Source organism: Phacochoerus africanus, chromosome 3 (assembly GCF_016906955.1).
Source record: "Phacochoerus africanus isolate WHEZ1 chromosome 3, ROS_Pafr_v1, whole genome shotgun sequence".
Taxonomy (NCBI): Eukaryota; Metazoa; Chordata; class Mammalia; order Artiodactyla; family Suidae; genus Phacochoerus; species Phacochoerus africanus.
The window spans coordinates 170,059,003-170,127,099 of NC_062546.1; the positions used below are offsets into that span (position 1 = coordinate 170,059,003).

The window sequence follows — 68,097 nt, forward strand, 5'->3', positions numbered from 1 at the left end:
ACAAGGTGTGGACACAATGACAACTCAAAGAAGGCCTCATTGCCCAGTAGACTGGAAGTCGTGTTTTGTATTTAAATGTCCTCTGGAAACTTTCATTTTAAAAACAATGTAGGGCCCCCCCACCCCGCCCCCCGCCCACGTTGTGGCTCCCTACTGTGTTCAGCCCTCCTGAGGCTGTGTGGTTGAGAGGCTGACATGGTATCCTTGGGAATGAAGGTTTGGTCCCTGACCTCTCTCAGTGGGTTAAGGATTCAGCATTACCACAAGCTGCAGCATAGGTCGCAGATGCAGCTCAAGTCCAGTGTTGCTGTGGATGCTGCATAGGCCTATAGCTGCAGCTCCAATTTAACCCTGGCCCAGGAACTTCCGTATGCCGCAGCTACAGCAGTAAAATGAAAAAAATGAAAACAATGTAGAGGGTAGAAGTTAAAAAGCCACATGAGGAGTTCCCATCATGGCTCAGTGGTTAATGAACCCAACTAGTATCCATGAGGACATGGGTTCGATCCCTGGCCTTGCTCAGTGGGTTAAGGATCCAGGGTTGCTGTGAGCCATGGTGTAGGTTGTAGCCCAACTTGCTGTGGCGCTGGCGTAGGCCAGCAGCTGTAGCTCCAATTTGACCTCTAGCCTAGGAACTTCCATTTGCCAAGGGTGTGGCCCTCAAAGGACAAAAGACAAAAAAAAAAAAGCCACAGTAGTTCCTGCTGTGGCTCAGCAGTAACAAATCCAACTAGTATCTGTGAAGACACTGTCCCTGGTCTCGCTCAGTGGGTTAAGGATCCAGAGTTGCCGTGAGCTGTGGTGTAGGTTGCAGACACAGCTGGGATCCTGTGTGGCTGTGGCTGTAGCGTAGGCCTGTGGCCCTAGCCTAGCCTGGGAACTGCCATGCGCTGCGGGTGCAGCCCTAAAAAGACAAAAAAAAAAAAAAAAAGTTAAAAAGCCACAGAAGCGAAGAACAAAAAGAGGTAATGTTAGATGAAAAATATTCAGCTGTTGGAAGGAGGGAAGCTGTTAGATGACCAATCTGTCTGGCTTGGTTTTAACTTTCTGTTTGAAGCCCCTGTGGCGCAGCAGAGAGCTAACAATGAGAAGCAGATTGATATTGTAGGGCCTAAAAAAGTCTCAGACGTTGGGACCACCAGGTTTTCTAAGGATGAGGGTAAGGAGCTGAGCTGAAAATAGATGAGTTTATTGGGCTCTGTAAAAGGAGTAGGCCCCTTCTCTATCCCTTCCTTTTATGCCACCAGGGGACTGCCTTTACAAAAATTCAGCAGAAAACAGGCTTACCATCTGGAGAAATTGGGGTGAAAAGGCAGGGGTGATGGACCCAGAAGAAAGTAAGAGCACCATATTAAAATTTAAGGAGTTCCTGTTGTGGCTCAGCATGTTAAGAACCACATGTAACGTCCTTGAGGATGTGGGTCTGATCCCTGGCCTCATTCAGTGGGTAAAAGATCCAGCATTGCCCTGAGCTGGGACATAGGTCACACGTGTAGCTCGGATCTCGTGTTGCTGTGGCTGCGACATAGGCTAGCTGCCGCATCTCCAGTTCTATCACTAGCCTAGGAACTTTCATATGCTGCAGGTGCAGCCTTAAAAAGAAAAAAAAGAAAATGGGCAGATTCCTAGCACTAAACCCTTGGGTGGCAGAGGCATATGGTGCTAAAGATCTGCCAATTTGCCCTCAAAGCTCTGCCCCTGGAGCTCTCAAGACTCTAGTACCAGCCAAGTAAGGGCCCCTCCCCAAGCTAAATTCTAGCTCCTTGGGCTCTCTTTCAAATCTTTAAATTTTAATAATCCTAACATCTTTCATTTTTACGTAACCCAGCCATAGAGATAATTGCTGCTTCTTGCAATTACTACCTCTGTGTGATACATCAATATCCTCTCTTTGCCATTGTGGCTCAGCAGGTTGAGAATCCAACTAATATCTATGTGGATGCAGATTTGATTCCCTGGCCTCCTCATTCAGTGGGTTAAAGAACCCAGAACTGGGAATTGCCATAAACTATGGTGTGGGTTGCAGATGTCTAGGCCTGCAGCTGCAGGTCTGATTTGGCTCCTAGCCCAGGAATGTCCATACGCCTCAAGTGCAGACCTAAAATAGACAAACTTTGTATTAAATTCCTCTGTTAGTTAGATTTTTCTCAAAGAAGGTATTTGGGATCTGGTTTGTACATGAATACCCTGCTGAGGTTTTTGCCAGTGGAAAGTAGAATTCTAGGAATCTATGGCATGGAATAGCACCACAGTTAATCGAATTATTGATGAAGCACTTAACAAGTGCTGCATTTGGCCATTATTGCAATAATGATTACTGCAGGGACTGTGGTTTAGAATGGTTGCATCTGAATACATGAAATACCAAAGAGGCCAGAAGGCAACAAGATGCCATTCAAGGTGCTAGAGAAACAGAAGGCCAACCAAAATTCTATATCCATCAAATCTATCCTTTCATTCCCAGAAGAAGAAGAAGAAAAAAAAAAAAAAACCCGTCACTAGCTGACCTGCCCTTCAAGAAACACTAAAGGGAGTCAGTCCTTCAGGCTGAAATGAAAGGACACTAGATAGTATCTCAAACCCACATAAATAGTGTTGGCAAATGTTACTACATAGGTAAGTATAAAAGGCAGTATAATTTTTTTTTTTTTGTCTTTTTGCTATTTCTTTGGGTTGCTCCTGCGGCATATGGAGGTTCCCAGGCTAGGGGTCGAATCGGAGCTGGAGCCGCTGGCCTACGCCAGAGCCACAGCAACGCAGGATCCGAGCCGCGTCTGCAACCTACACCACAGCTCACGGCAACGCCAGATCGTTAACCCACTGAGCAAGGGCAGGGACCGAACCTGCAACCTCATGGTTCCTAGTAGGATTCATTAACCACTGCGCCACGACGGGAACTCCTTTTTTTTTTTTTTTTTGCTACTCCCATCTGAAGTTCTCAGGGCCAGGGATTGAACCTGTGCCATAGCATCAGCCCAAGCCGCGGCAGTGACAATGCCAATGCCAGATCCTTATAGGAGTTCCACAAGAGAACTCCTATAAATGTATTTTTTTATTTGTAATCCTTTTTTCTCTCCTAGCTGATTTATAATACAAGTACATAAACCAATAATAATAAAACTATATTGATGAACTTGTGATGTATAATGGTATAATTCGTGTGACAATAATAGCACAAAGAAGAGAGGATAAACTTTTTACCTACTATTGAGACTAGGTTACTATTATTCCAAACTAGATTAGTATTATAAATTAATACAGGGCAACCACTAAGAAAATCTTTTTTGTCTTTTTAGAGCCACACCCCTGGCATAAGGAGGTTCCCAGCCTAAGGGTGGAATCAGAGCTGTAGCTGCTGGTCTACACCACAGCCACATGGGATCCGTGCTGCATCTTTGACCTACACAGCTCACGGCAACACCAAATCCTTAACCCACTCAGCAAGGCCAAGGATCAAAACTGCATCCTCATGAATCCTAGGCAGATTTGTTTCTGCTGAGCCACAACAGGAACTCGATAAAATAATTTTTTTTTTTTTGTCTTTTGTTGTTGTTGTTGTTGCTATTTCTTGGGCCGCTCCCTCGGCATATGGAGGTTCCCAGGCTAGGGGTCAAATCGGAGTTGTAGCCTCCGGCCTACGCCAGGGCCACAGCAACTTGGGATCCGAGCCGCGTCTGCGACCTACACCACAGCTCACGGCAATGCCGGATCGTTAACCCACTGAGCAAGGGCAGGGACCAAACCCGCAACCTCATGGTTCCTAGTCGGATTCGTTAACCACTGCGCCACAACGGGAACTCCGATAAAATAATTTTTTAATGAAAGAATTAAAATGATACGCTAGATAATATCTAACACAAAAGAACATAGTAGTGGAACAAAAAAAGTATATAGAAAACAAGTAGCAAAATGGCAGGCATAAATTCTACTCTGTCAGTCTCTGCCATTGCACAGTGGGTTAAGAATGTGACTGCAGGAGTTCCCAATGTAGTGCAACAGGATTAGTGGTATCTCTGGAGCGCTGGGACACAGGTTTGATCCCTTGCCAAGCACAGTGGGTTAAGGATCCTACATTGCTGCAACTGTGGCGTAGGCCACAACTGCAGCTCAGATCTGATCCCTAGCCCCCGGAACTCCATATGCCAAGGGGTGGCCAAAAAAAAAGAATTCCACTGCAGTGGCTTGGATGATCACTGCAGAGGTTCAGGTTCAATCCCCAGCCCAACACAGTGGGTTAAAAATCCAGTGTTGCCACAGTTGCAGAGTAGGTAGCAGCTGTGGCTGGGACTCAGTCCCTGGCCAGGGAACTTCCACAGATTCAAACAGACACATTGGCTGAAAATGGAAGTGTCGGGAGCCATAAGGCTGCTCCAGTAAAGAAAGCAAAGCCACAGTCGGCACCTGCATGAGGCTTGTCTGGTTAGCAGAGCTACAGCCAAGCTGAAGAAAGAAGAAGGATTGCGGATGCGTGAGGCTTGTCTGGTTAGCAGAGCTACAGACAAGCTGAAGAAAGAAGAAGGATTGCAGAGCAATCCCTTGAAAGACATCGGCTCCAGGAAAATAAAAATGATATCCCCTAAAAAATATGTTAATCTATTTTTCTGTGTTTATCCTTCTTTTTCTATCTCCTATTCACAGCTTTCTTACTGCTAAAGATTTGCCCTGGGTACGTAAAACACTTGAACCAAAACAGAGTGAAGTTATTTAAACAATGTAATGGAAAAAGCCTTTGTTTTGGAGTAACAATTTATGGCACCTATTTTGTAAGAGTATACAGGGGAAACTTGTGATTTCAGTCCCTTTACTTAAAAAGAAGTTTGGGGCTGGAAAAAAATGTTGTTTGGCCTATAAATTGCTATTTTCTATAATAGATATATTTTTTATCAAATAAGTGTCACCTGTAACTTTTATCCCTTATGGAGGCATTTGCTAATTTTTGGGTATAATACTCCTTTCTATTGAAATTGGTGGTTTGGAACTTACGTAAATCAGCACAATAGGTTAAATGCTTAGCTTGCTGGCGCCAAATAAATCGTAGTTTTAAGAATGTCTTGAGCCCAAGGCTTTCATGCGTTTTGTTAACTACATACACCTTTAGTTAAAGAATGTTAGGTATCATAGTTTATTACTTATTAAAGCTTTGTTCTTAATATAGAATAGAATAGCTACTGTTGTTGACCTTTTAAGAAAAATACGGTGTGAAACTTTAAGTTTGTAATCTTGAAGGAAAATCTAAAGTTGAAAGGAACATGTTTTAACCAACCTTTTTTTTTGTATCTCAGGTGGAGGGAACAAAAAGGGCTTTAAATCAAATGTTAATGTCAAATCTTACACGAAACCTGATTGTGATAGGGTATAAAAACTGATGCTTTTCATTTAATAAATTGGGTCATCTGCAGCATGCAGCTGAGGAGTTGGCTCCAATTCTTTCCGCGCCGTTTGTAGCCCATCCTCTCCTTTGGCACTCCCTGGCTGCTGGGGCTGGACCTCGGCATGGAAGGACTGAAAAGATATACCATGCATACACTATAACCAAAAGAGAGCAGAAGGGTCTATATTCAGAGCAGAAAAGCAGGCTTTAAGACCAAGCAGGCTACAAGACAAAGAGTAATAATTTCTAACCATGAGATTGGGAACAGGAAAGTTATGGAGAAGAGTGTTGCTGGAAGGAGGGACTGCATGTGCAAAAGTGTCATATAAAAGACAACTTGGTTTATTAAGACTTTCTGGACCTAGTGTATTTTCTTTTTTCTTTTTAGGGCTGCATCCCGTGAGGTTTTATTTTGGTTTTTCCTGCACCCTTGGCATATGGAAGTTCCCAGGCTAGGGATCAAGTTGGAGCTGGAACTGCCAGCCTATGCCACAGCCACAATAACACAGGATCCAAGCCATGTCTGTGAAGTACACCACAGCGCACGGCAACGCCAGATCCTTACCCCACTGAGGCCAGGGATTGAATCCACATCCTCATGGATACTAATCAGGTTCTTAACTGGCTGAGCAACAATGGGAATTCCAGGTCTGTATTTTTTATATGTACAGTTGATTGGTTTTTATTCAAAACTGTGCAATCACTACCACTACCAAATTACAGAACGTTTTCATCACCTCAAAAAGAAACCTAGAGGAGTTCCCGTCGTGGTGCAGTGGTTAACGAATCCGACTAGGAACCATGAGGTTGCGGGTTCGGTCCCTGCCCTTGCTCAGTGGGTTAACAATCCAGCGTTGCCGTGAGCTGTGGTGTAGGTCGCAGACGCGGCTCGGATCCCAAGTTGCTGTGGCTCTGGTGTAGGCCGGTGGCTACAGCTCCGATTCAACCCCTAGCCTGGGAACCTCCATATGCCGCGGGAGTGGCCCAAGAAATAGCAACAACAACAAAGACAAAAGAAAAAAAAAAAGAAAAAAAGAAACCTAGAGCCATTAGCAGTCACTCACCATTTCCTCTTCCCATCTGCCTGTAAAAACCATTAATCTTTCTCTATCTATGGATTTGCCTATTCTGGACATTCCATATAAATAAAATCATACAATACATGGTTCTTTGTGTCTGGTTTCTAAGGTTGTACCATGTGGTACCATGCAGTCATTCCTTTTTATAGAAGGCCAAACATTCCATTACATATCACATTTGTTTATCCATCTTTAAATTGATGGACATTGGGATGATTCCATTGTTGGGTACCATGAATAATGATGCTGTGAACATTTGTGTATAACATTTTGTGTGGACATGTGTTTTCATTTCTCTTGGGTTTACGAATCGGATAGAATTGCTGAGTCATGTGGTAACTGTGTTTTAACTTTTTGAGGAAGAACCCAACCCCTTTCCGGAGTGGTTGTCCCTCCCTTTTACATTCTCACTGGCAAACTTCTCCACGTCCTCATTTCTTATTGTCTGCCTATTTGATTATAGCTTACCTAGTGCATGTGAAGTATTTTTTACAGTGAAGAGTTACTACCAGCAATGACTTGAAAGGCCAGCATCCCTGCAAAAGAAAAAGACAGGTCGAAAGAAGCAACCCCTCAAAATACTAAGGCATTTGCCAGTGGTGGCTGAGAGACTGAGCAGAATTTTAAGTGGGTGCATGGGGCTGGGGGGATAAAGGATATTGAAGGCCTGCCCACACCTCACTGGGATCCTTACCAAACACCACTAGTGCTCTGCCCACCACCCTCAGACTTCTGCATTGGAGTGAGTGAAGGTTAACTTCCAGCTGTCAGCATCTCATTTGCATCTCTTGGTCTGAGGGCTTCTTTTGATTGTCATGGCCTGTTTGACAGGCCGACGTGCTCAGAACTTGATTCTCTCCACCCCCAGGAGTCCTCAACACTGTCCCTTGGATGGAATATTCTGAGGTTTATGTTCTACACTAGCTCCCAGAGGTTGGGGATGAATAAAAGATTTTTAAAGCATTAAAAACACTGCTATCCTATAATACTAGATTCATGAGGTATGTGGATATTAAGGGAGGCTATGTGCAGGGCAAGAGGTATGTATATTTGAAACCACTGTACCCTCAATTTTGTTGTGAACCTACTAGTCTTTTGAAAGCCATTGACAGAAACCTGATTTATTGTAGTCCTTTGGCAATTCACATTTGGCCATAAAGGATTTCTAGAAACTTTGTTATTCACTATCAGTCCTAAAGGTGCATAGCACCTTGAGCCATTTTCAGAATCCCACTGGGGGAGACAAAAAAAGCAGCAATATTAAATTTGGGAATAATGCAAAAACAAAGTTTTCTTGGCTAAGCTTCAGTTCTTTGCATTCTCTATCTTGGTTTCCTTACATTTGGTTTAGAGAAAGAAGGCCTAGGTCCCAAAGATGATAATCCCTAATATGGAAACAAAGCTAAAATAGTTTCAAAGACTTATTTAATAAGAGATATGTATCTATTCTTACAGTAACAGAGGTAGAACAAAAATGGTACAGATTCATATAAATTTCATAAACACAAAAAATTTATTCTGAATACTTTATACAGTAATCACTGATAAAATGTTCCTTACTTTACTACTTAAATTGAGTTATCCAAACAAAATAAACACAATACAAAAATGTAAGAAATTTACAAAAGCTGTACAAAATAACTTAACATTTAAAAATTAGACTGATGCAGTCCATATGATTTAAGAGAGCTGTACAATTACAGATTTATAGTTTTTTTCAAGGGGTAAAAGAAAGGATGCTTTAAGGCTTCTTTAAGAGTAATCCTTTTAGCTGGATCATACTCCAACATTTTCTGAATGAGGTCAAAGAGAAGCTCATGTTCAGCATCCTGAGAAAGCATAAATTCCTGAAAAGAAAAGAAACACAGTCAACAGCCTTTTCTACTACCATTTATTACAACTTTACTCTCCCCTACCACAAAAAGAGAGGAAACTCAAGGTTTCAATCATTTAAGCAATGACCCAGGCTTACCTTCAGAGGTTTACAGCGCCTTGAAACATATCTGCCAGCAGAGCTGTGTTCATCCCAGTCTAATCGATCATGATGGAAATATTTACGTTTCCTAAAAGTGATAGCCATTCACGTTTACAATGTTGACAATGAAAACTTAAAAACATCTAGCAAAGGTGAGTGGTTTTATCAATTAAATCAACACTTTCTAGAGATTTAAAAGGCAGCCTAAAATATAGTAATTGGCTTCACAGCAAAATAATTATCACTATAAAGTGATAAAGCATTGTTTTATATAGAACACATGATCAAGTATATTAATAACGGAACTCAATGCTTAAACAAAACATACCTTGTTTTCTGTACCATATGTTTTGGTAAAGGTCCAAGAATCCTTTCCATCATTGCCAAGTGTTCCTTACTATCATGTGTCTAAAAATAATAAATAAAAATTATTAAACAGCTCTACCTGCACATTGTGCTGTTCTTATACCACAGTTGCTAAATTTTCAGTCCATAGATCACAAAGGTGATCTAAAAAGGCATACTTTTAGCAAGACAGCACCTAAGAAAAAATATTAAGACCTACAGAACAAGCTCACCAGCAATCTCCCTAAAGATAATTACTTGTAATAAATATTCAGAAATGTTTATTTGTGGGCTATAAACAAAATGACTGCTTTATTTATTTTTGGCCATGCCTGCCAGAGATCAAACCCATGCACCACAGCAGTGAAAGTGCCAGATCTTGAACCCGCTAACCCTGCTAGGCTACCAGGGAACTCAGAAATGTTTTAGATAAAATTATAAAGGAAAGAGTTCCCATTGTGGCACAGCGGAAACGAATCCGACTAGGAACGAGGTTGTGGGTTCAATCCCTGGCCTCGCTCAGTGGGTTAAGGATCTGGCATTACCGTGAGCTGTGGTGTAGGTTGCAGATGCGGCTCGGATCTGGTGTTGTTGTGGCTCTGGCGTAGGCCAGCAGCTGTTGCTCTGATTAGACCCCTAGCCTGGGAACCTCCATATGCCAAAGGTGCGGCCTCAAAAGACCAAAATAAAATAAAATTAAGATAAAGGAAATACGTATGCCCAGCAGTGTCATAATTACGTCTTCTATATATTTATCTATAATTAATTGTCTATGAGAAAGAAAATGAGCTTCCTAAATGTGGGTATTCTATATTTAAAAGTGTTCATTCACATAAGCAGGCAATTTTTTTTTTGCAAAGCTACTGGAACAGATCATTGTCACTTACTGGAAATACAGTAAACCCAAGGTAATATTCAATAAGAATACATCCTATACTCCAGACATCACATGGCTGGGACCATCCGAGGGCTGCAAATTAAAGCAAATTATTAGTGGAAAAATATCAACATTTTCTTAAAAAGTATATAATCTGACATTTAACTGGAAAGATCCTAAAGGAATCACTTAATCTAAGCTCCAATATAATAGTATAGTATGTAAGAATTATGGCTCTGGAGCCATCTGGCTTACTTTTTCTTGGCCATGCCCCTGACATGCAGAAGCTCCTGAACCAGGGATCAAACCCAAGATGCTGAGCCACAAGGGAACTTCTGGAACTACTGATTTAGGAAAAAAATTTTTTTCCCTGAGCCTCAATTTCCTAACCCTAAAATGAGAACTAACTACACAAAATAAAGACTGACTAGACATGAAGAGTATGGACTATAACCAGCATTAAATGAGTATGTTTTAAACTCCCATCATGTATTATAGATGTGCAAACTGAATTCTAGAAAAATCAAGCCACTTACTTAAAGTCCCAGAGTTATTTGGAACAAATAAGAGCTTAAAATCCTTATTGTGTTTTACTATACTAATCCCTAAGAGAGAAAAAAACAGAGTTTCACAAAGACTTAGAACTATAAATAACTTCTCTAAGAAATACTTACCTAAAATAACTTCAGGTGCCCTGTAATGTCTTGTAGATACCAATGTACTATGATGTTCATCATCATACGTTGCACTTCCAAAGTCTACAACTTTAATATCTGGATTAATTAAGGTACGTTCATCACGTTTCTGAAAATCATAAATGACAATTAAGGACGCATAATATTAAGGAGGCATAAAATATTCATTTAAGACTATGAAGATAAAATATTGAAGACATACCATTTTGGGATTATAAACTTCTGTGTAGTCAGACTGTACAAATAAGATGTTTTCAGGCTTTAAGTCTGTGTGAGTCAACTTATTGCTGTGCAGAACTAAAAACAAAACAGAAAAACTTCCTGTATTCTAAAAATCAAAAACCAAACGAACTCCCAAAGCCCTACAACAAAAATCCTCTCTGGACATAGACAACATGCAATAGTAGCATGCTAAAAGAAAACCACACACACACAAACAAAAACTGCCCCCCAAAACCCACCAGGAACTAAAACCTATCACCCCTTTAAAAACAGTTAGTTCACTGACAGCAAACTGCTTAGAAAGTGAAGTATCTTTTTCTTATGAAGGTGATTTGCCATTCCTTAATTTTAACCCAGTGATTCTAGATCATCATTTTTTGAAATCAGACAGGCTAAATCAGTCTTATACATAACAATATATTATCATATGCTGGGCAATCACAGGTTATAATCAACTACATCTTTCTCCTACCTACTCTTAAGTCAGGCCTCCAAGTCCTATATGTTCAGTTTCATTTTTTTCTTAAAGATCCAAATTGGTCTGGCATTAAAATCAGTCTCCATAAACACAAGTTTCTGGAATATTTGCCAAGTACTTACAATTCACAGACTTGCATATCTGATATGCCATCTTCCTGATATGATCCAGTCGAAATGGCAGAAAACCATTTTCCTTAATAAAGTCATATGTACTAAGTCCTAGTAATTCAAACACAATGCAAATGTGACCATGATGCTCAAACCACTCCAACATCTGAACACAGCGGCTATAAACATGGGGGGAAAAAAAAAATGAGCACAGCCTCTCACAATTCAAATCTACCTGAGGCCACTAAGTTTTATTTTGATACTTACAATGTACTGCTAGGGTCTGTTGTATTTAAGTGTTCCAGAACTTGTATTTCTGATCGAGCAGCTTCACAATATCTATCCACATTTTTAACTATTTTTACTGCTACATGTCTACCTCCCCTGTTAAAAAGAGTAAGTCCACATTAAAAAAAAAAAGGTAAAAATGACATCCAATTCTATTTGTCTATCATTCTTCAAACTATACTACTTCCTCGACCTACTATACATACTTTTTTTTTTTTGAACTTATGGTTTAGCATTCAGTTTTGTCTGATTACATCCAAGAATGCTCTTCTAACTTCAAACTCAATGTAAGTAACAAGAATGACTTTTGGGCATATGGCAGGGTTGGTAATATGCTGAATGACACAAACTTTTTCCATGAGACTAATCACTCACATGAATTACCTTTTGGTCCTTTACATATTAACAACTCCAATTTAATACTGGGTTATTTACTACATCAATTTACATTTCAACTGACTTGAAACAAATGTATATAAAGCAGTTTCTTTCTATAACACCAGTCACTAGCTACTGTCTCCAACCTTCCTTTGGCCCAGATTACCAAAGTTGATGCACACTAAAGAGCTCTTGTTCTCAGACCCTACTAACCAATAATAGGAAGCCTCCTCTGATGATTCATTTAGAAAAACTCTGCCATCAAAGAGGAAAAAAATTCAAATAGGAAACAGAGAAAGACAAACATATTTAACTAGCTAAAGAAATTTCAACCTAGTTTGAAGCTTAGATAATTACACTTAATGAAACCAGACACCAATCAAGAGGAGACCTAGTTCTCAGCCCAGCCCTACTGTGTCATCACAATCAATTACGTCGCTTTCTAAAAATACAGATTCCTAGCTAAATATGCTGAAAATGTGGTTCAATGTCTACCGTAAAAGCTCCACAAACCCCTAATATAAAACCAAGACCGAGAGGAATTTCTGCTGTGGCAACAGTGACTTAAGAATCTGACTGCAGGTAGCTGGGGTCACTGCAGAGGTGCGGGTTAGATCTCTGGTCCAGTGCAGTGGGTTAAGGATCCAGCACTGCATGGTCTGGTAAACTCCAAATGACATGGGTGTGGCCATAAAACAACAACAAAACCAAGGCTAAAATCTACTGATCTAGAAAAAAAGAAAACAATGGCCTCCCAGTGTGACAACAAAAGAATACTTTGTGAAACAATGAGATCTGTTCTCCACTTGAAATTAGGGGCTTATTGATACTATTAATAGCTACTGTTTTAAAAAATACAAAGGACTAATAAGTTTTTTGGGAGTTTCCTTATCTAAGTAAAAAACCTAAGCTAAAAGGCTTTATTTCTTGGCCAGACTACAACCCAAAGCTAAATACATTTTCTACAATGGTTCACCTTCCCAAGCAAGTGCAATCCTAGGCCAGGAAACTTACGCTTTATGATCAATGCACTCCACGACTTTTCCAAAAGCTCCTTCACCTAAAGTATCAACAATTTCATCTAAAAGAGAGAAATAAAACTCAGTTATATCACGCAGTGGAAACAGCTTACTTATAATAAAGGCTATTAAATGCAGATTATTCTAGTTGATGCTACAAATTTCCTTATCTAGATACTTTTATTGGTCAACACTGCCAAAAAACATAACTACTTTTAGGTTTAATTTCATTCTTAAACTAATTTCATTAACTTGATTTACTATTTTGGAAGTTCTGCATAACATTAAATTTCTAAAGAAAGCAAAAACACAATCCCCCCCCACCAAAAGAAATGAAAACAAACAAACAAAAACAGAGAAAGAAAAAAAGATTTCCAAATCCCTGAAATCTTAATCTAAATTATAGATTATGTTATCTGAAAAGTTAATAAGTGTTGAAAAATATTCTATATACATCTTGCACTTAGTACGTCTCCACTCTGACAGATCAGGTGACCCTCCTCATCATCCTCTACACTCCTGGTTCTTTTCCTTCGGTGACTCTTCTGGAAACGTCAAGTGGGCGGCACCAAGATCATCCAGCCAATCAATATACCCGAGTGAATTCAGGGCAGAATACGAAATTCATTCAGCGGGGAGATATTCAGGCATTCAGATACACGCCAGGCCACAAACGGTTGGCAGGAGCAATTTCAAATTCAGTCCCCAGAAATTCACAGGGCACATAGTTTATGTTAACAGGAGAAAAACACGGCAAGGAACAGATTTTCAGATAAGATACTCAAAGTGGCAAGGCAACAAAACATAATACAATTGTTTCTTTTTTTTTTTTTAAAGAAAATGCTTAATTGTAGCATTCACTGAAACATAATTTAAAAGTTCCTAATGTCCTAATTTAATGTTGCAAAACTGTAGAATGTAATAGTTACTTGTCAAAAGTAGACTGTGGCCAAATTTCCTACCTAATCTAAGAAAAGCAACTATCAAGAAACAATAAATAAAATTAAAACCCTAATTTGGGGTGAAAACAAAATTTGGCACATAACAACACTATCTGAAATGTCATCTGAGCTTGATTTCCAAATTAACACATAACCCATAATGTTCAAATCTGTTAAGTGGTTTAGTGAAAAAAGGATTGGAGAACATGCTTTGCCAGAACAAGGGCACACATAATCCTCACTCAAATACAAAAATCCCATTTCTTCTTATAGTAAGACTATCAAAACAAAATCTGATTTCTTGTAGTATAATAAGAAAAACTTTCAGAATATCTTGTAATCCATTATAAACTAACCTAAATTAAATTACCCCCACTATTTCACTGGAATGACAATTAGTTGCCATCTTGTAATAAGATGTTACTATATAAATATGTACTGCACTTCAGGAATTTCCTATACAATGCACAAACACAAAGAATCCTGCAAGTTAAAATTGAGACGACTTCATCTTAAACAGAACTTTCTCAAATAATCAAACACAAATTCAAGTTTTCCTGTTCCACATGGGAAATAAAATTTCCAAAATATTTTAAAAGATTGCATACCCCATGTGAACGATGATGTGAAGTACTGTGGTGAATTCTGTATTTGCTTTTATAACTACTTCTTCCACTTCTACCAGAGGACTTGCTACTATGGTTCTGATATCTGCTTTCATAATCTCTATGGCGATGTCCAGGTTCACATCCTTGATTGTAGTCATTTCTGTATTCATCAATGTAGCGTCGACTATGGTAATCTTTCTCATTTATGGATCTGCTTTCCAAGTAATAGCTAGAAAAACATGTTTTTCCAATGCTTTATGTTATTACCAAATACCCTCAAGTGCTCTATAAATCTCTTAAAACAGTATTTTCCTACCAAAAAGCCAAACAAACCCCCCACACAATTTAACCACCACAAGCCATCAAGATACACAAAGGAATGGTAATCAGTTATTTTAAGTTGATACTAGTTTTCATGAAAATGTATCCCCCTCAGTTTACTGAGATAAAACTGACACATTGTAATGAAAATGTATTTTTAGATCGCTACTGAGACACTTTAAAAACCCTCCTTACCTTTCAGATGTTTTAGAGTGATTATATCTGCAGCGCTTGTTCTCCCAGGCACTGCTATGTGATCTCTTTCTTCTTTTATGACTACTGCTGCTGCTCTTCCATCTTTCATAATCCCAATCTTTTTCATCCCAATCAGGACAATAAGCTCTCTTTGCGTGTCTCATCTATATAAAAGATAAATCTTTCCCAGTTAAGCTGTATCCCACATATCATCACTGTTTGATAAACCGAAAAAAAAATTTTTATCTCTAAATCTGGAGTCTGAATTCTACTCATAGATTCCTGTATTATACATGCCAAGATCAGATTTACTGAAAGAGGGCTGAAAAAGAAAAAAGGGAATTCCAATTGATCAACTTTGGGAAAAATCCTTTCCTGCCAAAAGCACGCATTTATTTTATATATAACTCGCCCATTCAGATGTGCATCACTTTTTTTTATTATTTCCCCAATACAATTTTTTTTCTACTGTACAGCATGGTGACCCAGTTACACATACATGTATACATTCTTTTTCCTCACATTATCATGCTCCATCATAAGTGACTAGACATAGTCCCCAGTGCTACACAGCAGAATTTCGTTGCTAATCCCTTCCAAAAGCAGGAGAGAAACACCTAGCTTAGCCTACGAGCAACTTACACAACCATCGGTGTAAACCATTTTCCCTAAAGAAATGTCAGAACCAAAAACCCCTAACAACTTGAAAAAGACATTAGAGATAAACTTTTCATCAACTACCGTTCACAGCAGTACTAACCGCCCGGGCGCCACCTCGTCTCTAAACACAACTTAAGGGGATCCAATTGTTCCCAAGGGGGTGGGCTGGGGGAGAAACTCCCAAGCCTGTGCCCGACCACCTGGCTTCTCTCACAAGCTCCTCCAAATATGCCACATCACTTTTCTTCCGTCGAGTTCCTAAACCTGCTTTCTGTTTACGCCACTGACGGCAAAGACACTCGCCATTTCCCCTCGAATCCTTTAAGACTCGAGCGGACAGTGAGACCGCCTTACACCCGGTCCCTGTGTTCCTTCTTTCCCTCTGTTACGAACGAAGGTCCTCAGAGGAGCGCGTCTCACGCACATTCCAGAACGCCGTTCTGGCCGCCACCCTCCGCCCGCAGCTTCGCCGCCTCCGCCCCGCCGCCATCTTAGAGCTCGGCCGACGCCTGCGCCACCAACATGGCGCTCGGAGCGCCGGGGATCGGGATCCCTGCTCCCTCTAGGGAAGGCACACGTTCGAGCTCTCTCCGCCTAACAAACACTGTCATTACCCTCCGCCAGGGTCTGGAGCGTCACGGTTCAAATAGAAATCCGCAGCGGCGGACTCGGAAAAGCATAGAAGACGAGCTGTCCACCTTTGTGCAGCCGAAGCGCGGTGGGGGGCGGTGCGAGGGGAAAAGGGGTCACCCTGCAGAGGACTGCTGACGGCCAACAAGCTTGAAGGGGAACGTCACAGACGCTCTCGGGGAACAGAAAAGGGGCCCTGACACCCAGCCCGCTTCCTTCTGCATCTTACCGTCCAGGCCAAAAAGTCCAAGCCTCAGGAGACAACGCTTGCAACGCGACAACGGAAAACACCCAGCTGGCAGCGACAAGTTCCAACAACAAAATGGAGCCGATTGCCGAAGCGTCTGGGCTCTCCGGGAAAACAAGATGACGCTGCAAACGTCACTCCGCCTCCGGGTGGGGCGGGGCTTGCACAAAGGGTGGGGCTGAACTGGTGCCCAGGGAGGGGGGCGGGGGACGTGTGCGCAGGCGCCGGGTTCGAAGCTCCGCAAACAGGGTGCGCAGAGGGAGCTGTGACCGCTGCCATGTTGTCTCCGTTCTGTGTTTGGGCTGAGAGGCGTTTTAAGGGTTGGGGAGGAGCGCCTCGTCCATGCTCAACTAAAAATTGTATTTGTGAACGCTAGAAATGAGAAGCTGAAGGAAGCAGAGTGCGAAATAGCGTTACAACGTCTGAAATAATGCTTTAAAAAATTTACACCACTTTCATCAGATAGTTCCAAATTAGGACGTGCCTGGATTTGGACTTTTGCTAAGGTTCTGAAACCAATTTAAAATTTTAGTGGCTGGGACTCACACGCACGGAAATTGGATTGGAAGGATTTTCCCGAGATTTTCAAAGGCGAAGAAATGTGAGAGGGACTCCTCACAATATAGCAACACTTCCGCATGGAGCAAGGCCTCTGCGTGTAAAGGCCAAGTAAACTAAAGAGTTGGGGTGGGGGGACTGAAAGACATTAAGAGAAGACAAATTTGGACTTCTTTTGGAGTTCCCTGGTGGCTCAGCAGCTTAAGGATCTGATGTCACTGCTGTGACATACTCTTTTCTCGCCATTGAAAGACTTATACTCCTTCCATTTCCTTATCATATATACCTGAGGCACATCTTTCCTAGTGGGTTAAAAAAAAAAAATGGCCGGAAAATGGGAACTGAAATCAAATGAGGAGTTCCCTTGTGGTGTAGTGGGTTTAGGATCCAGGCTGACACTGCAGCAGCTTGGCCACGAAACTTCTACATGTCTTCCAAAAGAGGACAAAATTATCTGGAAACAACCTCTGAATAACAAAAATAAAGCTGCAACTTGATAGAACAAAGTAATTGCCGACCCTGGCCACAAACATTAAAAAAAAAAAAAAAAAAGCAAGCTCTGAGGAACTGCTCTGAAGAGGTAGGGAAGAGGTCAGTATTATTTTAAAGAAGGTGGGTACTTGGAATCGACCACACATCTTGGCAGAGGGTTGCTGCTAGTCACAAGGAGCAGGTATCTCTGTTACTGATTTTAGTGCTCTTTTAGATATGGGCCCATAAAATCTCCTGGAAATATCTATCTGAAGGCCTGTTCTACCATGTTTTCCTGGAGCACAGAGGCCTCATTCCTGAACTCCTTTCAGGGTGTGTTGAAGATCATCACTGCAGTTGGCTAGTCACTTCACTCTTAGAGAACTAGGTGGCAGGGACAATTTTTATTTGGCAGTAGATAGGGTCTTTACAGAGGTAATTATGATTAAATGAGGTCATTAGGGAGGGGTCTAATCTAATTTAGCTTTTTAAAAAAATAAAATAAAAAGAGATTAGGACACAAAGCTGAGGAAAGAGCTTTTGAAGATGGGAGATGGTCACCTACAAGCCAAGGAAAAAGGCCTCAAAATAAACAGTGCTACCCACACCTGGATTTCCCAACTTCCACTCTCTGGTAATTTGTTGTGGCTGCTCTAACTTAGTGCATAACATTAAAACATGTTAGTTTATTGGTACTGAACTTGTAACTTTATTGTTGAATTAGTGAAGTTGAAATTTTCTTTTCCCGGAGTTCTCGTCGTGGCGCAGCGGAAATGAATCCATCTAGGAACCATGAGTTTTCAGGTTCGATCCCTGGCCTTGCTCAGTGGGTTAAGGATCCGGCATTGCCATGAGCTGTGGTGTAGGTCGTAGATGAGGCTCGGATCTGGCCTTGATGTGGCTCTGGCATAGGCCAGCAGCTACAGCTCCGATTAGACCCCCTAGCCTGGGAACCTCCGTATTTCATAGGTGCCCCCCTAAAAAAAAAAAAAAGAAAGAAAGAAAGAAAAATTTTTTCTCTTGTTACTTACCCATTCATACCTTATTGCTTTTTTGAATGTGCAGTTCTTTTTTGTCCTTTAAATTTTTAAATTGCAGAAAAGTTTTTTTATTTTCATGCAGTTAAACCTATTCCATCTTTATATTGGTCAGGCTTGTAAACTGAGACATTACTTTCCTCTTCAGAGGAAGTCTCTGAGGTGTTTTAAGTTTTTCTTGTGTTTTCTATAAAAAGGCAACTCTACAGCATGAGTTTGATCATCCCCAGCTCAGCACAGTGGGTTAGGAATCTGGCATTGCTGCAGCTGTGGCACAGGTCACAGCTGTGGCTCAGATTTGATCCTTGGCCAGGTAGTGTCCATAAGAGTTGCAAAAAAGGCAACTCTTATCCATCTGGAATTTTGGTATATCATGTGAGGTGAAAGCCTTTTGCTTTTTTTTTTTCTCCATGTCAATTATGGATTATCCTAACACAATTTTTCTCTTTTAAAAATGATTTTGGATCTTTTTTAAATTTTATGGCTGCACCAGAGGCATATGGAAGTTTCCAGGCCAAGGAAACTCCAGCCAAGCTGCAGCAATGCCTGGATCCTTTAACCCATGGTGTGGGACTGGGAATCAAACCCAAGCCTCTGCAGTCAGATTCTTAACCCACTGTGCCACAGGAACTCCTTGGATACTGTTTTAATTAAACTCCTATCTATACAGTACTATTTACACTCTTGTTCTAGTCTTATCCCCTACCCATCACAGTTTTAATATTTGCAGCTTTATAAAGATAGGGATTAGGGGAGTTCCCCTTGTGGCTCAGTGGTTAATGAACCCAGCTAGTATCCATGAAGAGTCAGTTCGATCCCTGGCCTCGCTCAGTGGGTTGAGGATCCAGTGTTGCTGTGAGCTGTGGTGTAGGTTGCAGACGTGGCTTCTTACTCAACCCCTAGCCTGGGAACCTCCATATGCCGTGGCGTGGCTTTAAAAAGACCAAAAAAAAAAAAAGGATTAATTCCTTTTTCATTGTATTTCTTAAAATTTCCATTATCATGTATACTAGATTTGCTTTAGAACTATTGTATGGAGTTCTTATTACTACCTGAACCACAATTAATACAAACTGAATTGAAAAAAAACATCAGTTTTCTTTTTCAGTCCACTAGTGAAATAGTACATGATCTATCCACTTCACTAAACTGATTGAATTTGAGCCCAATGGGAGTTCCCTGGTGGCTCACTGGGCTAAGAGTCTAGCACTGTCACTGCCTTGGTGTGAATTTGATCCCTGGACCAGGAACTTCTATATACTTCAGGTGCAGAAAAAAAAAAAAGGTGATCCCTATGTATAAAAAGTTAAAAAGTTATCTTTTTATATGTCTGTTAGCTCCTTAGACTGCTCCCATGGCGTAGGCAGTGTTCCTATGCACTTTTGTATCCAATCCTGGAAGAAGCTCCATAAATTACTAGTTTTAGTTGTTCAAACAAAAGTACATGTCTTCAGAAATACCCAATATAGAGTATAAATGTGTTGCTAAATGGATTTGGAAATTTCCAAGTTCAACCAAGGAATAAATTATAACTATTCAATTTGCCATTAACAAAAGGTCAGAGAGCCTTCTACTCAAAAGAGAGTTCCAAACCAAGATTCTAATAGATTCAAGAACTCTATTATCTGGCAACTTCTGATAGTATGGATCAAGTGTTGGCAAACTACTTCTTAAAGGGACAGATTGTAAATATTCTAGGCTTGCAGGTCATTTGGTCTCTGCCACCGCCAACCAACACTGCTGTTGTAGCACAGGAAAGCCAAAGACAGATTATAAATATGACGATGGCAGAGTTCCAAGAAGCTGTTATTTGCAAAAGCAGGTGGCCAGCCTGAGGGCTGAAGTTTGCCAACTTCTGGTCTAGATAGGGAACCATATTACTCTAAAGAGAATTTGGGTTATTCAGCAATATTCCAAGTGTTTTTATTTTTACTTTTGGCCATGCCAGCAGCATGCAGGAGTTTCCAGACCAGAGATCAACCCATGCCACACAGCAGCAACCCAAACTGCTTGCAGTGACACCACCAGATCCTTAACTGCTGCACCACAGTAGAGCTCCTAGTCTTTTTAATTGTTTATACTTACTGCCAAGTAATGCATGGAATAGACCATCTGTCACCCAACTGCTAGTGTGATCAGTGGACTGGTCAATTCAAGGTGAGTGGACGGAAATCAATGTTTTGGAGTTTGATCCTCATGGTACTTATAAGCGGCTCCAGGAGGGCAGCCATTATACCTCCCTATCTATGAGATCCTTATGGCTACAACTGAGCAGACATAAGAATGGGCTCTAAGATCCAAAAGTCACCATATTGGAACCAATAAAAAAAAAGGCATAACTTGGAATAAAAACTGAGGGAATGTCAGTCAGTTCAAAAACATCCTGACAATCAATCAATAAAATCCTCTTAAGGGTGGTGACAACAATTCAATGACACATTTGAAGAAAAATATCAAGTGTAACATAGAAGCAGCAAACCAAATTCTAGCACCAAAGAGGTCTTAATACTAATTCTGTAATGATTAAATGGGTGAAACAAAAATGTGAGGGCATTAGTAGGGTTGGCCCCTCAGTTTAGTGGAAGGTACTGATAGTAAAAAGAGGATAACTGCGAACTAACTCCCAGAGGCAGAAAACATTAATTAGATCAGCCATTTGCAGAAATGATACATAGAAACCAATAAATATTATCAGTTTTAGGAATACCCAAATCTAATTTAGGTGATTTAGACAGAGTGGCTTATAGTTTTTGATCAAATCAAATCAATGACAATAAGCCTGATAAATGGCCTGATTATGTGAGAGCCCTGATGTGGTAAGAGCATAGCTTCCATCCATTTATTTGCTGCAGAACACTTAGTATATGCCAGAGGCCTTTTTTTTTTTTTTGTCTTTTCTAGGGCCGCACCCATGCATATGGAGGTTCCCAGGCTAGGGGTCTAATCGGAGCTGTAGCTGCCGGCCTTTGCCACAGCCACAGCAATGTGGGCTTCGAGCCGCATCTGCAGCTCACGGCAATGCTGGATCCTTAACCCATGAAGCAAAGCCAGGGATCAAATCCACAACCTCATGGTTCCTAGTTGGATTTGTTAACCACTGAGCCAAAACTCCTGCCAGAGGTTTTAAACATGCTATTTCAATCCTCGCAACAGTCGTATGAAGGAATATTATTTATAGATGAGAAAATTAAAACTTGGAGATGTTAACTTGCCTAAAGTTAATAGTAGGGGACAGAGCTGTGATTCAAACCCAGACCAGGACTCTACAACTAATTGTATTTTTCAAATGGATCATCTGTCCATTTTTTGTGGAACTCCATCCTGCAAAAAAAAAAAAAAATATATATATATATATATTAAGAATATAAATATAAATAAATATATACATAATTTTTTGCCACTGTACAGCATATGTAGTTCTTGGGCCAGGAATTAGATCTGAGCCACAGTTGTGACCTAGGCTATGCCAGATCCTTAACCCACTGTGCCAGAACAGGGATAGAACCTGACTCTCAGTGCTCCAGGGACACCGGCCAGTCCTGTCACACCACAGCAGGAACTCCTATCCTGCAGTATTTTAAAAAACATGCTTCAAAAAAAAAGTTCCATGAGCAAATCAGTTGGGAAATTCTGATTGTTTACTGTACTACAGGACTTCTTTGGGCTTTGACTATAAAATTAAAGACCATTAAAAAAAAAAAAACAGCAACTGATTGACTGGCTTTTCTAGACCATCTCTTTATCTAGCCGCCTTCTTTTTAGCTGTACAAAGTGAATAATTGGTGTTCCCGTCATGGCTCAGTGGTTAACGAATCCGACTAGGAACCATGAGGTTGCGGGATTCGATCCCTGGCCTTGCTCAGTGGGTTAGGGATCCGGCTTTGCAGTGAGCTGTGGTGTAGTACAGACTCGGCTCAGATCCCGACCTGCTGTGGCTGTGGTGTAGGCCGGTGGCTACAGCTCTGATTAGACCCCTAGCTTGGGAACCACCTTATGCCAAGGGAGCAGCCATAGGAAAGGCAAAAGGACAAAAAAACAAACAAAAAAAGTGAATAATAAATAGAAAATATTTCCAGGATGTGGACTAATATGGTAGGAGTATGTGATTAGGCTTTGAAACTCAGCATTTAAAAATGAATGTTTATATGTAAAAACAAAATTAAACATAGGTTTTTTTTAATTAAGCTTCAGGAAATACATTGGATAATTGGTATAGTAAAGAATATGTTGTGAGAATAGGAGTAAAAGCTGTTTGGCTCCCCTTGGTACCACCAGCTCACATAAGATCTTAGTTGTAAACAAGCAGAGGATGATGAAACCTCTGACATAATTAAAACTGGGCAAACCATAATAGGTCTGTTCCTTGCATAGTTTGCCAAGTATTTGTCCGGGTCTATTATAGCTACTGAGCAAATGGGTTGGCATGAATAGTTATGTCCTTAATGTGTACATCATTAAGAGGTCGATATGTCTTCTCATTTACTGGTAACTTCTCCAGTTCATCTAGAGTCTCCAGACCATCTATTACCCTGAAAGAAAAACAATATAATGTTTGAAAATTTCCTGAGACTGAAACAGAATATCCAAATACGTAGAGCAATTGTAGTCTCCTTAGGAGAAAATAACCAAATCTCACAGTTCTTTGAATTCCTAGTTGAGTGTACGATAAAATACTTTGATTTTCTGTCATAAGTATGGACCAAAATTCAGAAACAAAAAATTTATTTTTATGCCTTTAGACAGCAATAGCAAAGGGCAGGAATATTTCCACCAAAGTATCTATTTGTATTCTGAGTCACTCACACAGAATAGCTACAAATGGGGCCAATATAATCCGTCATAAGGGTTTCTCTGCTTTATCTCTGGATAAAGTACATAAGGGTGACACTATTATTATTATCAGTACTTCCCTACACTGAAGGTCCTAAAGTAAACTTTTTCATTTTTTGTCTTTTTAGGGCCCTACCCACGGCATATGGAGGTTCTTAGGCTAGGGGTCTAATTGGGGCTTACAGCTGCAGGCCTACACCACAGCCACAGCAATGCTGGATCCTTAACCCACTGAGCAAGGCCAAGGATCCTCATGGATGCTAGTCAGATTCCTTTCTGCTGAGCCATGATGGAACTCCCTGAACTTTCTTGTTTAAATATGGTGTTTTTATGTTTTGCTTCTGGACAACAAGAAAAGGCAATAATAGAACAGGAGAAGAGGGAACAGTTCTCTGAACCCTCAGATCTAGCTCGGATAAAATATTCCAATTCTTTCTTTAAAAAAACAAAAAAAAAAAGAGGAGTTCCTGTCATGGCACAGCAGAAACGAATCCGACCTAGGAACTGTGAGGTTGCGGGTTCAATCCCTGGCCTTGCTCAGTGGGTTAAGGGTCTGGCGTTGCCATGAGCTGTGGTATAGGTTGCAGACATGGCTCGGAACCAGCATTGCTGTGGCTGTGGTGTAGGCTGGCAGCTACAGCTCAGATTAGGCCCCTAGCCTGGGAACCCGCCATATGCCGTCGGTGTAGCCCTAAAATGATAAGACAGGAAAAAAAAAAAAAAAAAAGGAGAAGATAAGGCAGTTAGGCCCACTTCCAACAAGCCCACTTCATTTTTCCACCAAGAAAAAAAAATATTGAGAGCTATCCTTCAAATATGCTCTAGAAAGTTAGTCTAAAACATTTGCTAAGAAAAGGTGGCTTTTTTTTTTTTTTTGGTCTTTTGTCTTTTTCAGGGCTGCATCTGCGGCATACGGAGGTTCCCAGGCTAGGGGTCAAATCAGAGCTATAGCTGCCGGCCTACACCACAGCTCACAGCAATGCCAGACTCTTAACCCACTGAGCGAGGCCAGGGATTGAACCCGCAACCCCATGGTTCCTAGTCAGATTCATTTCCGCTGCGCCAGGACGGGAACTCTGGCTTTTCAGGTCATACTTCTTAGTGCAGCTCAAATCAATTCCCAAGACTTATAGTATGTATTTAAAAAAAGGTAACAGGGAGTTACTGCCATAGTGCCATAGTGAAGTGGGTTAAGAATTTGACTGCATGGCTTGGGTTGCTGCAGAGTTGTGGGTTTGATCCCTGGCATGGTGCAGTGAGTTGCCACAGCTGTAGCTCAGACTCAATCCTTGGTCCCAGGAACTTTCATATGCCTCAGATGTGGCCTTAAAAAAAAAAAAAAAGGAAAAAGGATAACAGATTTACATTTTATTTTACATTTCCATTAAAATGGTATTATAACCAAAACTTTTTGATTTTACTCTCAAATGTAGAACAATTAAGGTATTTAAATTATAAGGTTTTTTTTTTTTTGTCTTTTTTAGGGCCACACCTATGACAATATGGAGGTTCCCAGGCTAGGAGTCCAAGAGGAGATGTAGCTGCCGGCCTATGCCACAGCCACAGCAACATGGGATCCAAGATATGTCTGCAACCTACACCACAGCTCTTGGCAACGCTGGATCCTTAACCCACTGAGTAAGGCCAGGAATCGAACCTGTGTCCTCATGAATGCTAGTCAGATTCAGTTCCACTGAGCCATGACGGGAACTCCTTTAAATTTTATTTTATTTTATTTTATTTTTTTGTCTTTTTGCCATTTCTTGGGCTGCTCTCGAGGCATGTGGAGGTTCCCAGGCTAGGGGTCGAATCGAAGCTGTAGCCACCAGCCTACGCCACAGCCACAGCCGAGCCGAGTCTGCAACCTACACCACAGCTCAGGGCAACGCCGGATCGTTAACCTACTGAGCAAGGGCAGGGATCGAACACGCAACTTCATGGTTCCTAGTTGGATTCGTTAACCACTGTGCCACGATGGGAACTCCCCTAAATTTTAAGTTTTAAAGGCCTTCTCACTTTCTGGGTAAGAGAAATAGATAAAGGAAATAGATCTCAGGCAAAAAAGGGCATGTAGGATTGAGGTAAGTCTAACTAAATATCTGAGACATGGGTACCTTTGAGAACCAGTGGAACACTATGTACCATTTTCTCAGAAAAATGTGCATGTGTATACACAAAACACAATTTCAAGGAGTTACTAGGCTGAAGGTTAGGAACCCCTGTTTAAACTCTAGTTTTTGGTGTTTTTTTTTTTTTAACAAACTCATTAAGATAAGTCCTGGTAATTACCGATCAATAATTCTGAATGGTGAGTTAAGAGAGAAAAAAGGGAGTTCCCGTCGTGGCGCAGTGGTTAACGAATCCGACTAGGAACCATGAGGTTGCGGGTTCGATCCCTGCCCTTGCTCAGTGGGTTAACGATCCGGCGTTGCCGTGAGCTGTGGTGTAGGTTGCAGATGCGGCTCGGATCTCGAGTTGCTATGGCTCTGGCATAGGCCGATGGCTACAGCTCCGATTCAACCCCTAGCCTGGGAACCTCCATATGCCGCGGGAGCGGCCCAAGAAATAGCAACAACAACAACAACAACAAAAAAGACAAAAGACAAAAAAAAAAGAAAAAAGGAAGACAGTCTGGATTGTCCATATACACACAAAAACTACTATTCTTGTTCATTGATTATTATTAATCTATAAATTAGACATGTATATGGAATTAAAAAGAAAAGTTGTACCATTTAAAAAAATTTTTTAATTAACCTAGCTTGGCATCCTATCTGTTAAATAAAACAAACTTTAGAACTGTGCCTTGCTTTATTGGGCATAGTAAATATTTGGTGACAGATTGGCTCTCTGTTGATTTATAAAAGCATTTGCCCAGTATAGTGCATATAATGGATATTCCGGCAGAGACTGCTAAACACCTCCCAGGATTCAATCGCCCCTTAATCTCTTTTTTGGTTGCCCCTGTGGCATATGGAGTTCCCAGGTCACGGATAAGCTCCAAGCCGCTGTTGCGGCAATAATTCTGGATCCCTAACTCACTGTGCTATGTTGGGGACCGAACCTGCATCCCAGTGCTCCCAAGATGCTGCTGATCCCACTGCACCACAGCAGGAACTCCCAGAAAGCTATTCTTAATTAAAATAGACACATTACTGTTAACTTGCATAAGGATCCTGAAAATAAAAGTATTGGCCCTTCTTTTACAAAATAAGGAAACTGAGGCTCAGAGAGGTTGTAAGTTTCCCAAGGTCATAGGGCTGTTAGGTAGTGGACTTAAATTCCAGGTATGTTTAGCTCTCATACTCCTCTTTAAATACTAGTTATGCTTTTATCACAGCCACTCACATGCATCTCTGACGCTGAAATTCCAAAGAAAACCATAACCAGAATACTTACTTTCCAAATACCGTGTATTTCATGTCCAGATGTGGCTGCTTGCCGTAGGTGATGAAGAACTGAGATCCATTGGTGTTTGGACCATTATTGGCCATAGATACAACACCTCTAACATTGTGCTGAAAAAGACAGACCAAAGTATTTAGCTATTTTTACATGATTATTCCAAATAGAGGACTGAAACAAGGTGTGCACTCTTTAGGTTCCAAATATTTCGAGGAATCAAGAAAATACTTAACCAGCTTCTACTAGGGCTAATCCAAATGTTCAGTTTCTGTATTATCTTTATCTCTGAAAACTTGCATGTAAATTGTTTATACATCAAATCATATTCCCCAATCAATTTCACCTTCCCTTTGGAGAAGTGTGGCCACAAACACTTTTGGCAATACCAACGTATAACAGAAATAGTCCTTACATTTATATTAAGGAACAATATGCTGGCATGAAACGATCAGGCAGATAACAAAACCAAAATGCCCATAATCTCTTCACACATACACTGGAATCTGGCTAGTTTCTTTATCTGTAAAACAAGGGAGGTTGGACTAGTTCAGGGATTTATTCATAATTCAAATGCTCACAAAGGTCAGCAGGTAACAAACTGGTAACTGGGGAGAATGTAAACATTAGGAATGGCAGAGTCTAAAATGAACAGTGTATTTCTTGTTTCATGACATTTACCTTTTTAAACCAATGGCCATAAAGAATGCATCTGTGAGCCATCCATCCACGGACAATCAGTTTATAATCCAGGATTACCTACGGAAGGCCTCATCTAACTCTAATATTCATGACCCAATTTGTTATACAAGTTAATTTCTGTGTACTGGAATTAAAAGGACTTTACTGATAAGATTGAAGACAGACAATCATGTTACATGGAGATGCCCAAATATAAAACATAGAAGTAGCCCAAAAATTACTCTATCTTTAGCTATTCATTAGGTGACATTAACAAGCTATAGAGATGTAGCTACATAGATATTAATGCTTTATTGTCTCCCTAAAAGGTGACTATCAATCAAATGCAGTATTTGATACATACATAAGAATATATGTACTACTTATAACTTAATAAAATAAGCAGCCATTAATCTACTTCCAAGCTTTAAGAATTAAAATTTACCAAAGTGTTACACATACTTACGTGCTCCTCTCAGCTATTACCTCAGCCTCTCCAAGAGGTAACTATTATTCCAGTATCTTTACACATGCAACAATATATTGTTTCCTTTTGCTTCTTTCTGATCTTTATAAAGTAGTATCATACAATTTGTAGTCTTCTAGGAAATGCTTTCTACACTTAACATTATGTTTCTAAGATTTATACATGTATACAGAGCTGGAGTTCTGATTTCTTTCACTGTATAATATTTTACAGTGAAAATACTACAGATTGTCCAAAGATCAGTGGATATTTGGGTGTTTTTAGATTTATGCTATTACAAAGAGCACTCTAGGAACAGTCTTTTTTTTTTTTAAGGTTTACAGAACATGTTTCTTTCCATAGATGCTTTCTTTTTTATTTTTATTTATTTTTTTCCACTGTACAGCATGGGGACCAAGTTATGCATACATGTATACATAATTTTTCCTGCCATTGTTGTGTTGTGATGTAGGAACACTCTTGTACGCGTTTCCTGGTGCACATGTACAAGAGTTTCTCTAGGGTAAACATTTGGGAGTGGAATTTCTTGGTTAGAATATGTGAATTTTATTTTATTTTTTTAGGGCTGCACCCGAAGCACATGGAGGCTCCCAGGCTAGGTGTCAAATCAGAGCTGTAGCTGCCGGCCTATGCCACAGCCACAGCGACATGGGATCCAAGCTGCCTGTGTGAACTACACCATAGCTCATGGCAAGGATCTTTCACTGTATAATATCAGTGAAATATCACTGTATAATAACATCCTTGACCCACTGAGTTAGGCCAGGGATCGAACCTGCATCCTTATGGATGTTAGTCAGGTTTGTTTCTACTGAGCCACCACGGGAACTCCCGAGTATGTGAATTTCAACACACATCCTAACCTTGGCTGCATAGGAATCATCAGGGAAATTTAAAATATAATCAAGGTTCTGATCAGTTCTACTGACTCTTTTTCTCTAGATTTAGGGAGAAAGGCCCCAATCTTAAATATATATATTCTTTGTTGTTGCTGTTGTGGGCTGCCCCATGGCATATGGAGTTCCTGGGCCAGTGTCAGATCTAAGCTACAGTCTCAAGCCAAGCCACAGTTGTGGCAACCCCTGATCCTGAACCCACTGTGCCGGGCCAGGGATTGAACCCATGTCCTATCACTCCTAAGATGCTGCCCATCCTGTTGTGCCACAGTGGGAAACCCCATTTTTTTCTTTTTTTGCCCCTAATTTTTTACAGTTTTGAAACAACCACAGGTGAAATCTGTAACAGCAATGTTTGAAAATCACTGGTGTAGGATAGTAGATTAGTATCATGGAAGCAGTCATTAATTAATACCTAAAAAATTGTTTCCAATTCAGGAAAAAAGTGACTTTTTAAACATTGCAATAAATATTTTTCAGAAGTTTTGATGAATATATTTTACTATAATGAAATATATTCATCAAATATTTAATATTAATATTCTCTCTTTTTTCTTTTGGCCACACCTGCAGCATGTAGAAGTTTCTGGGCCAGGGATTGAACCCAAGCCATAGCAGTGACAACACTGTCCTTAATCACTAGGCCACCAGGGCATGCCTAAATTACATATTCTTTTTTTTTTTTGTCTTTTTGTCTTTTCTGGGGCCGCACCCGTGGCATATGGAGGTTCCCAGGCTAGGGGTCCAATCAGAGCTGTAGCCACTGGCCTACACCAGAGCCACAGCAATTTGGGGTCTAAGCCGTGTCTGCGACCTACACCACAGCTCACAGCAATACCAGATCCTTAACCCACTGAGGAAGGCCAGGGATCGAACCTGCAACCTCATGGTTCCTAGTCAGATTCATTAACCACTGAGCCTCGATGGGAAACCCCCCCCTTTTTTTTTTCAAGGCCATACCTTCAGCATATGGAAGTTACTGGGCTAGGGGTCAAATTGGAGCTGCAGGCCTATGCCACAGCCACAGCCACACCAGATCCAAGCCACGTCTGTGACCCATGCCACAGCTTGTGACAACACCAGATCCCTAACTCACTGAGCAAGGCTAGGTATCAACCTGTATCCTCACTGTGTTGGGTTCTTAACCAAAAGAAACTCTCTAAATTACATATTCTAATTGAGGAGAATTTATATCTTTTTTCTAAAGTTATCATTCTATGAAGATACAAGTTCGAAAGACCACATAATAATTGTTATCTTACGTCATCTCTGGGGAATGGAACTGACTTTTGTTGGTTTGTTTTAACCTTTCTTAGGGCCATACCTGAGGCATATGGAAGTTTCCAGGCTAGGGGTCAAATTGGAGCTGTAGCTGCTGGCCTACACCACAGCCACAGCAACACTGGATCCGAGCCACATTTTCAACCTACACCACAGCTCATGACAACACTGAATACTTAATCCAGTGAGCAAGGGCAGGGATCAAACCTGCATCCTCATGGATCCTAGTCGGATTCATCATCACCAAGCCATGACAGGAACTCCTGGAACTCATACATTTTTTTTTTTTTTAATTGGTATGGAATTACCCTTGTGGCTCGGTGGTAATGAACAAGACAAGTAATTCACATAAATTTTATAGCAAGACATTAAACCCCTTAGGTATATTACTGATTAAACATTTCAGATTGGAACCAAAGAAGAGCTCACTTAATGTCAAGATTCATGTGATGGCGAGATTCCAGTATATATTAGGCAAGAACTGCCATTTATTTTTCCTCCCTGACATTACTTCCCAAGGGTCCGAAACTACCAAAAAAAATATTTATTTACTAATGATCTCAATTTGTATTACTATAGCATATGTATCAAAGTTCCCAAATGTATACACAGCATGAAAAAATAGATTTTGAAGTATTCTGGACATACCTTAAGATATTCACTGTATTCATCCTCAAATTTCTTGCCCCAGATACTGTTACCTCCTCTTCCAGTACCTATTACAAGGCAAATAAATGAAGTATATAATTAATTTTCTAAATGTAAGGCCTAGTTTAATTATAGTATAACTTTTTTTTTTTTTGCTTTTTAGGGCCACACCCACGGCATATGGAGATTCCCAGGGTAGGGGTGGAATCGGAGCTACAGCTGCTGGCCTACATCACATCCACAGCAACACCAGATCCGAGGAGAGTCTGTGACCTACACCACAGCTCATGGCCACACCAGATCCTTAACTCACCGAGCAAGGCCAGGGATCGAACCCACAACCTCATGGTTCCAACCTCATGGTTCCTAGTCGGATTAGTTTCTGCTGCACCATGACGGGAAGGCCCTATATGGTATAACTCTTAAGTACAAATAAAATTTGATATATACTCTGTTACTTCCCAAATTTGAACTTCACACCAAGACCATAAAAATAAAATAGCTCTATAAAACCCCAAAACTCTCCTTACCAATATTGTTCATATTTTTAGGGCTAGGTGCTAGTAACTTTTATTTAAAAATTTTTTGCTAAGATAAGCTATGAAAATTCCACGCACTTTTATTTTTCTAGTCTTTGTCTAGTCTCTTCTTCATACGATATACTCAATTTCCTAAATATTATTGGAATAACTTACCTGTTGGATCTCCTGTTTGAACCATGAAGCCCTTGATATTTCTGTGAAATATACAGCCATTGTAGTAATTACTGGCACAAAGAGCCAAGAAATTCTGAAGAGAATAAAAATGATTGAGAAGTGATGTACCAGATACACATTTAATATAAAGAAACAACCGCATTTACTGAAAGTACTACAACATTTTAAAACTATATATATCTATGAGGTATTGCTTTGGATAATGTCACTTCCCTGCCTAGAAGTCTCTAATAGTTTTCTTCGATTCTTGGAATAAAATACAAAATCATCAGCAGAGCTTAACAAGCCCTACATAACCTAGCCTAGGTCTACATCTCACAATGACAGTAACCCCTTCCCTGCTGCTTCCTATGTTTACCCCATCAGCCTTCTGAGAATTCATCCATAAGAGGAGGCTTTCTCACCATGAGCCCTTTGATCTGCTATTGCTATACCTGGAATATGCTTTTTATAAGTCTTCTCATTACCTTTTTTTTTTTTTTGCATTTTTTAAAAAATGTAATTGTGGGGTTCCTGTCATGGCTCAGAGGTTAACAAACCCGACTAGTATCCATGAGGATGCAGGTTTGATCTCTGGCCTCATTCAGTGGGTTAAGGATCTGGCATTGCCATGAGCTGTGGTGTAGGTGGCAGATGTGGCTCAATCTGGTATGGCGTAGGCTGTGGCGTAGGCTAGCAGCTACAGCTCCAATTCGACCCCTAGCCTGGAACCTCCATATGCCATGGGTGCGGCCCCAAAAAGACAAAAATAAATAAATAATGCAATTGTAGTTGACTTACAATGTTGTATTAGCTTCTAGTGTACAGCAAACTGAAATCAGTCATACATAAAAATATATCCATTCTTGTTTCCCACATAGGTTATTACAAACTATGGAGTAGATTTTCCTGTGCTACACAGTAGGTTGTCATTAATGAGCTATTTTATAGAGTATTGTGCATATGTTATTCCCACCCTCCCAATTCTTCCCTTCTCCCACTTTCATTACCTTTTGCATAAGGTTTTTTTTTTTTTAGGGCTGCACCCGCCAGCATATGGAATTTCCCAGACTGGGGTTGAATCAGAACTGCAGCTGCCGACCTACGCCACAGCCAGAGCAAAGCAGGATCCAAGTTGTGTCTGTGACCTACACCATAGCTCACTGCAATGCCAGATCCTTAACCCACTAAGCATGGCCAGGGATGGAACCTGAATCCTCGTAGATCCTAGTCAGGATGGTTAACCACCGAGCCATGAAGGGAACTCTCTGCACTCAATTTTTAAAGTATCACTTTCTTGAGTAGGCTTGCCCTCACCTTCTTTTAAATACTTTCCTGGAGTTCCCACTGTGAATCAGTGGGTTAAGAACCTGACTAGTATCTGTGAGGATGTGGGTGTTGCTGTGGCTGTGGCGTAGGCTGGTGGGTACTGCCCCAATTCAACTTCCACGGTGCAGCCCTAAAAAGACAAAAAATGTATTTCCATTATTCTCTATCTCAGTACTTTATTACCTTCAAGGCACTATCACTCTCCAGAATTACTTTTTTTCTAGAATGAATTTTTACCCCTGCCTATCTTCCCAGGTAGAATATTGGCTCCACAAGAGCAAGGACTATCTCTTGTTCATTACTGTAGTTCCAGATGCTGGGAAGATAGCCTTTCACAAATAAATTGTTGAATGAAGATATATAGAGCTGACTCTTTTTCCTTCTATCCTTGTCACTTTAACAAATGAAGTAATGTATGGAACAATTCTCTTATCTAATATCTAATGATTATTTATACTTCCTGAGGAAAATAAGCCAAAAGAAAAAGATACCAACCACTCTATGGGTATAAAGTTATCCTTTTTGTTTGTTTGTTTGTTTGTTTTTTGCTTTTTAGGGTTTCACACATAGCATATGGAAGTTCCCAGGTTAGGGGTCAGATTGGAGCTGCAGCTGCCTACCCACACCACAGCCACAGCAATGCTGCATCTGAGCCACATCTGTGACCTACACTATAGCTCACGGCAATGCCCATCCTTAACCCACTGAGCAAGGCCAAGGATCAAACCCGGATCCTTATGGACAGCAGCAGGATTTGTTACCACTGAGCTACAACTATCCTATCTATCCTTTCTTTGATCTCCCTTTGACATCAGAAAAGGAAGTGGAAATTAACCCAGAAATTATGATTGCTGGTTCTTCTGGAGAATGGTTTTATAGAAAAGGTTTTTTTTTTGTCTTTTTGTAGTTGTTGCTGTTGCTATTTCTTGGGCCGCTCCTGCGGCATATGGAGGTTTCCAGGCTAGGGGTTGAATCGGAGCTGTAGCCGCTGGCCTACGCCAGAGCCACAGCAACACGGGATCCGAGCCGCGTCTGCAACCTACACCACAGCTCACAGCAACCACGGATCGTTAACCCACTGAGCAAGGGCAGGGACCGAACCCGCAACCTCATGGTTCCTAGTCGGATTTGTTAACCGCTGTGCCACGACGGGAACTCCAGAAAAGGTTTTTTGAATGTTGTTTAAGTTAGATGACTCAATTTCTTTTCTTCTTTTTCTTTTTTTTTTGTCTTTTTAGGGCCACACCCATGGCATATGGAGGTTCCCAGGCTAGGGGTCTAATCGGAACTGCAGTAGCCAGCCTACACCAGAGCCAGAGCCACATCAGATCTGAGCCTTGTCTGCGACCTACACCACAGTTCACGGCAACGCTGGATTCCTAACCCACTGAACAAGGCCAGGGATCAAACCCACGACCTCATGGTTCCTAGTCAGATTTATTTCTGCTGTGCCACGACGGGAACTCCCAGACGACTCAGTTTCAAAATGGTTATCCTTCCCGTTGTATAGCACAGGAAACTATATCCAAGCACTTGTGGTGAAACAGAATGGAAGATAATGTGACAGAAATAATGTATATATATGTATAACTGGGTCGCTTTGCTGTATGGCAGAAATTGACAAAACACTGTAAATCAACTATAATAAAAACAAATTAAGAGATTTCCCACTGTGGCTCAGTGGTAACGAACCTGAACAGTATCCATGAAGACTTGGGTTCAATCCCTAGCCTCACTCAGTGGGTTAAGGATCTGGTGTTGCTGTGGACTTTGGTGTAGGTCACAGACAAGGCTCAGATCCAGCATTGCTGTGGCTGTGGCACAGGCTGGCAGCTGCAGCTCCAATTCGACCCCTAGCCTGAGAACTTCCATATGCCACAGGTGTGGCCCTAAAAAAAAAAAAAACCTAATTAATTAATTAATTAATTAATTAAAAAATGGTTATCGTGTTGCATTATGTACATTATGGTACTCACTTCACAGGTTTTGGGTGTCCTCTCACAGAAGACTTCTATTTTAATATCACCGACATCAGTATGCAAAGTCACCGACTAAAAAGGAGAGAGAATGTGAGAACAAATGAGATTTCTTCAGGTGACCTTACCCACTATCATTTCCCAAACTAGATATTAAAATGACTATGTGAATAAAAACAGAAACACTATGTCAGAGATTATCCATCTACAAAATAGCTCTGAGAGACAAGTTGTATGTCTTCAAAATTTATTTCTGCAATAGGAAAAAAATTCCAGAAGATAAATATAAATGTTAAGGTAAAATAGCATCTATGCTAAGACTTTAGGAGAACATATTGTGAAGGAAATAATTATTTCAAGTTTTAATTTTTCACCACTAAAAATAAAAACAGTTTGGGGATTTCCCTGGTGGCTAGTGGTTAGGACTGGGTTCAATCCCTGGTCTAGGACCTGAAATCCCACATCAAGCCACTGCATGCCATGGTAAAAAATAAATTAATAAAATAAAATAAAAATTTAAAATTTTGGCCTTGCCTACGGCATGAGGAAGTTCCTGGAACAGGGATCAAAACATGCCACAGCAGCAACCCAAGCCACAGCAGTGACAATGCCAGGTCCTTAACCCACTGCACCACCAGGAAACTCCCAATAAAAACAATTTTTAGGTTAGTATTACTGATTTAAATGGCAATTCACTAAGTCATTAGTATTTATTGAGAAATAGTAAGAAAACAACTTTTACAACCAGAGTTTTCCCCATTTCTCTTATGTAATTTGTGAGGGAGTTAAAGAAAACTTCTTTCTCCACTAAAGACAACAGAAATAAAAAGCGTCAGTGTTTTCAGATCCTAAATGTGCAGAAGTAACCAGAGTACTCTGGCTTGCTTGCTTTTTGTTTGTTTAATCTGTTGTTTTGGTAGTTAGAATACTCCTTTTGTTACCCCATTCGAGAGGGTAGAAAAGTTCTGAGGCTTCCTTTTTAATTTCTCTTCTTATAGTAGTATCTAGTAGTCAGACTATGACCAGGTTGAAGACAGAGAGCAAGAGTGTGTGTGTGTGTGCATGTGTGTAGGGTGGGGGATGGTAGGGCAAATTGTTTTCCTTCTACCTCAAGCTCTAGTTGTCCACGTTGGATCAAGAGAAAAAGGATCCCAGGAGTTCCCATCGTGGCTCAGCAGAAATGAATCTGACTAGGATCCATGAGGACGAAGGTTTGATCCCTGGCCTTGCTCAGTGGATTAAGGATCTGCCAGCGTCGCCGTGAGTCGTGGTGTAGGTTGAAGACGTGGCTCAGATCTCACATTGCTGTGGCTGTGGCATTGGCCAGTGGCTACAGCTCTGATTTGACCACTAGCTCGGGAACCTCCATATGCTGTGGGTGCAGCCCTAAAAAGACAAAAAAAAAAAAGAGAGAGAGAGAGAGAAAAAGGATCCAATTAAAATGATCACAACTGGCTATGCTCTTCTGCTCCTGCAATACCTGCTTTCCATCTCAAATTCATTTTGTAATCAATCTTTCTCCATAAAAGGTAAATTCTGTGTGTTTTAAATGAAAAAGTAAGGATTTAAAATTTTTTTTAAAATTTTTTTTAGGGCTGTGCTGAAGGCATATGGAGGTTCCCAACTAGGGGTTGAATTGGAGCTACAGCTGCTGGCCTACACCAAAGCCATGGCAACCTGGGATCCAAGCCAAGTCTGCAACCTACACCACAGCTGACGGCAACACGGGATCCTTAACCCACTGAGCAAGGTCAGGGATCGAACCTGAATCCTCATGGAGGCTAGTCAGATTTGTTACCACTGAGCCAAAATGGGAACTCCGAAAAACATAAGAATTTTAAAGTGATTTTGTTTATTTCTGGTTTTGTTTAGAATCATTTTATACTCTACACTTCTACAGCTTATCATTTGTCTTGTCATTGAAATCTCCATGCAGTTTTATTTCCCTTGACTAGATTTCTAAAAATTATATATACAAAGACATTCATAAGAATTCTATAAAACTTACCATTTTTCTTCTTTATGGTTTCAGGATGTACTGTTACTTTCTTACAGTTTATTGACAGAAGTTCAAAAACGAGCCTCTACTTCCAAAAGAAAAAGAATTAATTCATTTCCCTCTTTTAACTCAAACATGCTCATGTTTCCTGCATATTTAAAAGAAAAATTCTCGAGGAGAACAGATCCTTCCCAAGTAATCCGGTTGTGGAAGCGATCAGACAATCCTACTCATCTCCAGCCCCTAAACTCCTACTTCCCCTGCTTACTCTTCAAGAAGAGTCTGATACATTCCTGCCTTGAGCCTAGCATTGGGTGTTCCCTTCGCCTGTAACACTTACACTCAATACGGCTATTTCCCTCACCTCCAAGTCGCTGCTCAAAAGTCAAGTCTCACTGACCTGATAAATCTATTTAATACTGTCTTAAAGATTTCCTTTCCCTAAAGCACTTAGCACTAATATATTATATGCTTTAATTGCTTAATTCAACAACACCCTCCCCTCCAGAATACTCACTCCAAACAGCTTAAAAACTAAAGCATAGAGCGCTCTTCCAGTGTTCAAGTGAATGAAAGAATAAGTGACGCTACCCCATACTTACTTAACCACTTCACTGAATACAGATTTTTTTTAGTCAAAAAATAGATTGATAGCAAGCTTGTGAGAAATGCAAGTGGGCAGGCAAGGAGGCTCTGCCCACAGCTGTTGTTAAAACAGCAAAGATACAATAACAGGTGCTCCGCAGAGTCTGTAAATTCCAAAAAAGTTTCTTCAGGCCGCCACCCGGAAGTTGAGCAGGAGACCCACTTAGGAGAACGCCCCTCCTCTGCTCACCTCCTTCCTCCTCCTCCCTATCCCAAACCCAACCAACCAGAACGAGGGAGAGGAGGTAATTTATCCCCATCAGGAACTCCTTTGACCTTGAAAGAGAACTTCTTAAATAATCACACTAGGACAAACGGCGTAATGTTGGGCAACCCCTACAGGTGCCCCTGAACTCAGATGCAAAATAGGAAAGACCTCTTCCGCCCAGCTCCCCCGCCCCGCCCACTTTTACGCCGCCAGGAAGTTCTGCGCAGGACCGGAAGTAGCGCTCTTGGCAACCTGGGACTGGTGATTCTCCGGTGAGTTAGATTCCTGCGTGCGTCAGTGAGACCCTGACGGCGCGCTGTGGCCCTTGCAGGCTGAGGTTTTGGGGGTGCTGCCGCGAAAGGAGGCGGGGGAGGAGATAGGCGCAGAAAACCGGTTTGCTGCACCAGAGCCTAGGGTTCTAGAGCGGCCAGGGTCCTGACTCGCGGCTTGCCCGCTGTGCCCCCCGCACTTTCAATTGTTCTGGAAAAGGCTTGAAGTGGGGCTGAAACAAGAGGGCGAGGTTCACAGGCTGTAAAGTGGGTCCTGCTAATAATACTTATTAACAAGCAGTGCTGACTTTAGGCCAAGCATTTTCTCCAACTTTACGGTGAAATCTTGCGACGATACCGTGAGCTGGGCGCTATTCTATTCTTCAGAGGTGGGAACCGCAGAGATAGAGTAATCTGTTGAGACAGCTGCGGCTCGGGGAGTCAGTCTGGTTTTAGGGTCAGGTGCCCTTCACACTGTGCCCTGCTGCCTCCTATTTTTGTTAATGAGCTACGCAGCTTGTAGATTCATAGGAAATGGTGGTTTTGTTATTTCCAAGGGCTGCTTCAGATCTAACAATAGATAACTCAAAACCAGTGTGGTGGCCCCCTAGAGCTTCACTTTTAGCGCTTGACAGATTTAGAAGTCTGGGGAGTTGGAGTAGTGTCAGGGAATCTGGAGAGTGGAAGTGGTATAAGGACCCTTAGAAGATCTTCAAAGACCCCAGGCTCCAGTGGTTTGTGGAGGCTCCACATGACTCCAAACCATATACTGAATATGGTTTGGGGCCCATTTGCTGCCCATTCATAGAGTGATCCACGTACGCATCCCATGATTCTGGCTGCTGACAAAACACTTCATTTTTAAAATATGTTGTTGTTACTTTTTTTCCATAAAGCACCTTTTAATGTTGGTCTCTACCACCATAGCTAAATTCTGCTGTGATAAGGGAATGGAGACTGTGCTGGTCTGTGCAGTAAGCATTTAGCACTGGCCTGTATTGGTGATACTGAGATACAGAAAAGATAGTTCCTGTTCTCTGGTAGCTTGCCAGTACTGCAGGAGACAGAAAACAGGAATGTAACATAAGAAAAACTAGGGCAGAAGCAGGTGGGATGGGGGAGGGGGACACAGAAAAGGAAGGTTTGTTAAGAAAAGCTTTATTTAGGAAGTCAAAGGGGACTTGGAAAGAAGGGTAATAGAGAAATGGAGAAGGCTGGTTCAAGCAAGGGTGGGGTGAACAAGAACAAGAATGTGGGGTGGGGGCAGGAAGGAGATGAACATAATTGTGTGTTATCTACCAGGCTTGTTCCTGGTGACTTAAACATAGTAATCCATTTGCTTCTCCAGATGGCCCGTGAGGTAAGTTATAGTCCCTCCATTTTGTAGATTCGAAGACAAGCTCAGAGGAGTTAAATGACTTAGCTATGATGCGACGTGCTGGTAAGTAGCAAAGCCGGTACTTGAACCTCGGTTGAAGGATGGCAGCTCTTCTGCTCATATGCTTTGCTGTCTCAAAGGTCTGAGTCTGAAGTGCACATGTATTTCACTTTCAGTGTTTTGACATCAGATACTCAGTTTCACCTGACTTCTCTATGTTGTCATCCCGTGTACGCCTGGCCTCCACGACAGTCCGATTTGTTCATTCCCTGATCTGCAGTTCTTCCCGTTCCTTCATGGATTTGAAGGCCCTCCTTTCTTCCTTGAATGACTTTGCATCCCTCTCATTTGCTGAAAGTTGGGACAATGTTGGATTACTGGTGGAACCAAGCCCACCACATACGGTGAGCACACTCTTCCTCACCAATGACTTGACAGAGGAAGTGATGGAGGAGGCACTGCAGAAGAAGGCCGATCTCATTCTCTCCTACCATCCGCCCATTTTCCGACCCATGAAGCGAATCACCTGGAAAAACTGGAAGGAACGCCTGGTGATCCGGGCACTCGAGAACCGAGTCGGGATCTACTCTCCTCACACAGCCTATGATGCTGCCCCCCAGGGAGTCAACTACTGGTTGGCTAAAGGGCTTGGTGAGAAGCCTATTGGTCTTTCATGCTTAATATTTTCCCTACCAATGATGTGAAATTTTAGAATGTCTTTCCTGTAGTGTGTTAACCACTATAAGGGGGAGGACCATTATTCTGTTTTTATGTATTTTAAAATAATCTTGCTGAAATTTGACAGTTAAATTGCATTGAAAAATGAAAATTTGGGGAGTTTTCCTGTGCTGCAATGGATTAAGGATCCCCGGCATTGTCACTGCAGCAGTCCAGGTTGCAGCTGTGGCTGGGAATTTCCAAGTGCTGTGGGTGCAGCCAAAAAAAAGTGTTTTGTTTTCTTTTCTTTTTCTCTTTTTACCCTTAATGAATAAGGAGTTCATCAGAAGTCTTTATTTTTGACTGAATTTTGTGATTCCTTACTCATGGAGCATAGTGCCTAGCATTTGGGCACTCCAGAAATGCTTGTTAACTGAAAGCTCAGGCCTCTCTAGAATCTACTTCATATGTCTAGTAAAATAGAGTTTTATTGAATTAGTCCCAATGTCTAGCATAATGAGGGAATTCAGTGTATGTGTTTTAGCTTTATTTTATTTTATTTATTTATTTTTGGGTTTTTTTAGGGCCACACCTGAGGCAAATGGAGATTCCCAGGATAGGGGTCCAATCGGAGCTACAGCTGCTGGCCTACGCCACAGCCACAGCCACACCCACACAAGATCTGGGACCTACACCACAGCTCACGGCAACACTGGATCCTTAACCCACAGAGCAAGGCCAGGGATCGAACCCGAAACCTCATGGTTCCTAGTTGGATTCATTTCTGCTGCGCCACGATGTGAATTCCTAGCTTTATTTTTAATAAGTCTCTTTAGTTTCCTCATTTTGGGCTGAAGCTTTTGTGATGACATAATCTAGATTAATGTGGTCAAATAGATTATGAGCATTTGCAACTTGAATCACCATTTACATGAGTATATTTAGTAAGCAGTCACAATTCTAAATGTCATCTAAAACTCATGAGTCAATTCTTTTTTTTTGGCCATGCCCGTAGTATGCAGATATTTGTGGGCCAGGGATCAAACCTGAGCCACAGCAGTGAGAACAGAGTCCTTAACCACTAGGCCACTAGGGACTCTCATGAGTCAGTCTTGTCCAAGATTTTGTGATATTTAAGAGTCTTCTAGGAGTTCCCATTGTGGCTCAGCAGGTTAAGAACCCAACATAGTCTCTGTGAGGATGTGGGTTCAACCTCTGGCCTCACTCTGTGTGTTAAGGATCTGGTTTGCCAGAAGCCACAGCCTAGGTTGAAGAATCAGCTCGGATCTGGGGTTGCTGTGGTGTAGGTTGGCAGCTGTATCTCCGATTTGACCCCTTATTCAGGAGCTTCCATATGTTGCAGGTGCAACCTTAAGAAGGAAAAAGAGAGTCTTCTGAAAATAGATCCAATTTTTATATCTGTACTGAATCCCTAGATTATGGGGAATATTGGATGTGTATGCAAGGGATATGTATATACGTTTATATTATGTAACCATGTGAGAGTGAATCTTTTAAAAAAATAATTTCTTAGAAGTTTTGCTCATAATAGTTTATCTTTTTAATTAAAAAACAAAACAGGAGTTCCTGTCGTGATGCAGTGGTTAATGAATCTGACTAGGAACCATGAGGTTGCGGGTTCGGTCCCTGGCCTTGCTCAGTGGGTTAAGGACCCGGTGTTGCCGTGAGCTGTGGTGTAGGTGGCAGATGTGGCTCGGATCCCGCGTTGCTGTGGCCCTGGCATAGGCTGGCAGCTACAGCTCCAATTAGACCCCTAGCCTAGGAACCTCCATATGCTGTGCAAGCGGCCCAAGAAATGGCAAAAAGACAAAAAAAGATAATAATTTAAAAAAATAATAATAATTAAAAAAAATAAGCAAAACAAAACAAAAACCCAGAGTTCCCTTTGTGACTCCAGCTAATATCCATGAAGATGTGGGTTCGATCCCTGGCCTCAATTAGTGGCGTTGCCATGAGCTCTGATGTAGGTTTCAGAGATGGCTCAGACCCTGCATTGCTGTGGCGCTGTGGCATAGGCCGGCAGCTGTAGCTCTGATTGGACCCTTAGACTGGGAACCTCCATATGCCGAGGGAGCAGCCCAAGAAGTGGCAAAAAGACAAAAACAAAAACAAAACTCCAATTCCTGACAATTTTTTTTTCTAGGAGTTTGCACCTCCAGACCCATCCATCCTTCCAAAGCTCCTGACTACCCTACGGAGGGAACACACAAAGTAGAATTCAGTGTTACGAACGACGAGGACCTGGACAAAGTCATTTCTGCAGTGAAAGGAATTCCAGGTGTTTCTGTCACTTCTTTTCCTGCTAGGTACAATATGCCTTCCTCTTTTTTGTGTGTATTAATTTGTAAGGATCTTCCTTACAAATTCTATAACTCAGGTATTTAAGTTTGCAACAAATAACTTTCCCAGGATGAGTTACAAAGCAGCATACTTCTCATTTGCATGTGGGTCCCTGAGGAGACGAGCTGTGGGATCTTTTCAAAACAGTAAAAATGATAAGTAACATTTATGGACTATTTTCTGTGTGGGAGGATCTATACCACACATCTTAAAGTATTTCTAATCCCCTTGGCTGTGTTGAAAGGTAGTTATTTTTGCTTTAGGGTGTGTTCATAAACGCTAGTGATATACTGATAGCATAGGTTTACTTTTATTAGTTCCCAGCAAATGATGGTTCCCAAACACTTGAAAGGAAAAAATACATCAAAGTGCCTCTTACAGAGTCAATTATTTATTGAATTAGGGTTGAGATACCAAAATGTTGCATCATAGGAAATTTTCTTTGGGGCTAATTTATCCTAATACCTACTGAAACATCATAAAAGACAAGTTATATAAAACTAGGACTTAATAATTGTTTAAAAAACAAAGATAAGTATATGACTTTTTTTTTTGTCTTTTTGCCATTTCTTGGGCCACTCCCTTGGCATATGGAGGTTCCCAGGCTAGGGGTCGAATCGGAGCTGCAGCTGCCAGCCTACACCAGAGCCACAGCAACTCGGGATCCGAGCCGCGTCTGCAACCTACACCACAGCTCACGGCAACGCCGGATCCTTAACCCACTGAGCAAGGGCAGGGACCGAACCCACAACCTCATGGTTCCTAGTCGGATTCGTTAACCACTGCGCCACGACGGGAACTTCAAGTATATGACTTTTTAATAAAATGGAAATCTATATCAGACTACACCAAAAAGTGACTCTGATGAGTGGTGTTTTTTTTGTTTGTTTGTTTGTTTTTGTCTTTTGTCTTTTTAGGGCCGAACCTGCGGCATATGGAGGTTCCCAGGCTAGGGGTCCAGTCGGAACTGTTGCTGCCAGCCTATGCCAAAGCCACAGCAGCACCAGATGCAAGCCATGGCTGTGACATATACCACAGCTCACAGCAACGCTGGATCCTTAACTCACTGAGTAAGGCCAGGGATTGAACCTGCAACCTCATGGTTCCTAGTCAGATTAGTTTCCGCTGCACCATGATGGGAACTCCTGATGAGTGTAGATACATTATAGTAAAAATGTAGATACATTACAGTAAAGTCATTGTAAATGTCCTCTAATTCATGCATCTTAAGAAAAATTATAAGATTTTCATAGATTCCACTTGCAGATGTCTTTTACCATACTGAAATACTATGTAAATATTGAAATTAAAAGAAAATTATACAAATAAACTATGAAATATTCAATCAATATAAAAGTCCTCCTTGTCCGCTCTACTCAAGCCCAGTATCTTCAACTCAAGTTATCTTTTCATTTGTTTTCAGGAAAGTGGGTATCAGAGTTCCTTCCCATCGTGGCTTAGCAGTAACAAACCCGACTAGTATCTGTGAGGATGTGGATTCAATCCCTGGCTTTGCTCAGTGGGTTAAGGATCTGGTGTTGCCCTGAGCAATGGTGTAGGCTGGCAGGTGCAGTTCCATTTTGATCCCTAGCCTGGGAACGTTTATATGCCGAGGGCATGGCTCTAAAAAAGAAAGAAAGAAAAGTGGGTATCTTTCCAAACACATATAGTGATGTGAAGAAGTGTATAATTTCATTTTATCAATTATTTTCTTAATTATGGTGTGTTGTATTTGCCCTTTTTTTTTTCTGTCTTTTTAGGGCCGCACCTGTGGCAGATGGAGGTTCCCAGGCTAGAGCTTAAATCAGAGCTGTAGCTGCTGGCCTATGCCACAGCGAAAGCACCGTGGGATCTGAGCCACATCTTCGATCTACACCACAGCTCATGGCAATGCCAGATCCTTTAACCCACTGAAGGAGGTCAGGGATCAAACCCATGTCCTCATGGATACTCGTTGGGTTTGTTACCACTGAGCCACAACAGGAAATCCTGTATTTGCTTTTGTAACTTAAGATGTCTTTAAAAAAAAAAAGAAAAAAAAGAGGAAAGGAAAAGAAAAATGGAGTTCCCGTCGTGGCTCAGTGGTTAGCGAATCTGACTAGGAACCATGAGGTCCAGGGTTCAATCCCTGGCCTTGATCAGTGGGTTGAGGATCCGGTGTTGTCGTGAGCTGTGGTGTAAATCGTGAGCTGTGGTGTAGGTCGCAGATGCGGTTCAGATCCCACATTGCTGTGGCTCTGGTGTAGGCCGGCGGCTACAACTCCGATTAGACCCCTAGCCTGGGAACCTCCATGTGCCATGGGTGCAGCCCTGGAAAAGACAAAGGAAGAAAAAAAAAGATGTCTTAAATAACTTTCCACATAGGTATCTCTTTTTAATTGCTATGTGGTGTTTTCTATTACGGATGTACTGTAATTTCTTAAAGCATTCCTCTTCCTAACTGATGGACTTTTAGTTTGGTTCCAGTTTCTCCATATTACAGATAATAGCTGGGTTATACCATTAGATTGGGATCCAAGTATTGTTTTGCTTTTTTCTTTTCAAGTCTCTGCAGGTGATTCCAATGTTGAAACTATACTTCCACATTATCTTAAAAGATGTCTTTTACTTCCAGAATTCTATGATTATATTTAGAGTTTATGATTAAATACAAAACTTTTTTTTTTTTTTTTTGGCTGTGTTATATAGTGGCTTGATGTAGTATCCCAGTTCCTAGATCAGGGATTGAATCCAGGCTGCAGCAGTGAAAGTTTCAAATCATAAGCACTAGATACCAGGAAACCCCCACAAAGATTTTTTTTTTGGTCGTTTTTGGGCCAAACCTGCAGCATGTGGAAGTTCCCAGGCTAGGGGTCAAATTGGAACTATAGCCAGGCCTAGCCCCAGCCACAGCAATGCTAGACCCAAGCTGCGTCTGTGACCTACACCACAGCTCACAGCAACGCCGGATCTTTCTTTAACCCCCTGAGCTAGGCCAGGGATTGAACCTGTGTCTTTATGGATGCTTGCAAGGTTTGTTACCACTGAACCATGACGGGAACACTACACAAAACTTTTTTTTTGTCTTTTTTTTGTTGTTGTTGTTGTTGCTATTTCTTGGGCCGCTCCCGCGGCATATGGAGGTTTCCAGGCTAGGGGTTGAATCGGAGCTGTAGCCACCGGCCTACGCCAGAGCCACAGCAACGCGGGATCCGAGCCGCGTCTGCAACCTACACCACAGCTCACGGCAGCGCCGGATCGTTAACCCACTGAGCAAGGGCAGGGACCGAATCTGCATCCTCATAGATCCTAGTCAGATTTGTTTCTGCTGAGCCATGACGGGAACTCCCAGAAAACTTTCTTGATGCTAAATTTTTTGGAAGAGCTCTAGGGTATTGCTTTTTAGAGGGCAATTCAGGGATGCCCTAAATCATTGCTAATGTAAGCTTATGAAAAATGCAGGTTTTTGGCTTATCCTAGACCTGTGTGATTAGGATGGAGTTTACCTGAGAATCTGTCTAGAAGATTCTTCTATTCACTGACGTTTGAAAATTAACTTCCCTAGGGCTTTAAACAATTCAGTTTGCCTTATCCCCATTCATAGATATTGTATTTCACTGGATCTATAGAAGGGTCCAGCGGCTGTTACTTTAAGAAACTAGTAGGAGATTCCTGATGCACAACCAGGACTAAAAGAACAGTTCTAGAACAGGGGTTTCAGAGAGAGATCCCTGGAGCAGCAACATCAGCATCACTTGGAACTCATTAGGTGAATTCTCAGCCCCTACCCAGATCTACTAAATTAGAAACTCTCTGGGGTAGGGCTTAGCAGTCTGTGTTTTAATAAGGCCACAAGATGCTTCTGTTGCGTGCTAGAGTCTGAGAAACATTCTAGAAGGTAGTTTGGTTTGGGGAGTTCTCGTCATGGCTCAGTGGTTAACAAACCTGATTGGATCCATGAGGACAAGGTTTGATCCCTGGCTTTGCTCAGTGGGTTAAGGATCCGGCGTTGCCATGAGCTTTGGTGTAGGTCGCAGATGTGGCTCGGCTCTTACGTTGCTGTGGCTGTGGTGTTGGACCCATAGCCTGGGAACCTCCATATGCCACAGTTGTGGCCCTAAAAAGACAAAAGAAGAAGAAGAAAAGAAAAAATTATCCCCCCAAAAAAGAAAAGAAAAAGGAAGAAGATAGTTTGGTTTGGAATTAAATCATGAATTCTATATAAATATAATCCTCTATTACAGGAGGTTGCGTATACTGTGGATTATTTTAAATGCAATGTTTATATTTATCTTAAGCTAGCAAGTGACTTTTTTTTCTAGGACCAATGATGAGGAACAAACACAGCTCAGTCTGAATTGTACTCAGCAGGCTTTGATGCAGGTGGTGGCTTTTCTTTCCCAGAACAGACAACTTTATCAGAAGACTGAAATTCTGTCACTGGAGAAGGTAATAAAAATATCTCATATTATTATGCATTTTTGTTTGGTAAACTCATGTAAATTGTTACCTCAATGGTGTGTTAACTATTACTTTAAGAACAAACTGGGATAAAAGCATAGTATGTCCTGGAAAGTATATTGAAAAAGGAAGACGTTTTAGTAATAGAAAAATGTTGGTGCTTGTCTTTGTCCATTTGGGCTGCTTTAACATGTTTGGGCTGCTTAACAAAATACCACAGACTGGAGGCTAGGAAGTCAAGATCATGGCCCTGGCAGATTTGGTGTGGTGGCTGATGGGAGCTCACCTCATGGTGCAAAGATGGTGCCTTCTCTCTCTGCCCTCACAAGGTGGGAGGGACTGGGGTCTCTCTGGAGCCTTTTTTCTGAAGCACTAATCCCATTCGCGTGGGTTCCAGCTCATGGCTTAAGTACCTTCCCAAAGCTACACCTCCTATTGCCATACTTTTAGGGGGTTAGGATTTTATTTTATTTCATTTCAGTTTTTTGTCTTTTTAGGGCCCCACCCCTGGCATCTGGAGGTTCCCAGGCTAGGGATCTAATCGGAGCTGTAGCTGCCAGCCTACGCCAGAGCCACAGCAGCGCGGGATCCGAGCCGCATCTGCAGCCTACACCACAGCTCATGGCAATGCTAACCCACTGAGCAAGGGCAGGGATCAAACCCACAACCTCATGGTTCCTAGTCGGATTCCTCATGGATAACTAGTCAGCTTTGTTTCCACTGAGCCATGACGGGAACTCCAGGGTTAGGATTAACCTATGAGTTTGAGGATAGAAACATTCAGACCATAGTGGTCCTTTTTTTGGATTTTAGACTCAGTTACAGGTGCAATCTCTTACACCCTCTGCCTGGACCATTTTATTGACTCTTTTAACTTGACAGTCATTTGTTCGTTGATTCCTATGCCTTTGCTTTTTGTCTCAGAATGCTTTCTAAAGGTCAAAAATGAAAAATTTAAAAAGAATGTATATTTCCACAAAAAACAAAAAAAAATAGCAACAACAGACAAAAGACAAAAAAAAATAAATAAAATAAAAAGAATGTATATTTCCAGCCACTTTCTGGACATTTTCCACTTAAGAATCCCACAGGTATTTAAAATGTAGTGTAGGAGTTCCCGTCGTGGCTCAGTGGTTAACGAATCTGACTAGGAATCATGAGGTGGAGGGTTTGATCCCTGGCCTCGCTCAGTGGGTTAAGGATCCGGCATTGCCATGAGCTGTGGTGTAGGTCACAGACATGGCTCGGATCTGGCGTTGCTGTGGCTCTGGTGTAGGCCGGCAGCTACAGCTCCAATTCAACCCCTAAGCTTTGGAACCTCCATATGCCATGGGAGCAGCCCTAGAAAAGGCAAAAAGACAAAAAATAAATAAAAATAAAAAAATAAAATGCAGTATATACAAATATTGACCTCTTCTTGTGCTACTCCTTTAAATACGACTTTTTTTCTTTTATTGATAGCATCATCATCTATCTGTTTTGCAATTGCACAACTCTCCCTTGTCCCTCTAAATCAAAGCCCTGCTAATTCAGTCCCTAAATCTAAAAAATATTTCTCCTCTCTATTCGCTTTGTCACCACAGTAGTTGAAACTCTCATCTTTCCCCACTTGGGATATGAGTAGTCTCCTAAGTGGGCATCTGCAGGAGATAATTCAGGCTTTTTAACCTAGAGAATGAAATTCTTTTTTTTTGTCTTTTTTTGTCATTTTAGGGCCACACCAATGGCATATGGAGGTTCCCAGGGTAGGGGTTGAATCGGAGCTATAGCTGCCAGCCTACACCACAGCCACAGCAACACAAGATCCGAGCTGCATCTTCGACCTACACCACAGCTCAGGGCAGCACCGGATCCTTAACCCACTGAGCAAGGTCAGGGATCGAACCTGCAACCTCAAGGTTCCTAGTCGGATTCGTTAACCACTGTGGCACGACGGGAACTCCAGGGAATGAAATTCTTCATGACTGGCCATGATCCTTATCTCCAGCCTCCTCTCCATCTCCCTCCCTGGGCCTGTCCACCAGCTGTGCTGTCTGCTGGTCACCTGCCTTCAGTGTGCCTCTCACTCCTTGGCGCCTTTGTACGTGTTCTCTCTGTTGAGAATGCCTCTCCACATCTCACCCTATCCCTGACCTGCTGCACTGCACTTGACAGCACTCCTTCTTTTTTTTTATTTATTTTTATTTTTTTCATGGTAGCTCTATATATGTAATAGTGAAGAGCTGGGAACAACTCAAAATGCCTTAACGAGGGCACTGATGAAATCCAGTACATCCATCCAGTGACCATGTAAAAAGAATGATAGCCTTATATAAACTGATAGGGCAAGGTAGGGCATTGTGAAAAGTGAGAAAATGGAATAGGCTTTGAAACAGTACATGTAGAGAAATAAGCATATAAGCATATAAAATAAGCATATAAAAATGATCTGGACGTCAGTGACCAGGCCTAACATCACTCCTTTTTAAACCACTTTCTGGCCTGTCTTTAAGATCCAAGTCCTTGTAAAACCTTATTGGGCTCCACTTGCTCCAAGCACCCACCTCTGTAAGTCCCAAATGATTTGTCATTCCTTTGTGCTCTCATAAGAACCATAACATGTTTTGTATTTAAACACACTTTTATTATGATTGTTTAATCAGCTGTCTTTCCAGGAGACTGTGTGCTCCTAGAATGTCTTTGTCAGGTTTGCATCCCACAATTTTAGCCTGGAGTTGGCTATAGTAAGCTCACAGTACGCTTGTTTTAGTGACCTCAGCATTTGCCATTGTCTGTAGATTTGTTGTCTAAGACTGATAATGGACAGTTGTTCTGACTTCTGTTTCTCATTAGCCTCTGCTTCTGCATACTGGAATGGGACGGTTATGCACACTGGATGAATCAGTCTCCTTGGAAACCATGATCGAGCGCATCAAAAAGCACCTAAAACTGTCTCATGTTCGCCTTGCTCTTGGAGTAGGGAAGACCCGAGGTACTTATGTCTCCACTATACCTACCGATAATGTGCAAAAATTGAAATTCCCAGCTCGGTCAGTGTAAATGATAGAAAACTGTGTTCGCAGTTCCCAGGAGATGGCTGGTTTACTCTATCAATCAGAGTGGGTGAGGTTATGCCGCCGTATACATCTCACTGGCCTAAACAAGATTCGTTTCTCAGTCACACTTCACATTCATTTCAGATCAGTAGGGGAAGTCTATTCATTGTAGACTGGTCAGTGTTGCAAAGGGAGGATTTTAAACCATCTCAGTTAAACATTCTAGCCTGGAAATGAGACATATTCTGTTCAGTTTACTATCCAGAGTTAGTCACATTGCCTGACCTAACCCAGGGAGAGCATGCCCTGGAAGAAAGCTGGAAATTGTGATTGCTCTAATTACAATGCAAATCTTAAATTTCACAGTACCAGTGTCATTTTGTAGTGAGGTGCTGCTAAGTCTCTTAGTCTCTGCTCTTTCTCTTGGCTTTTCCCAGTACTTTGGGGAACAAAAGGAACAGACAGAACAGATGTTGGACCCTTGAAGTGAGCCCAGCACTGCCCCAAGGGTTCCCACTTCGGTGGTGGTGAGCAGAGTGCTGTTGTTGTGACTGTGGAATCTGAAGGCCTTGGATTCACATTTGTTCTGTCTGCTGCATGACTTTGATAGGTTATTTAACCTCTTGGTGTCCTAGTAACCTCATCTCTAAAACTTCAGTAATCATAAAACATAGCTCATCGAAGTGGTGGCATCATCCATGTGACAGGGCACATGACTGGCACACAATTTTTTTTTTCTTTTTTTTTGTCTTTTTGCCATTTCTTGGGCCGCTCCCACGGCATATGGAGGTTCCCAGGCTAGGGGTCAAATCGGAGCTGTAGCTGCCGGCCTACACCACAGCCACAGCAACGTGGGATCCGAGCCACGTCTGCAACCTACACCACAGCTCACAGCACCACGGGATCGTTAACCCATTGAGCAAGGGCAGGGATCGAACCCACAAGCTCATGGTTCCTAGTCAGATTCGTTAACCACTGAACCATGATGGGAACTCCTGGCACACATTAAAGTCTAGCTGTTGTTAGCTATTGGGTAGGTATTATTATTCCCACTGCATAGGTGAGAAAATTGAGGTTCCTAGAGATAAGTACCTTATCCAAGATCCAAAGTTGGATCAAACAAGTCATGAGAGTTTGTTTCCAAAGATGGATGGCAGCAATGGGATTGGCCTTCTGACCAGCTCTAGTGCCCTTCTTGAAATACCACTAATGAAGCATCCATTCTATAAACTTAAGTTCTAAACACTTGCTGGATTTTGGCTTGAACATTTGTATTTTACTCCTCAGTGGATGCTTTTTAAAGACAAGTACAGGAGTTCCCGTTGTGGCACAGCAGAAATGAATCCCACTAGGAACCACAAAGTTGCGGATTCAGTCCCTGGCCTCGCTCAGTGGGTTAAGGATCCTGCATTGCCCTGAGCTGTGGTGTAGGTCACAGATGCGGCTCAGATCTGGCGTTGCTGTGGCTGTGGTATAGGCCGGCAGCTATAGCTCTGATTAGACCCCTAGCCTGGGAACCTCCATATGCCACAAGTGCGGTCCTAAAATGACAAAAGACAAAAAAAAAGGTAAGTGCAATATTAAAAAAAAAAAGTCTGTCAGACTCATTAGTAGCATTCTCTAACTAGCCCCTTTAGTTTATCAGCTTCTTCACCTGGGAACTGCCTCCCACTGTTACCTGGAGACCCAGGTGAGGTTGCTTTACTGAGCAGCATTGCGGTAAAGCCTGAAGCCTGGTGCAAATAGTGATCAATACTATTCAAAGCTGCTTTCTGTGGGCTTGTGCAGCACTGTGTGTCCGAAGGAATAAAAACCCTGCCTTGGGTTAGCTCTGCAATACCAATAGTCTGTTTGCCTATATGAAGACAAATGTATTATTGTTTAAAACTTAGTAAACAAAATTCATGTACTGGTGATGAGACTGGGAGTGAAATCTGCGTGACATTTAGGATTCTTATTACAAATTATGTTAAAATGAAGGGGACTTGTAAAGTATTGGCCTCTTTTTTCCTTTCTCTTGAAGAGTCTCCTGTCAAAGTCGTGGCCCTGTGTGCTGGCTCTGGGAGCAGCGTCCTGCAAGGCACAGAGGCTGACCTTTACCTCACAGGTAGGACGGCCTTGGATCTTTTTTCTATCCTTTTCTTCTGCATCCCTTTCCTACTTTATTTTTTATAAGTTAAAAAAAAATTAGGTCAGCACCTGACATAAAAATTGATCTAATAAATGTTTTTTGAACTTGAGCTAAATAAGAACTATACCAAAATTGGGGATATACCATATTCTTTGTGGAAGGGAAAAAAAATCATTTAACAGTTAGATTATCTAAAAAACTGATGTCCCACACTTATTTAACCTGTCTTATTCCTTGAACATGATTTCTCTCAGGTTTCTTTTTCTTTTTTTGTCTTTTTAAAAAAAGACACCCATGGCATATGGAGGTTCCTAGGCTAGGTGGTCTAATCAGAGCTGTGGCCGCCGGCCTCCGCCAGAGTCACAGCAACACCAGATCCGAGCCGCACCTGCGACCTACACCACAGCTCATGGCAATGCCGGATCCTTAACCCACTGAACAAAGCCAGGGATCGAACCCAAAACCTCATGGTTCCTAGTCGGATTCGTTTCTGCTGTGCCACGACAGGAAATCCTTTTTTTTTTTTTTTTATTTCTCTCAGATTTCATGTGTAAGTTAATGGGACACTTTTTACCTTGTTGCCTTCAGGGGAAAATGGTTCCATTTAGCCCTAAAGATAATCATCAGTTTCTATCAATTCTTGCAGAGGCAAACTAGTAGATATAGCATGGATAAACAACAAAGCCCTACTGTATAGCATAGAGAACTATATTCAACATCCTATGATAAATCATAGTGGAAAAGAATATGAAAAAATATATATACATGCATAATTGAGTCAATTTGCTGTACAGCAGAAATTAACAACATTGTAAATCAACTATACTTCAATAAAATTTAAACAAAAACCTATATATGAGAATGTCCTTTTTCTTAGGACATAATAGTGAACTATTTAGGGGTAAAAGGTCATCATGTCTGCAATTTATTACAAAATGGTTTGGGAGGAAACATGTAAATATATATTGGTGGATCATATGGTAACTCTATCCTTAGTTTTCTGAGGAATCTCCATACTGTTTTCTAGAGTGGGTATATCAGCTTACATTCCCATCAACACTTTAGGAGGGTTCCCCTTTCTTCACATTCTCTCCAATATTTAGTATTTGTAGACTTTTAAAAAAAATTTTTTTTTATTACTCAACAAATTTATTACATTTATAGTTGTACAATGATTATCACAAAGTACATATATATATATTTTTTGTCTTTTTGCCTTTTCTAGGGCCACACCCAAGGCATATGGAAGTTCCCAGGCTAGGGGTTGAATCAGAGCTGTAGCCACCGGCCTACGCCACAGCAATGAGGGATCCGAGCCGTGTCTGCAACCTACACCACAGCTCACGGCAACGCCAGATCCTTAACCCACTGAGCGAGGCCAGGGATCAAACCCTCAACCTCATGGTTCCTGGTGGGATTCGTTAACCACTGAGCCACAACAGAAACTCCAATCATCACAAAGTATTTGTAGACTTTTAATGACGGCCATTCTGACCCGTGAGGTGGTAGCTCAATGTGGTTTTTTTTTTTTTTTTTTTGCTTTCTAGGGCCACACCCGAGGTATATGGAGGTTCCCAGGCTAGGGGTCGAATGGGAGCTACAGCTACCGGCCTACACCACAGCCACAGCAACACAGGATCCAAGCATCGTCTGCAACCTATACCACAGCTCACGGCAATGCTAGATCCTTAACCCGCTGAGCAAGGCCAGGGATTGAACCCGCAACCTCATGGTTACTAGTCAGATTCCTTTCCTCTGTGCCACAATGTGAACACCTCATTGTAGTTTTGATTTGCATTTCTCTAATAATTAGCCATGATGAGCATCTTTTCATGTACGTGTTGGCCATGTGTGCAGGAGCCCCTGACTCAGTGGCTGGCGCATGGGAGCCTGCGTTGGTGACAGCTAGGGAGCGAGAGCCCACTGAGGCAAGAGCCCATAAGGTAGCAGCTGAGGCACACTCTCCTGGTGCCCATGGAGGTGGGGGCCAGCGCCTGGAGAAAGGCTGTAACAGCAGCCCCACCCCTGCCTTTGCAGCCACTTAACAATGGTGCTTCACTACTATGGCAGGCCCAGGTTTCTTCTGCGAACACCCCTGGTTGCATCTGTCTCCTTACAGCCAGCTCCCTCCCAAGGGCACGGATCCTCTCCTGCTTCCTTTTTTTCCCCCTTTCATCCTACCAGGTTATGTGGAGATCTTTTTTATCCTTTCAGGTATTTGAGGTCTTCTACTGGAGTTCAGTAGGTGTTCTGTGAGAATTGTTCGATTTGTAGATGTATTTTTGATGTGTTGGTGGGAGGAGGTGAGTTCCATGTCCTTCTATTTTATTACTGTTATTTTAATTTTCGGCCGTGCCTGTAGCATGTGAAAGTTCCTGGGTCAGGGATTGAACCTGAGCCACTGCAGTGACAATGCCAGATCTTTAATCCACTGTACCACAAGGGAACTCCAACTCCCCAATTCCCATTCTCTTTTATATGTTATAATGATCAAATTCAGAAAGTTAATATTGTTAAAACACTAATGTAATATATAGTCTATATTCAAATTTTGCCTATGGTCAAAATTTATAGCATTTTTTTTTCCAATTGATATCCAATCCATGATCAAACACTGCATCTGGTAGTTCTAAACCTTGTCTTCAGGGCATTGACATTTTTGAAGCATGTAGGCCATTTGTTTTGTTGTGTATTTCTCAGTTTGGAATGTCTGGTTGTTTATTGATGAATAATGACTTTTTAAAAATTAGTTTTTTTATTATAAAGCCATGTATATGTAAGATAAATTCACACAGTTCCAAAATGTTAAAAATGTTCTTCCTATCTGGTCACTTGAGGAGACAGAAAATGTTCTCTTATATGGCTAATTTTAGATGTCTTTGATCTATGAGGCATCGTTTTGAATATAACTTCAGGGATGGAACCACCTTCTCCAAAAGACCAAATATAGTCCTCTGCTGATTTCATCACCCTTCCCTTGAGCTTGATCTAGTGTTAGGTCATAAAGTGTAGTATCCCAAAAAGACCAGCAGATGGCGAAGTTATTCCTTGCAAACTCAATTGTCTCGTTTGCTTTATCTTTCTCATAGGTGCCATCCTGAGTCAGGCTTTTGTCTTCACTTGTTATTGGAGGGTCTTTATGGCTGTCCCCATTTTTATGTTTTCTCCAGCCAGTGCATTCATAATAGTCCAGGGAGCCAGATTGTCTTTTCTAAAGCATGGCTTCAGCTGGGCCACTTTAGTGTCTTTTTCTCCTTTTACTTTACCTCTACTTTTACTTAAATTAAGATGTTTTAGGAGTTCCTGTCGTGGTGCAGTGGAAACGAATCTGACTAGAAACCTCGAAGTTGTGGGTTCAATCCCTGACCTCGCTCAGTGGGTTAAGAATCAGGCGTTGTCATGAGCTGTGGTGTAGGTCACAGACGAGGCTCGGGTCTGATGTTGCTGTGGCTGTGGCGTAGGCCGGCAGCTGTAGCTCTGATTGGACCCCCTAGTCTGGGAGAGCCTCCATATGCCATGGGTGAGGCCCTAAAAAGCCAAAACAAAACCCAACCAAAAAAACATGTTTTCAAAGGTGCTTCGATAGAAACTATTCCTTGTAATGCAGTGATGCATATTTGGTTGGGGAGTGGGGGTGGGGAACTTGACTTGGAGGAAGGGGAGCTTTTTTTCTTAAGAACTTTTTCCCCATATTTTTATGCCTTTATGTTTCTAAGTATATTTTAATTTTTTTTTCTTTTTGTCTTTTTAGGGCCGCTCCTGCAGCATATGGAGGTTCCCAGGCTAGGGGTTGAATCGGAGCTGTAGCCACCAGCCTGCACCAGAGCCACAGCAATGGGGGATCCAAGCCACATCTGCGATCTACACCACAGCTCACTACACCACAGCTCACGGCAACGCTGGATCCTTAACCCACTGAGCAAGGCCAGGGATTGAACCTTTGTCCTCATGGATCCTAGTCAGATTTGTTTCTACTGAGACATGATGGGAACTCTCCTAAGTGTATCTTAAAACTACACTTTTTATGAACAAGCCAAATTGTGCACAGTGTTTTTTTTTTTCTTTTTTTGTCTTTTTGCCATTTCTTGGGCCGCTCCTGCGGCATATGGAGGTTCCCAGGCTAGGGGTCGAATTGGAGCTGTAGCCTCCGGCCTACACCAGAGCCACAGCAACGTGGGATCCGAGCCATGTCTGCGACCTACACCACAGCTCACAGCAACGCCGGATCATTAACCCACTGAGCAAGGGCAGGGATCGAACCCACAACCTCATGGTTCCTAGTCGGATTCGTTAACCACTGCACCACAACGGGAACTCCCACAGTGTATTTTTGCTTTTAAATTAGAAGTCATCAGATTCACAAATTTTTTTTTTTAATTCAAAACATTGGAATTTTCCCAAAATCTTTTCAGGAAAGATGAGATCCTCTTTCACCAGATGCTGCAGAAGTTCTAGGAATTTTGCCTAAGTCAGGAAAATGTTTTTAATCTAGAAATAACTATAAGCTCATTTTATTCTTATGAATTTAGACTAGGGTTGATGCTAAAAGTGTTGGCACTCACAAAGAGTAAAGGAGTCTCTGGGAAATAAGCCTAGGACTTTCTCAAGGTATTTGTTATTTAATATTTATATGAGAAAGAAACTTCCTAGAGTTCCCTTGTGGCTCAGTGGGTTAAGGATCTGGCATTGTCATTGCTGCAGCTTGGGTTTCTACCATGGTGCAAGTTCAGTCCCTGACCTGGGAACTTCAGCACATTATGGGTGTGGTGATACAAAAGAAAGAAACTTTCTGAAAGCCTCATTTTATTTAGTAGTGATCATTTATTGTGGAAACATTTCGAATGGATATTTTTACAGGTCTAGGTAGTTCTGGCAGTATTAGATACTATTGGAGGAGTTCTCTTATGGTGCAGCAGGTTAAAGATGCAGTGTTGTTGCTGCAGCAGCTCTGGTTGCTGCTGTGGCATGGGTTTGACCCCTGGCCCAAGAACTTCTACCTGCCATAGACATGACCAAAAAAAAAAAAAAAAGATAGTGTTGAATATGTGAGTTTGTATACTTGTGTTGGACCTGCCAAGGAGAAAAAATTTGGAATTCTCGGTGAAATGGTCTCTGTCTCTTTTTATTTATTTTAATTTATTTTTTTGGCCACACCTGTGGCATACAGAAATGCTGGGGTCAGGGATTGAACCTGTGCCACAGCAGTAACCAGAGCCACAGCAGTGACAACACTGGATCCTTAACCCACTGAGCCACCAGGGAACTCCCCTCTGTTTCTAAGTTGGACTGCATGTAAGAAACATGCATATAATCGTCTAGATTTTTATGAAAAGCTCTGCTGCATCACATTTGCTTCATACAGAATGCAAACTTGGTATTTCTGCTGTTATGGTTCAGCATTCTACAGATTCTGTGTCTGATGTTTTAAGTATTTGCTCTTTCCTTGTTGGCAGGTGAGATGTCCCATCACGATGTTTTGGATGCTGCTTCTCAAGGAATAAATGTCATCCTCTGTGAACATAGCAACACCGAACGAGGCTTTCTTTCTGATCTTCGAGATATGCTGGCTGCTCACCTGGAGAATAAGATTAATATTATCCTGTCAGAAACAGACAGGGACCCTCTTCATGTGGTGTAATGCATGTAGGAACAACAGGATGACACAGCCTACCAATCATTTGGCTCCCAACTTGAATGTATAACATGACTCAGTGGGGTTGGTATCCTTCTGGAAAAATGTCTTAGAAGGTGTATTACCATTTCTGGTTTCTTAATCTGCTTCACCAAATGTTCTACAGCTCGTAAGGTAAAAACTATAATGTAACTCCCATTAAAGAACAAGTACTCATTATAAAGAACAAATTAAAGAATTTTTTTTTTATGATTCAAGGATTTATTAAGTCATACTGAAATGGAGTTTTAACTAAAGAACAACCCCCCTTGACTAAGAAGGCCTTTCCAGCTGTGCTCATCACTATGCCACCCTTCTTGTAATAATGTAACAACTGTGTGCCCTATGTCCAAGCCAGCAGCCCTGCTAATCAGGTACCCAGCATTGCTTATCAGTTCTGCTTCTGTAACCGTGCTTGCTCAGTTTCTTAGGGAGGAACACTGTCTGCCTGGGGATGGGGGAAGTCCGGGATGCTTACATGGAAAAATCAAGACCTTGTAGTGTATAAAAGTACTGAGAACAAAGACCTGGTGCTCAGACTCTGGAGGTGACTCCTCTGAGCCCGCACCGGTGCTGAATGAACCTTGCTTTTCCATATCTCCGAGTGCTGTTTGTCTCGTTCCGTTGCCACGGTTTTTGCGGTTTTCCGCAACAATACATGCAAAACATACTGCTAATTGCATTAGCAAAAGATCAGTGTAAAAACACTCCACAATTCTGCAACTGTCAATTTAAAACATTTTGTTCTAGTGGTTGGAAGGTCCAAGCTCGTATCCTTGCCAGCGGGTAAGCTGTAGAGAACCTGATTGGCACGAGCACAGGGTTCGGCACCTTGGAGCCCAGGGGGAATGTGGGCAGGGCAGGGAGGTGGGGGGCAGGAGGGTCAGTGTCATTAGTCAGGGTGTGGCATTGGGAACGTAGAGACAGTGATGGTGAGACGGTTACAGTCTAAGAATAAAGTGTCTTAAAAACTGTAAAGCTGCAACACAGAATGTTTACACCCTAGGTACTAGAAAACTAAGGAAAGCACTTATTAGCTTTGAATAAAGTAACGTGAAAAGAGGAATGCACTTTTACTAATCTACCAAAAAATGTTTCTAATGCTTATTCAGAAAGATTTTATAATGCAAGGAGGCATATTGCTTGTTCAGCAGGGATTCTATAAGAAAAGCACTAAGTTAGCAACTATGAGAATGACCAAGTCAAAAAGGGATTAAAATGCCCAATTTCAGGACGGAAGGGCAGGGTAAAGAATTTTTTTTTAGGTCCACACCCAAGTCATATGAAGGCTCCCAGGCTAGGGGTCCAATCAGAGCTGTAGCTGCCAGCCTACACCACAGCCACAGCAATGCAGGATCCGAGCCACGTCTGTGACCTATACCACCGTTCACGGCAACGCCAGATCCTTAACCCACTGAGTGAGGCCAGGGATCAAACTTGTGTCCTCATGGTTCCTAGTCGGATTTGTTTCTGCTGCGTCACGACGGGAACTCCTGAAGAATATCTTGTATAATATGTGTTCATTATAAACTCTAGGAAAGATGGACTAAAATTTCTTAACATTCTTGGGAGGTGGCTAAAGTAATCATCCCCTTAGCTTAAAGATGGGATATGTCATTCTAGATCTCTCTGACCTTAGTTATTTTAAAAATATACATTAAGAAGTTTCTGTTGTGATGCAGTGGAAATGAATCTGACTAGGAACCATGAGGTTGTGGGATATATATATGTATATATACATACACTTTACAACCTTGAAATTAGAACACTTATTTTTTATTTATTTTTTTAATGCTTTTATACTTCCAATTTCTCTACTGAGCATGTTACTGTGGTAATGACAAAAGCAAATCTTTTAAAATACTACATAAGGAGTTCCCACTGTTGCTCAGTGGTTAATGAACCCAACTAGTATCCATGAGGACACAGGTTCAATCTCTGGCCTTGTTCAGTGGGTTAAGGATCCGATGTTGCCATGAGCTGTGGCGTAGGTCACAGACACAGCTTGGGTCTGGCATTGCTGTGGCTGTGGTGTAGGGTGGCGGCTACAGCTAGGATTCAACCCCTAGTCTGGGAACCTCCATATGCTGCTAGTGCAGCCCTAAAAAGTCAAAACAAACAAACAAAAACTAAGATGAGAAAGACTAGAATTTTATATATTTTTTTGTAGGACCCTTTTCCTGCCAGTCTTTTATCTCCTGGAGAATTTGGGATCCTAACTTATAAGTTGCTGGTGGTTCACCTGTAGTACTGATTTGCTGCAGAAGTAACAATAGGAGTGAGCCCTATGAAATGCCCCCTAGTTAGAGGTGCAGGAGCCACCAAGAAAAGTCGGAGAACAGCTAAGTGTCAGAAGCCGGAAAGAAGAAAGCTTCGGTGAGAGATGGTCAATTTTGTCAAAGTAGAGAGAATGAGATAGCAGCTTTGAGAGACTGCCTTGATGGTATTTGCTTCATTCATTCATTGTTTGCTTTCTGTGTGCCAGGTACACAGAGATGTGGGGAGGATAGGCCAGGAATTTGGATGAAAATTAGAGTAAACTCTTAAGCAGCAATGATAAAGATACACACAAGGTTTATAGGGAGGGTCTTCTGGGAAAAGGGGTAGAGTTTAGTCAAGAGGGACAGCTTGAACAAATGCACTAAGTTAGAGAAAAAGCCCAAGTAATTCATTCATTACTGTCAGGGAGGAAAGCTGGAGGCAGGAAAGGCGTGGTTAGAGGGGATGGTGAAGAAATAGCCTGAAGCCAGAGGCTCTCAGACCCTCCTTTCTTCTATATGGCGTCCTTAGGTTTTATGTGATTTCATCTGTAACATCGATTCTTTTCTTTTTTTTTTTTTGTCTTTTTAGGGCCGCACCCATGGCATATGGATGTTCCCAGGCTAGGGGTCTAATCAGAGCTGTTGCTGCTGGCTTATGCCAGAGCCACAGCAATGCCAGATCCAAGTCGCATCTGCAACCTACACCACAGCTCACGGCAGCACTGGATTCTTAACCCACTGAGCGATGCCGGCGATTGAACCTGCAACCTCATGGTTCCTAGTTGGATTCGTTTCCACTGTGCCATGACGGGAACTCTGGTAACAGTGATTTAATGGCAGTGAGGATCTCAGGAAGTTGAAGGTTGTTTAATTTCTTTAGGTAGAGTTTTAGAAGGAGTTAATGGATTAGAAAATTTGTTTATGACTGGGCATGCTCATTGCCAAATAGTTTAAAGAGGGACATTATTACTATAATATGTTTTCAAAGTTTCTTTACTGGTATGCTAGCATTTCTAAATAACTAAAATTACCCCCAAACACATCCTATGCAGTTTTTAAAAAATAAAATATCACTCAGGATTATTTACTTTCAGATGTCAAATTTTCTGAACTTTCAGAATTAAAAAATTCTGTTGAAGTATATATATAGTTGATTTAGAATAGTTGCTTTACAATGTGTGTGAATTTCTGCTGTACAGTGAAGTGATTCAGTTCTTCATATATGTACATTTTTATACTCTTTTCCATTATGTTTTATCTCAGGATATTGACTATAGTTCCCTGTGCCATACAGTAGGACCTTGTTGTCTATGCATTCTACAGATAATAGCTGACAGCTGCTCACCTCAACCTTCCACTCCATCCCTTCCCTAACGCCCCTACCCCTTGGCAACCCTCAAGTTTGTTCTGTGTTTGTGAGTCTGTTTCTGTCCCCTAGATAGGTTCATTTGTGTCTTTTTTTTTTTTGTCTTTTTTAGGGCCACACCCAGGTATACGGAGGTTCCCAGGCTAGGGGTCGAATCGGAGTTGTAGCTGCTGGCCTACACCACAGCCACAGCAATGCTAGATCCAAGCCGTGTCTGTGACCTACACTGCAGCTCATAGCAATGCCACAGCCTTAACCCAGTGAGTGATACCAGGGATACTAGTCAGATTCCTTTCTGCTGAGCCATGACGGGAACTCCTCTTTTATATATATTTTTTTCTTTTTATGGTTGCACCTGTGGCACATGGACATTCCCAGGCCAGGGATTAAACCAGCAACTGAGGCCTACACCACAACCATGACAGCACTGGATCCAAGGTGATCTGCAACCTATACCACAGCTTGCAGCAACATTGGATCCTTTATCTGCTGAGCGAGGCCAGGGACAGAACCTGCATCCTCACAGAGACAATGTTGGTCCTTAACGCACTGATCTACAGTGGGAACTCCTGTATCATATTTTAGATTACACATTGAAGTGATATCAAATGGTATTTGTCTCTCTCTTTCTGACTTCACTTAGTATGATAAAGTTTAAGTCTACCCACGTTGCTGTAAGTGGCATTATTTTTATTGTTTTTCTGTAGCCTTTCCTATAGCATATGGAAGTTCCTGGGCCAGGGATCAACTTCAGGCCATAGCAGCAGTGACACCACCAGATCATGAGGAAGGTCCATTATTTTGTTCTTTGTTATGGCTGAGTGCAGTATTCCATTGTATTTATGTACCGTATCATCTTTATTCATTATCTGTTGACATCTTTTGATGGACATTTAGGTTGTTTTCATGTTGTCGCTATTGTGAATGGTGCTGCAATTAACACTGGGGTGCGTACATCTTTTTTTTTTTTTTTTGGCTGTGCCCATGAATTGTAGAAGTTCCCACTGTGCCACAGCAGTGACCTGAGCTACTGCAGTGACAATGCTGGATCCTTAACTTGCTGTGCAATGAGGGAACTCCTCCATGTATATTTTTGGATTATAGTTTTGTCCAGATATATCCCCAGAAGTGGGATTGCTGGATCATATGGTAATTCTGTTTTTAGTTTTCTGAGAAACCTCCATACTAGTTTTCCACAATGGCTGCACCAATTTATATTCCCACCAACAGTATAGAAGAGTTTCCTTTTTTCCACACCCTTCCAGCATTATTTGTAGACTATTTTGCCCTGTGGAAGTTCCTGGGCCAAGACTGAATCCAAGGAGCAGCTGAAACCTGCCCCACAGCTGTGGCAATGCCCATCCTTAATCCACTGTGGTGGGCTGGGGTGTGAACCCAAACCTCTGCAATGACCCAAGCTATTGCAGTTGGATCTTTTTTTTTTTTTTTTTTTTGTCTTTTGCCATTTCTTGGGCTGCTCCTGCAGCATATGGAGGTTCCCAGGCTAGGGGTCTAATCGGAGCTGAGCTGCCAGCCTACGCCAGAGCCACAGCAACGCAGGATCCAAGCTGCATCTGCAGCCTACACCACAGCTCACGGCAACGCCGGATCCTTAACCCACTGAGCAAGGGCAGGGACCGAACCCGCAACCTCATGGTTCCTAGTCAGATTCGTTAACCATTGCGCCACGACGGGAACTCTGGATCCTTTTTTTGTTTTGTTTTGTTTTGTTTGTCTTTTTGCCATTTCGTGGGCCGCTCCAGCGGCATATGGAGGTTCCCAGGCTAGGGGTCTAATCGGAGATGTAGCCGCCGGCCTACACTACAGCCACAGTAATGCAAGATCCGAGCCACGTCTGCAACCTATACCACAGCTCACGGCAGCGCCTGATCGTTAACCCACTGAGCAAGGGCAGGGACCAAACCCGCAACCTCATGGTTCCTAGTCGGATTCGTTAACCACTGCGCCACGACGGGAACTCCCCCCCCTTTTTTTAAATGAATTAATTTATTACATTTATAGTTGTACAATGATCATCACAATCCAGTTCTACAGGGTTTCCATCCCATACTCCCAGTGCATACCCTCACACTCCCAAACTGTCTCCTTTGGAAACCATAAGTTTTTCAAAGTCTGTGAGTCAGTATCTGTTCTGCAAAGAAGCTCATTGTGTCCTTTTTTCAGATTCTACATGTCAGTAATAGCATTTGATGTTGGTGTCTCCTTGTCTGACTGACTTTACCTAGCATGATAATTTCTAGGTCCTTCCATGTTGCCAAAAATGCCACTATTTCTTTCCGTTTAATGGCTGAGTAATATTCCATTGTGTATATGTACCACATCTGCTTTATCCACTGTCTGTCAATGGGCATTTAGGTCGTTCCCATGTCTTGGCTATTGAAAATAGTGCTGCAGTGAACATTGGGGTACATATGTCTTTTTGAGTCATGGTTTTCTTTGGATAGATGCCCAGGAGTGGGATTGCTGTGATCAAATGGTAGTTCTATTTTTAGTTTTCTGAGGAATCTCCGTACTGTTTTCCACAGTGGTTGCACCAATTTACAATCCCACCAACAGTGTAATAAGGTTCCTTTTTCTCCACACCCTCTCCAGCACTTATTGTTTGTAGACTTTTGGATGATGGCCATTCTGGCTGGTGTAAGGTGGTACCTCATAGGGTTTTGATTTGTGTTTCTCTGATAGTGATGTTGAACATCTTTTCATATGTTTTTGGCCATCTGCATGTCTTCTTTGGAGAATTGTTTGTTTAGATCTTCTGCCCCCGCCCTTTTGCCTTTTTTTGGCCATTTCTAGGGTCACTCCCACAGCATATGGAGGTTCCCAGGCTAGGGGTCAAATGGGAGCTGTAGCCACTGGCCTACGCCAGAGCCACAGCTATGCAGGATCCAAGCGACGTCAGCAACCTACACCACAGCTCATGGCAATGCCGGATCCTTAACCCACTGAGCAAGGCCAGGGATCGAACCCTCAACCTCATGGTTCCTAGTCGGATTCGTTAACCACTGAGTCACGACAGGAACTCCTGTTTTTGCTTTTTAGTGCCACATCTCTGGCATATGAAAGTTCCCAGGTCAGGGGTCCAATTGGTGCTATAGCTGCTGGCCCACACCATGGTCACAGCAACATCAGATCTGACCTACACCACAGCTCCCGGCAAAGCCAGATCCTTCACTCACTGAGTGACGCCAGGGATTGAACTCGTAACTTCATGGTTCCTAGTCGGGTTCATTTTGGCTGCACTACTGCAGGAACTCCTATTTGTAGACTTTTAATGATGGCCATTCGCACCCATGTGAGGTGGTATCTCATTGTAGTTTTGATTTACATTTCTCTAATAATTAGTGATGTTGAGCATTCTTTCTTGTGCCTACTGGCCATCTGTGTCTTCTTTGGAGAAATGTCTAGGTCCTCTGCCCATTTTTCGCTTAGGTTGTTTGTGTTTTTGTTGTGGAGTTGTATGAGTTGCTTGTATATTTTGGAGGTTATGTCCTTGTCAGTTGCATCATTTGCAACTGTTTTCTCCCATTCTGTCACTTGTCTTTTTGTTTTGTTTCTAGTTTTCCTTTGCTGTGCAAAAGCTTAGAAGTTTGATTGGATCCCATTTGTTTATTTTTGCGTTTGTTTCTTTTGCCTTGAGAGACTGAACTAAGAAAACATTACTATAACTTATGTCAGAATGTTTTGCTTATGGCTCTCCTCTGGGAGCTTTATGATGTCTCATCTTTAAGTCTTTAAACCATTTTTAGTTTATTTTTATGTACGGTGTGAGGATGTGTTCTACCTTCATTGATTTACATGCAGCTGTCCAACTTTCCCAACACCACTTGCTGAAGAGACTTCTTCCCATTGTATATTCTTGCCTCCTTTGTCAAAGATTAATTGACTGAAGGTGTGTGGATTTATTTCTGGGCTTTCTATTCTGTTCCATTGATCCATATGTCTATTTTTGTGCCAATACCATGCTGTTTTGATTACTGTAGCTTTGTAGTATTATCTGAAGTCTAGGAGGGTTATGCCTCCTGCTTTGTTCTTTTTCCTAAAGATTGCTTTGGCAATTCTGGGTCTTTTATTTTTCCATATAAATTTTAAGACTATTTTGAACTGTTAACTTTCACATGTTGATTGCTGAGTTATGTATCTATCAGTGCTGGTAAAACTTCATTGTGCACCAGAATATGTTGATATTTAGTTAAAATGAAGATTGATTCAGATGCTGCAGTAAGGGTCCAAGCATTTCTTAAGCTCTCAAGAGATGCTGATACTTCCATGGTGAGGACCACACTTTGGGCATCAAAAGTAAAGATGGTGATCCAAATACTTCATAGGACTTGAGACCAAAGTAATATATAAAAAATTATGAAAATTTGGTAATGAGCTTTGTTATGTTTTCCTTAGCATTGGTTATTTTATTTTAATTTTTTTGTCTTTTTGCTGTTGTTGTTGTTATTGTTGTTGTTGCTATTTCTTGGGCTGCTCCTACGGCATATGGAGGTTCCCAGGCTAGGGGTCTAATCGGAGATGTAGCTGCCAGCCTACGCCAGAGCCACAGCAACGCAGGATCCGAGCTGCATCTGCAACCTACACCACAGTTCACGGCAACGCCGGATCGTTAACCCACTGAGCAAGGGCAGGGACCGAACCCGCAACCTCATGGTTCCTAGTCGGATTCATTAACCACTGCGCCACGACGGGAACTCCAGCATTGGTTATTTTAAATTTACTTTGTTCAGCACATTAAGGACACTGTAACTTTTAATGGTGTTAAAACCTAGGTGTTTCACATTATATCTTCATATCCTCTCAACTGCCTAGCACAGAGTTAAGTACTCAACAAACATGAATTACCATGGCGTAACAGCAGTTCAGAAAATTTAAATGTTGGAGCGTCACCTAAGAGAGAAATGAAGTCATTACAAAGTCATTTACATGACAATTTGTTCATCCCTTTGTTTTTAAGAAGACACACAATCTGACAAGGCAGACTCTCCTGTCATTGGTGACAGCTACTCAGGACTAAGCTGGAAGAGTTGCCTGATCTAGAAGGTAGGAAAATATATTCTGAACAATGCCCCTGGCTCCAGATTTGAATTCACCTGGGGGGGGGAAATGTACTGTTGACCCTTGAGCAGTGCAAGGGTTGAGGGTGCCGACACTCTGCACAGTGAAAAAAATCTGAGCATAACTTATTGTTGATCCTAGGATGCTCAGTTTCTTTTCTTTCTTTCTTTTTTTTTTTTTTTTTGTCTTTTTGCTATTTCTTTGGGCCGCTCCCGCGACATATGGAGGTTCCCAGGCTAGGGGTCGAATCGGAGCTGCAGCCACCGGCCTACGCCAGAGCCACAGCAACGCGGAATCCGAGCCGCGTCTGCAACCTACACCACAGCTCACGGCAACGCCAGATCGTTAACCCACTGAGCAAGGGCAGGGACCGAACCCGAAACCTCATGGTTCCTAGTTGGATTCGTTAACCACTGCGCCACGATGGGAACTCCTTATAGTTTTTTTTTTTTTTGTCTTTTTCAGTTTCTTTTTACATGCCTGTGGACTCAGCCAACCGTGGGCTGTGTAGTGCTGTAGTAGTTACTATTGGAAAATAATCTGCATATAAGTGGACCCACACAATTCAAACATGTATTGTTCAAGGATCAACTGTAGACTTCTAAAATTTCGTTAGTAATTTTTTTAAGGTAAGCAAAATCTGTTAACCATCCTTCAAACTTATATGAGTGAAATATTCATATATTAAAATAACAAACATGATGCTAAGAAAGTCTGCTTTCTGGAGTTCCACAAAAATTGTTTTAGTACTCCCTGCATAAGAAATTCAGTATCATGCCATGTCTATAGAGTGTAAATATCCATCCTGCATCCCCTGTGCCTTTTTTTTTTGGCCTACTTTAGTCATTTTATTAAGAACAGCCAGAAAGGAGTTCCCTTCATGGCTCTGACTGAGATCCATGAGGATGCAGTTTCGATCCTTATCCTCACTCAGTAGGTTAAGGATCCAGTGTGGCCGTGAGCTGTGGTAAGGTCACAGACACAGCTCAGATCCTGCGTTGCTCTGGCTGTGGCACAGGCCAGCAGCTGCAGCTCTGATTTGACCCCTAGCCTGGAAACTTCCATATGCTGCAGGTGTGGCCCAAAGCGGGGAGAAAAAAAAAAAAAAAGAATAGCCAGAAAAATCTTTCAAGGTTTCAGGAGTCTCTTCTGGTTCAGTTTTGCCAGAAGTAACAGCAGAAGTCTGGAGCCTTAGCAAATTGATAGAACTTAAGCGACATTGATGTTGACAGGAGTTGATGAAGAGCATATTTAATTCCGCCAAGATTATCATCAGAGCTGTAAGATGCACTCAAACTTTTTGAAACTCAAGATATTTTTTAAAAAACAGCATTATAAATGAAGAAGAGTCTATCCAAATTATTTTTTATTAATAGTAAAGACTGTTCACACATACTGCTTGCAAATAGACACAAAAATTATAAAAATAAACCAGTTGATATTTAAGGGCAAATGCGAAGTTTGCACATTAGGTCAATAAAGATTTTGTACACTTTTATACTGTAAGTTATTATAAACTAGATATATTAAGCAAAAAAAAGTGCAAACCAGCAAGTATCACATGTCACCATTTGTGTTTTTAAAATGAGAAATATAGACAAATGCTCCTGGATGTGCATAGAATTCCTCTGGAAGAAGCCCAAACTGCTGTCAATGGCTACCAAGGAACTGGATCAGGGAATGGTTAAGGAAACTGACTTTTCACTGATTATCCTTTGGTACAATTTTAAAAATTTAGAATCATATTCATCTACAAACTTATTTAAATACTTCGATTAGAAATTAAAGAGGGAAAGGAAACCTCTTAATACATGGATTTAACATAGAATTACTTCATTAAATGACACAGAAATTATTTTAAAAATTC

The 68,097-nt window shown here is 41.6% G+C and overlaps 3 protein-coding genes across 12 annotated transcripts; 1 reads left to right on the forward strand and 2 right to left on the reverse strand.

Moving 5' to 3' along the window:
* Positions 1-7,940: 7,940 nt before the first annotated feature.
* On the reverse strand, positions 7,941-16,571 carry CLK1 (CDC like kinase 1). The gene is made up of 13 exons (XM_047773189.1): positions 16,422-16,571; positions 14,903-15,066; positions 14,387-14,615; positions 13,292-13,382; positions 12,833-12,899; positions 11,420-11,536; positions 11,165-11,331; positions 10,545-10,639; positions 10,322-10,451; positions 9,658-9,740; positions 8,754-8,833; positions 8,423-8,513; positions 7,941-8,297 (listed from the first exon to the last, which is right to left on the reverse strand). Exons 2-13 carry the CDS (start codon positions 15,064-15,066, stop codon positions 8,148-8,150), a joined length of 1,464 nt encoding a protein of 487 aa, XP_047629145.1. The 5' UTR covers positions 16,422-16,571; the 3' UTR covers positions 7,941-8,147.
* A 6,093-nt stretch (positions 16,572-22,664) lies between these two features.
* PPIL3 (peptidylprolyl isomerase like 3) lies at positions 22,665-37,767 on the reverse strand. 5 transcript variants are annotated; one of them, XM_047773197.1, is made up of 7 exons: positions 37,602-37,767; positions 36,739-36,814; positions 34,731-34,805; positions 31,426-31,519; positions 30,731-30,798; positions 26,735-26,853; positions 22,665-23,034 (listed from the first exon to the last, which is right to left on the reverse strand). In XM_047773197.1, the coding sequence occupies exons 2-7, from the start codon at positions 36,739-36,741 to the stop codon at positions 22,908-22,910; spliced, it is 486 nt and encodes a 161-aa protein (XP_047629153.1). In that variant the 5' UTR covers positions 36,742-36,814; positions 37,602-37,767; the 3' UTR covers positions 22,665-22,907. The 5 variants fall into 5 exon arrangements, with proteins under 5 accessions (XP_047629153.1, XP_047629154.1, XP_047629156.1 ...); XM_047773198.1 differs by having other exon boundaries at positions 36,739-36,817; XM_047773200.1 differs by lacking the exon at positions 37,602-37,767 and adding an exon at positions 37,565-37,583.
* A 7-nt stretch (positions 37,768-37,774) lies between these two features.
* On the forward strand, positions 37,775-57,742 carry NIF3L1 (NGG1 interacting factor 3 like 1). Of its 6 annotated transcripts, none has more exons than XM_047773192.1 (8): positions 37,864-38,118; positions 39,239-39,292; positions 39,406-39,880; positions 42,051-42,213; positions 46,549-46,675; positions 49,520-49,658; positions 51,746-51,829; positions 57,307-57,742. In XM_047773192.1, the coding sequence occupies exons 3-8, from the start codon at positions 39,445-39,447 to the stop codon at positions 57,489-57,491; spliced, it is 1,134 nt and encodes a 377-aa protein (XP_047629148.1). In that variant the 5' UTR covers positions 37,864-38,118; positions 39,239-39,292; positions 39,406-39,444; the 3' UTR covers positions 57,492-57,742. The 6 variants fall into 6 exon arrangements, with proteins under 6 accessions (XP_047629146.1, XP_047629148.1, XP_047629150.1 ...); XM_047773193.1 differs by lacking the exon at positions 37,864-38,118 and adding an exon at positions 38,125-38,240; XM_047773190.1 differs by lacking the exons at positions 37,864-38,118; positions 39,239-39,292 and adding an exon at positions 37,775-37,854.
* Positions 57,743-68,097: the final 10,355 nt, after the last annotated feature.

Bases quoted from the DNA above. Each gene is read 5' to 3' on its own strand.
- NIF3L1 (XM_047773190.1), top strand. From the start codon at position 39,445: ATGTTGTCATCCCGTGTACGCCTGGCCTCCACGACAGTCCGATTTGTT. The intron at 39,881-42,050 runs GTGAGAAGCCTA...TTTTTTTTCTAG, and splicing joins CTGGTTGGCTAAAGGGCTTG to GAGTTTGCACCTCCAGACCC. The intron at 51,830-57,306 runs GTAGGACGGCCT...CCTTGTTGGCAG, and splicing joins GGCTGACCTTTACCTCACAG to GTGAGATGTCCCATCACGAT.
- CLK1 (XM_047773189.1), bottom strand. From the start codon at position 15,066: ATGAGACACGCAAAGAGAGCTTATTGTCCTGATTGGGATGAAAAAGAT. The intron at 11,537-12,832 runs GTAAGTTTCCTG...TCTTTTTAACAG, and splicing joins GAGTGCATTGATCATAAAGC to GGGAGGTAGACATGTAGCAG. The intron at 9,741-10,321 runs GTAAGTATTTCT...TTTAATTTGCAG, and splicing joins GGCACCTGAAGTTATTTTAG to CCCTCGGATGGTCCCAGCCA.
- PPIL3 (XM_047773197.1), bottom strand. The intron at 26,854-30,730 runs GTATGTCCAGAA...TGTCTTTTTCAG, and splicing joins AATACAGTGAATATCTTAAG to CACAATGTTAGAGGTGTTGT. The intron at 23,035-26,734 runs GTAAGTATTCTG...TTTTTCTTTCAG, and splicing joins AAATACACGGTATTTGGAAA to GGTAATAGATGGTCTGGAGA.